The sequence below is a fragment of the Hakea prostrata genome, chromosome 7, assembly GCF_041222555.1.
Source record: "Hakea prostrata isolate BN-2017 chromosome 7, UWA_Hpros_2, whole genome shotgun sequence".
Classification (NCBI taxonomy): Eukaryota; Viridiplantae; Streptophyta; class Magnoliopsida; order Proteales; family Proteaceae; genus Hakea; species Hakea prostrata.
This window is the reverse complement of record NC_142606.1, coordinates 56,129,676-56,201,764: the sequence shown is the minus strand read 5'-3', so window position 1 is coordinate 56,201,764 and position 72,089 is coordinate 56,129,676. Positions and strand designations below refer to the sequence as shown.

The following is a 72,089-nucleotide window of genomic DNA, read 5'->3' as shown; positions in this document are numbered from 1 at the left end:
TGCTGTTGTAATTACTAACCAATAAATGAAAGTTCGTTCATCTCGCCTGGTTCGCTGCTCGTCGGCGATATTTCGCCCCCCGTTTTGGGGGTATTTTTGGTCAAAATGAGCTGAAATTTGGTGTCTACCCTAATTTGATGCCAATAAACATAGTGGAATGGCTGGATTTACCTAAAAACTCACCCAAATTGGTGTTCTTGATCAGCATATACTCGATTGTATACCGGTAAAACTATAATTCTACAACATTATTTTAAACAATGAAACTAATATAAATATGCACAATGATAATAGAGTGATAAACATCATTAAAAAAAAAAACTATTATACTAGTAACAAATACAAGTATAAAACTACGTACCAGTCAACACTCAATACCAAGTAATATGCATCGGTGGATCCACGTCCCCCAGCTCTGTGTCCGTTGATAGTTGGGTACAAGGCCCAAAGGCTACAACGTTAAGTTTACGCTCCATTATTTTCTTAAAGTCACTCCAAGACATGTCATGCTGATGGTTGTTGACATACAAAGAAACCAGGCCTCTGTAATTTTCATCATCCATGATTGTAAAACTATACCCCTCAGGGGGTAACGTGAATGGAGCTATTCAAATTGACATCATATGATTGAAGGATACGTATGATACCCCCAACATAGCAGTTCTCTGTGAGCCAAATGGAGGCATAAGCGAGACACCCTGATGTTGATAACCCCAACCACCATACATGCTGCCTTCCTGCGAACCCAAGCTCATGGAAGATCCATCATTATATCCATAGTAGTGCGAACTCCTAGAAGACAAGTGTGTATCATCGTGTCCATAAGCAAGTGTGGAGCCTACAGACTCCTCCAAGGTCATGGACCCCATCACTCCGGACAACTTGTCCATCGGATCAAAATGGCCGTATGAGCAATACGATTGAGTATCGTCACTATAACCAAAGCCATACGACCCATACCCATGCATGTGCTGCTGCTTCCCCCCATGAGCCTCCCCCCTCCCTGGCCGATTGTAGCTCGTAGGATGACCACGATAAAGCTCACCACCATGATTGTCATCCTGGGTGGCATACATGTACTGAGTCTCTCCAGTGTATCTCTGGGGGGGATGTTGTGCCTCTGATAATGGAACATGATATCGCTTTTGTACTCCTCCTCCACCACCACCACCACCAAGACCGTCGTCACCACCGTCATCGTCATCATCATCCCTCCGAGTATGATTGGGACTAGGAGCAAGGGTGTCATCTAGATCATCCTCCTGCGTGCTAGGCTGCACCATCCAATCCTCATCCGGCGTGGCAGCAGCCGCCTAATGTACATGCCTAATGTACATGCCCCTCTCGAGATGCCATGTACTCATCTACATCAACTCCCGCAGCTTGAGCAATTACTGGGTTTGGCCTACCTCCAGGCTGGTCTAACACTAGCTCACCCCTATCCAACAACCAATCAGTGAGTGGATGTTGGTCATCTGCAATGAGCTCGAAGATATCATCGAGCTAGATGTCCTTGTCTATCTCAGTGTTAGTGTTTAAACGGGCATTCTCTAACTTCAGCCTCATGTTGTAGTGACAATACACAAGGTCATTCAGGCGTTGACTTCCCAACCTATTCCTCCTCTGGGAGTGAATCATCCCAAATGTACTCCAATTCCTCTCACACCCAGAGGCGAGCAAGTCTGGGAGAGGATCCTCATTGCCACTTTCCGGAGGTTCTCTGCATCGCCCCCATACAGAACCCACCACTCAGTTGCATTATCACAAATAAATTAAGTTAATACTTTAATGCTTAACAAAAATCCTACTTATATAATTATATACTTATATGTAAAATGTAACCATGCATCTAACGTGGATCATAATTTTGTAGGTTTTGTGCAGCAGCAACTAAACCAAAGGTCCCCAATGCATCCCTAAAGTATTTTATCTGCAATAATTTGTATTGATGGTTAGCTAAATTCTTTCACAAATAAAAAGCAAGTACTAAGTTCTAAGTTTCTAGGTTCTAACTTCCATATGGCAATTTGATTGGACCATTGAGTTTGGCTCTAACTTCGCGATAACCTCCATAACGGCACCGAACAAGTATGACCACAACCCCAAATTTTCAGTGTCTACGATATTTTGGATTGAGATAATAGGCTGCACAATTCACAAACTCACAGTCAAAGAATTAATATTTACTACAAGTTACAAATTAATAATAATAAGTAGTAACCCACACTAATTACTTACCCGCCCTATGCATCGGATGCATTAGATGAGCGGTCCATCTAGCATCAACAATGTTCAAGTACACAACGCAACCTTTGGGGTTAGCTCTTTGGATTGCTACTTTCATTCGCTCCAGGGCTGCATATATGTGCGGCATAGTGGGCCCCCGAGGGAGGAATCAACCATACGTAAGACCTTTATTATGGGATCTAAGGTCTCCAGCACAATTGTCACATTCCTCCAAAACTCATCAGACGAGATTGTCATTCTGTGCGGTGCGCCCACTACTAGTACTGAATTATCACAAACACATTAAGTTAGTAATAAATACTACATACTAAATATTCATTGTATAAATGTATAAGAAGTTAACAACTTGTTAAATCAAATAGTAGAGACTAGAGAGAAAAAAAATACTTACTTTGATCCAACCCATGAGAACCACTCCTCTGATGAAAACATGGATCTCAAGCCCGCCTTCCGTTCCTGAATACTGCTGAGGGTGACGAAATTTGTGGTGAATCTCGTAGGACCGGGTCGCACTAGCCCACCACCGCTCGCCTCATCATATGCAGAGCAACAGTATGATTGTAGATGAAATTTGTTACCTGCCTGGCCCTCTCCACTGTGCTCTGGATAATATTGATCTTGCCGATGTCCTTTAACATGAGGTCGATACAATGAGCTATGCGGGGTGTCCAATATAGGTTATATCCAGTTGTATTCATTAGTACCTCACCGGCTTTCTTGAAGTTGGCGCCATTGTCGGTGACAATCTACACCACATTCTCCTTCCCAACTTCATCAATCACATCCTGCAAAAGTCCAATAGTATACATGTGGTCTTTTGTATGCCCAATAGCATCCACATATTTTAGAAACACAGTCTTCCGATCACAATACACCATAAAGTTGATGATAGACTTTCTTGTCGTACCGGTCCATCCATCACACATAATGGTGCATCCATATGTCTCCCAAAATATTCTCAAACTACTGATGTACTGCTACAGCTCCTCCTTCTCCTCAGTCAGGAAGGTGGTCATCACCTCATTAGGGGTAGGACCACGATATCCAGGACCTGCCTTTGCAATAGTGTCAACCATATTACTGTAATAAGGACCCTGTGCCATATGTTCTGGAACCAAACTGTAGTACATCCACTTCGACACTACCTTCTTCACTTTCTTCGCCATCCCTTTCCATGCACTTGTGATCTTGGGCTGCTTCGCCCCCTTATTTATGAAAATATCAGGATCCTACTCTAGGATAGGATCCGACCTCTATGGATGGTCACGTGGACGTGGTCCCCGTACATCAGCCGTAGAAGTGACCCTCTGACTTTATGATCGGCCGAACAAACCACGTATACCACCCCTGTCCCTAGATCCAGATGCTCCAACCCCTAATCCAAATGCTCCAGCCCCTATAGGCCTAGAGGTACAAACTCCTATAAATCTAGCTCTAGCCCTCTCCTCCTCCTGGTACTGCATCGCCCTACTCTCAGTCATTGCCCATCTAACGTCCCTCTCCTCCTAGCTATCTGAAATCAACGGGATCAACCTCCTAATCAGAATCTGAATCAACTCTGTAAGATGATGGTGCCTGCACCGCCTCATCCAATGCATCATTTACCCTTCTCCTCACCTATTTCTTCTTCCCCTTGTCTTTCTCCATCTCTCTAACTGCCTTCACAATATCCATATTCGCCTCAGTGTAGGTGGCCACATCCTTTGAACTACCAGTGATGTGAGCCTTAAACCTACTTATGCCACCTGAGTTCCACTCCTTACCACAGAAGTTGCATTTTGTTTTACTTTTCCATCAATTGCAACACAATACTGCCATGCAGGATCAGCCCTCCCCCTCCCTGCAGCCTTGCCCTGCTCCCTGTGTCTATCCCTGTGGCCCTGTGAACCTGCTCCTCTTCCACTGTTAGACATGATAACTGTTGCAACAAAAATGATTTCATAAACAATTAAACAATACCAATATAATATTTTAAACAATATTTAAATTTTTTTTGACAAAAGAAAAGGCTACCATATCAAAATCGAAAATGAAACCATACGAGAAGCACTTGAAAATAATTATATAGGTATTCCATAATTTTCTCTAATTTTCAAAATCATTTCCCTTATTTATTCCTAATTTTTTTTCTTCTTTTTTCATAATTATTTATATTTTATATTCATATATTAAGAAATTTCAAAAAATCAAATAATTATTTATTAGGTCGAAAAATATTCCGACTCCATGAGTATGTAGATCGACCCATGGAGATCCACATATATTTTTTCAATCACAATACAACACATATATCATGCAAAAAGTGAGCATTTAAAATGTAGAAAAATACAATTTTTGATGCCCGAAAATAAATAAATAAATTACTTAGCCAAAAAAAATCCGACTTCGTGAGTTTGTAGATCGGCCTACTACATTTAACATATATTAATTTCATACCCATCCAACAACATTATGGCATGCATTTTCAAAAAAAAAATGTTTATAGAAGAACAGTTTACCTCTCAGATGAAGAACACCCAAATCTGCATGAAATCTCACTTGCTTGTCGCGAATAATGCTATACCCGTCAAGAATGAAGTGAGAACTACAGTTTTATGTCGAAGATCAGACGAAAATATGGCCAAAACACCTAGAACTAGGAGAGAGAAGCTCTGGATGGTTTGGGTGAGGAGAAAGAAAGAAAGATAAAATCAAATGATAATTCATTAAAAAAATCCAACGAACCCCCCCCCTTTTATCGCTGAAATTCTCGCAAATTTCTACGATTTTTTGGTAATTATCACTGAACTGGCGATATCGCCAGTTCCGCGAGAAATCGGCAATATCCAGCCGATATCGTTTCGCCCCCTAGTTTCGGTTCGCCAGTGGGCGAAATCACAGAATTTCGGCGATATTTCGCCGAATTAAGTTCCATGACTATAACTACAGTAGGACTTAATCATATGATTCACTTGTTATTTTGATTATGAATGATTGGTTATTTCCCTATGTGAATAATTCATCAGTTGTGGTTATGAATGACTATTTTGAAATGTGTTTGCCTAAGTGTAATTGGGAATGGGGAATGTCCTTTTGACATTTCTATCTTTGGACATCAATGGAGGTGGTATGGGATGCTTTCCTATGGTGGGGCCTTGACTCTTTCCTTGATTACTAGTTAACATATTAGGGTTTGTCCAGCAGTGTTTAGCTAGGATTACCCCTGTTATATCGACCCGATTCAAAAGGGAATTGAGACCGAGTGATCCATGGCAACAATGGGGATTCATGAGCGCTCAAGACCAGTAACCAACCCATGAGAGGACATGAGAGCTTCCCGTTTACTATTTGTGGATAACCAATAGGGTTAATGAGTCCGTAGTCCGGTTGGTTGTAGCCATAGGTTACGATGACTCTAGCGGGAAGGATACCAGAAAGGATCGCGAGAGGCGAGGAATGGAAGTATCTCACCCTAACTTCGTATAACTAAGTAGGTGACTTGCATTGGGCTACGATTAACCTTGACATGTGCCAATACTCAGACCAATGGTGATGTGAGAGAGTGGTGACCTAAACCCTAGCCATGGAATGTCCGAGAGGGATGCAGGACCCAAGTACCACCGGAGAACCCAAGATACCAAGCTGGTTAAGGGAGAGTGATTTGAGACCTACCCCAAGGAGTATGGTGCTATGACTTAAAGCATGTCTACCACTAGAGACCAGCATACATAGAGTTAGAAGCATACTTGCATGACTGTCTCATATCATATTGCATCTTGTATGTTTTGCTATCATGTTATATGTGTTATTGTAGAATAAACTACCTTGCTGAGTTCTTTTGCACTCATCCTTTTTGGAACAATGTTGTTAGATATTTCAACAAGTACTGATGACTATGAGGGCCAATACTACGAAGCCCAAGCGGATGACTCATACTGTACCCAAGGTGCTAGCTGTTATGACTACGACTGTGAAGACAAGCTGAAGCTTATCAAGATTAGTCCGACTCTAGTACTGGTGTGTCGGTGATGGGACATTGAAGCTTTTACTTTTAAACATACTATTTTAGATTCGAAGAGACATTAGTTTAGACTTAGTTTATTTCTTTTCCTTACATTTTGGGAATCGGTTGTGATTTCTTTTTAAGTTTAAGCTACTTTTCCGCTACTATTGTAGAGTGATTTTCTGCTACACTCTACATTTGATTTATTCTTTTGGTATCATTTTCTGCATTTTGATTGAATTGTAATCTATCTTGAGTCTTTACTAGATTATTCATTTATAATACTTAAACATTGACTTAGTCCTGTTCTTGATTATATTATTGTAAATGTGGGATGTTGATTTCCTCAAACTGATCTTTGGGGTTGTGGATCACATACTCAGGTATGCCAGATAGGGTACTAGCAGCCATGGTGTCAACCAAGCATATAAAGATCAAGTTCCCGACCAAAAATGGTGTTGGAGAGGTAACTTCTGATCAAAAAAATCTTTAGACAATGTTATATTTCCTATTTGAAAGATAAAGTTGGACCGAGAAAGGCTATATGTAGCCTTGCCAATCGAGGTTCGTGATGTTCGAGATGAGGAGATCATGCAAAGACCCGACCCTGTTGAAAAGCTGGAGAGAATCCAATTGGATCCTTCCAAGGAGGAGAAAATAACCTTCATTGGGTCAGAGCAATCTATAGACTTCAAGGAAGAATTGAAAAAATTCCTTTGGGAAAATAGAGATGTATTTGCATGGTCAGACTTAAAACAAAGCATGCTCGAAGGATTGCTATCCCTTTCCCTGAATTGACCTCCTTATTGATGCAACGGCTAGTTATGAAACCCTGAGTTTCATAGATGCATACTCAAGGCACAATCAAATTCTGATGAACAAGGAAGATGAGAAATTAAATGCATTTATGACCGACCAAGAAAGCTTCTACTACAAGTTCATGTCTTTCGGGTTAAAGAATGCTGGAGCAACATACTAGAGGGCCATAAATAAAATTTTCAAAGACTTGATCGGGAGAAATATGGAGGCCTACATGGGCAATATGCTTGTGAAAAGCCTTCAACGTTCAAGTCATGTCTCAGACTTAGCAGAGGTTTTCAATGTACTTAGGAAATATAAAATGAAACTTAACCCACAGAAATGTGCCTTCGGAGTATCCTTTGGAAACTTCTTTGGAATTATGGTTTTCCAAAGAGTAATTGAGGCAAACTTGGTTAAAATTCAAGCGTCGATAGATATGGAGCCTCCAAAGACCGTTCGAGATGTGCAATGCGTAACGGGACGAGTGACGAGTGACAGCTCTGAACAGATTTATCACACAATCGGAAGAATGATGCTTACCATTCTTCAAGGCTTCGAAGGATCTGAAGGGCAACAAAGAAACAGGATGGACAGAGGAATGATAAAAGGCGTTCAAGAGTCTAAAAGAAATGTTGGGAAAACCACCATTGTTATTACGACCAGAGAAAGGCGAAACATTACAAATGTATTTGGCATCTTCGGCTTCGGAAATAAGTGCAATCCTTGTTTGGGAAAAAACCAAAAAATAGTGGTCAATCTACTATATCAGTCACGTACTTCTTGATGTGGAGACCAGGTATACAGAAATCGAGAAACAAGCTTTGGCCCTAATGATGGCAACGAGAAAGTTGAGGCCATACTTCCAGGCCCACCCGATCGAGGTATTAACTACTTTCCCTCTAAAGAAAGTACTTCATAAGCCAGACCTATCAGGGAGAATGGTAGCATGGTCGTTAGAGTTTGGCGAATACCAAGTAGATTTTAAGCCCCGAACAGCCATAAAGGCGCCTTAGCAAATTTTGCGGTAAAAATCACAGCTCCAGTAGAAGAAAGAATGGAACAAATTACCTCAATAATGTGGGACATCTATGTGGATGGTTTGAGTAACAAGCAAGGTGTAGGAGCTGGAGTTCTACTAAAGAGCCTAGGAGGATTCATCATTTGGTATGCATTGAAATTCGGGTTCAAAGCAAGCAACAATGAGGCCAAGTATAAAACCTTATTGGCAGGCCTTTGGTTGGCAAAGGCACTCGCCATTCTAGAGATAATTGTTTATAGTGATTCTCAACTTATAGTTAATCGAGTACAAGGAGAGTTTAGGATTAAGGAGCCTCAATTACAGAAGTATCAGGAAATTATACAAGCACTAAAGAGGATATTTAAAGAGGTACAGGTTTTCCAAATCCTGAGGAAGGAGAATGAAATGGAAGATGAGTTGTCAAGATTGGCGAATGCGAAGGTAAAGACCCTCGAACCTTTAGTCTACATCGAAGAACTAGACTTCCCTAGTACAAGGGGCAAAGAGGTGACATATGTGGAAGACGAACGGTGCTAGCTGGACCTAATCGCGGAGTACCTTTGAGATGATCAGCTGCATGAAGATCCAAAAGAAGAAAGACTCACCAGAATCCGAGCTGCAAGGTTCACCATCCAAAACGAGAGATTGTACCGAAGATCTTATATTGGACCTTTGCTCAAGCATTTGGGGCCGAAGGATCAAAGAGTGCATTAGTAGAAGTGCACGAGGGTTTTTGTGGAGCTCATATGGGTGGATGAGCACTGGTGCACAAGATACTTAGGCTCAGGATATATTGGCTAAAGATACAAGAAGATGCCTTAGAATACGTGCGTCATTGCAAGAATTATCAAATACATTCAACAGTATCAAAAAGGCCAACAACACCCTTGACGTCTATCCTAGACCCTATCCCGTTCACCATGTGGGGGATTGACATCATGGGAAAGTTCACTAAGGCTTCGGGTGGTCGGGAGCACTTGATCATGGCAATTGATTACTTCACCAAGTGGGTTGAAGCAATCACCGAGAAGAGGGTTGAGAAGTTTGTGCTAGAGTTCATAATATACCGATTTGGCATTCCGAAGGTGCTGTTTACCAATCACGGAATACAGTTTGATAACCCACAATTCACCCAGTTCTGTGGTACTTACATGCTCGTGCACTAAATGTCTTCTATAGCATACCCCCAAAGAAATGGTCAAGTAGAGGTAACCAACCGAACCCTCCTGGATGGAATCAAGAAGAGGTTGGAATCGAATAAATCTTTGTGGGTTGAATAACTCTCAAACGTACTTTGGGCAAATAGAACAACGATTTGAACGCCAACAAGAGAAACACCATTCAAATTGGCCTATGGATCAAAGGCTTTAGCTCCAATAGAAATAATGGTTGGGACTCTCAAAGAAAGAGAATTTGAAGAAAAAGCAAATGAGCAAGGTCTGCTTGATAATTTAGAATTCTTGGATGAAGTCCGAATGAAAGCTATAGCCCGAATTCAGCATTATCACAGAAGTATTTTTCATCATATCATAACCCCTGAGTAAGGCACCGTTAGTACCATTCAGGGGATCTTGTTCTAAGGAATACAGTTGCTTCAAACTCTTGGCACCAAAAGAAGTTGAATCCTTCCTGGGAAGGACCATACATGATCGTGAAGCAAGTAGGATCGATCACTTATAGATTAAAGAATCTAATGAATGATCAAGAGTTGGACCTATCATGGAATGCAAGACATTTGAAAAAGTTTTATCCTTAGTTATTTTTATGTAGTCACGATCGAGATTTTGCAATATGACTCAAGATTTCAATGAAGTTTAAGTTTCAAAACCAAACCTCTTTTGAATAGGGGCATGTGGATATAGTTGAAATTCAAAAGGCTTTGGTTACCCAACTATGACCTTCTAACACTTAGAAAATTTTCAGAAATTTTATAAGGAAAAGCTTTGGCTACGCAGACTGCTCTATGTAGTCGGATTGAAAAGCACAAACCCTAAGACCTTCTAACACTTAAAAAAAAGTTCAGAAGTTATCTAAGGAAAGGCCTCAGCTACGCCCGACTAAGACCTTCAAACACGTAGAAAACAAATTCAAAAGTTTTCTAAGGAAAGGCTTCAGCAACGCCCGACTAAGACATTCTAACACTTAGAAAAAAATTCAGAAGTTTTCTAAGGAAAGGCCTCAGCTACGCCCGACTAAGACCCTCTAACACTTAGAAAAATTTTCAGAAGTTTTCTAAGGAAAGGCTTGGCTATGCCTGACTAAGACCTGCTAACACTTAGAAAAATTTTCAGAAGTTTTCTAAGGAAAGGCCTCGGCTACGCCCGACTAAGACCTCCTAACACTTAGAAAAAATTTCAGAATTATTTTAAGTATAGCCGACTAAAGTTCTACTGAGTATGTTTGATAGAAGCTTAAATTCAATTTAAGTAAGAGCATCGAGTATGAAAAGAAATGCTTCATATATGAAGTCAAGTTATATTCATAAAGGCTAGAGGGGGCCAACCCTTACAAAGGAAGAACATAAAAGTACAAAGTTAAAAGTACCGAACAAAATCAGTAAAAGTTACAAGAAAAAAAGAGAGGATAATTGTGATCGCAATTGTCATGCCCTAACCGTATGTACCGAATCAAGCAAGAGAATAACACATGAGAGAGAGAGAGAGATTGATGACGGAGTTCAGCATTAGATGCCTACATCTCCGGGATTCAAGTTCGAATCCAATCCACTATATGTCCAAGACATTACAGGTAAGGGAAGAAAGAAAGAAGTTACAGATAACACCTGATACAGGTAGTCAATGAAGCCAATACTTCCACCAAGTGCTCTTATAGCCTCAATGATCAAAAGCCCCAACAGAGAACCATCAAGAACCACCAAGAAGCCATTAACGCATGAGCTTGAAGATGAAGACAGCCATTGCATCTCCAGAGAGAACTCGAATCACGCAAAACATAAACCCCAAAAAATCGATTTGCACATATGACTTAAACCAAGCCATAAGCCCACATATACATAACCCTGAACCAGCTTGAATCAAACGGTTCAATTGAAAACATCACTTAAAATAGGAATGGTCTAGATTACCCTAACAATCTCCTCCTTAATCTGTACATCCAAAATGACTATAGTGAACTAGATTACGACCATCATCATCCAAGTGTACCTGCACACAAAAAACAAAGAGACCACAGTTCAAAGCAAATAACAAATATGCAAAATACCTAGACATGCACTAACTATGCAACACTAAAGGACTCAATGCAGATACACCATGCAACAAACTGCACCAAGTAGAGAAACCCTAATCAATAACTCATGATTCACAACTCACTCATATAACCATGAAGAGTACACATGCACACACCAGGCATATATCTCATAACAGAGACAAACAGAACAAGAGTCATAAAAAATTTGGGCAGCATCTCCCCTAAAACTGCAACATATGTAAACCTGATAAACAATCACAAGACATACCTGGACATCAAGTACGCCATAGATAAATGAAAAACAAAGTATACAATCTCCACCAAAGGTAATAACCCACCAGCTAGACTTACTCATGCCAACCAAAGCATAATAAATATATAATTTAAACAAGTAAGGCTTTAAACAAGAGACTAGTATAAACTTCAAGAAATCCATGGTGATATCAAAACCAACCTAGATTAACAGAACCTCACAAACATCAACAGATGAAAAACATGGATCCTGACATAATTAATAATGCCATAACAGCCCATGAATCTACACAAATGCTTACAATATAAGCCAAGTCAAGTCTAAAACATATCACATGATACATAAGAGAACTTAACAACTAGAGAAGAGAGATTTTAACAATTCAAATATAAAACATGACAAGTAAGCATAAGTCTCTCCCCCTCAACCAGTAGATCCCAAAACTTAGGAAATTCCTAACAGATCCAAATACATCCATTTCAAATTCTGATTTTACAACCTTCCCCAAGGAATACAATCATGCAATCAATATGTAAACCACATAAAGGCAGATATAGGACACAGAAAATGAAATGAGAAACTAGAGGCAACTGTCAACCTAAATGCAAATACAATGCAAAAAACTCAAACATTAAGTCTTATATATCAATGCCAAGGGTATTCAAATGAAATCACAACAGGATTCATTAACAAGTCATATTTTCAAATTCAGTTGTTAAAATGCCTAAAGAAGTTGCAAATCATTCTTTCTTCTACATTAAAGTAAAGAAAGACAACAAGTATACAATTACCCATTAAAATAATGAAAAGAGTAACTCAGGATCGCAAACACTCTTATAGTCTTACATTTAACCAACAAGATAAAAATAATCTAGACAAACCCAATAGGAAATAACACTCCTCAATCCATCACTGGCTTACTACCACTACTCAAACTAGGACCTCTTCACCCACTCACTACACGTAACGGGCACATGTCAACAACTAGACAAATCCAGGTCACCTAGAGTAGAAACCAAACCAGAGATAAAAGAAGTAAACTCAATAAGACTTAACAACTCTGACCTACAAGACCAGACTCAATGAACACATAAAAATCTAACTACAAACAAGACATAACCTAACCAATAAAACTGGTGCAAGTCATCTTACCAGACAACTCCATAAATCTGACAATAACTACTCCCACTCAAAACCATACAAGCTGACAGACCATATCCCCTGAATATCATGTGAACCCCAACAACCTATGAGGACACACCCTCTTGACAACTCCTGTGTTAAGACCAGCACCAATGCTGAACTGGAGAAGCAAACCTCTCCCCCTGGAGACCAAACTCTCAAAACACTTGACAACACTGTGTCAAAACCAGCACTCATGCTGAACATGGAGAATATACCTCTCCAAACACCTAACAACACCATTGCCAAAACCAGCACTAACTAGGCTGAACATGAAGACTATACCTTTCCAAACACCAGGGATACACCTAATGCTATACCAAGTGAAATAGAAATCCTCATGTGTGTAACCAACTGTACTAAACAATCTCAACACCACCTATTACCACTCTAGCATTTCAAACCTCAGTCAGACATGTATACCAGTGCAAATAAAAGCATCCATGAGAGTACAAAACAACAACAAATAATTAACATGCCAACACTATCATAATTGGTCAAGAATTCTCACACAATAAGGCATATCTTAATCAATATTAATAGAAAACTAGGCACAAAACATGTTGTCTCAGATTTATTAAAATAAACAGCTTCCTTACACAAGCATATCACCTTAAAGAATAAATAAACCACCTCCCTTTAACAAATGAACAAAATAGGATAAACCAAAGTATGCATCCAATGGAAACCCAAATAACTAGGTCTTAAAACAAGGTCTATGCTACCACAGAAAGCACCTAGGTCATCAAAGGACCTCAAACATATTTAATTCACCAGAATTAGGCACATTATTGTTAGATGTCTCACCTTGCAGTTTCCTCTTATATGCAAAATAATTTTTCTTAAAGTGTCCCACCTCCTTACAATAAAAGCATCTCTTGGTGCTTGCATCATACTTGTTATTCCCATTATTATTCTTGTTGTTATTTTCATGATTGTCAAACACTTTACCCTTTCCTTTGGACTTCCCATGTTTGTAAGAGCCCTTGCCCTTAACAAACAAATTGTCCCCACTGCCTGAAGTATTTTTAGAAGTCAACAACTCTGACTCCCTATTCCTTAAAGCATCAATCAATTGTTCTAGGGAAATGTTTTGACAAGCATACTTAATTGAATTCTTAACAACAAGATAATCATTATGAAGGGAATTTAACAGGATAATAGACAAATCTTGATCTTCAAATTTGCTCTTTTCCCCTGGCTAAGTCTTGAATCAACTTCTTAAACACATCTAGGTTCTTATCAAGGCTGATTGTAGGGTCCATCTTAAACCCATACAATCTTTCTTTCAGATAAATCTTATTACCTAGATTCTTTTTCTGGTAGATTTGTTCAAGCTTATTCCAAACCTTAATAGGGGTATTGTCTTCATCATCCAGACACCTGATAACCCCATCAGTGATATTCCAGAGCATGCAACCAATTGCATTCTCCATCACTTCAGTCCTCAAGACTGGCTCAATGCTTTCAAAGAAAGAAACTGGGTCATCTATGGATCTTAGGAGTTTCTGTTGAGCCATTAAAGCTCTGACCTTTCTTTTCCAAATCCCAAAGTCCCCTATCCCATGAAACTTCTCTATGTCTACCCTAGAACCCCCCATAGGAGTATCCAAACTTAGGTAACTAGGATTCTCCCCTAGACCTACTGCTCTACTCGAGCCTATGGTAACCACACTGGGAGGAATGCCCTCCCCTGGTAGACAAAATTCCTTGCTTTGCTCCACTTTGAAGCCGGTATCATACACCAATCAGTATATACAAGAATAAAAATTCACAATTCAGAAAAAGAGGATTATTATAATCAAGAATTAAATAATCAGTTATTAATTAATCACAAATTTATAAATTAACTTTATATAATCTCAGCAGCCTTAATTCACAGTTGCTAACACAGCAGACCAATACAGACCAAGTATTGTGTCAAATACTAACAACAGAAAATATGGCAGCAGTGGGTATAATCAAATAGCAAGAAATTAATGTGATTAATCAGTCATTAAACATCTCAAGAATCATTCTACTCATACTAGATTATCATCCATCAATTGAATTCAGATTTATACACAGAGCCAAGAACATATGAGCATATAATCAGGGTTACATCATAGAACCGAAACTTTATTGACATATATTTAGATCATGTTATAATGAGAGAGCATATATGAACATACAATTATCAGACTATGAGAACCGAATCCATATAGACATATATCGAGGCAGCAATGAAAGCATATACAAGAAATTAGAATTTCAAATTGAAAATAATATTTAACCATATGAGTATAACAATCAAATTAGGATGTAAATAATCTACAAAACCTAATTCGAAACATAGAAGCATGAACCACAAGGCTCTGATACCAATCTATGATCGCAATTGTCATGCCCTAATCGTATGTACCGAATCAAGCAAGAGAATAACACATGAGAGAGAGAGATTGATGACGGAGTTCGGCATTAGATGCCTACATCTCCGGGATTCAAGTTCGAATCCAATCCACTATGTCCAAGACATTACAGGTAAGGGAAGAAAGAAAGAAGTTACAGATAACACCTGATACAGGTAGTCAATGAAGCCAATACTTCCACCAAGTGCTCTTCTAGCCTCAATGATCAAAAGCCCCAACAGAGAACCATCAAGAACCACCAAGAAGCCATTACCGCAAGAGCTTGAAGATGAAGACAACCATTGCAGCTCCAGAGAGAACTCGAATCATGCAGAACATAAACCCCAAAAAATCGATTTGCACATATGACTTAAAACAAGCCATAAGCCCACATATACATAACCCTGAACTAGCTTGAACCAAACGGTTCAATTGAAAACATCACTTAAAATAGGAATGGTCTAGATTACCCTAACAATAATGTTTCTTGAACGGGAGTTTCTTGGTCGGCTGTTTTGGGGGCTTGCTCTTGTTCAGGGAGTAGACCTTGCTCAGGTAGTTGTTCTCGGTTGAGGAGATCTGGGGCATGAAGTTCACATATGATCATTCTCTTGTACTACTTTAGGCTCGGGAGAAGCCGGAGGAGAATCATTGAGATACCTTTCAATGTTCGGGTCCAAGGGAGGATGATCAACCTTGTAAAGGACCCATTTGGGAGCTCTCAGGTGCAGATCTTCGAAGACTTCTGCATGGCAAACTTCTTGGTGAGGCTCGGTATTGAAGGAGGGATTGTACCGTAAACCGATTTCCACGACTCATTCTGGCCATCACGGTAAGCCATGGCGTTATAGTGAATCATCAACTCCCCGAAGGGCTTGCTATTTAGATACTTCCAAATGCAAGCCTTTCGAGGATCGACGGATATATGCTTGGGTTTTGAAGAAGCTGCCAGATCCTGAAGGTCATCATTTTCTTTAATAAGGCCCTCTATTCAGAATCTCTTGGAGCCCTCTAAAGCCTCTCAACTTCCCGAGTAAGCTCTCCGACCCTTCCAGTGGCTACTTCCAGGTCTTTGGTAGCTCTCTTTAACTTCGAACTCTCCTCCCAAAGCTAATTGATCTCAACTTCCTTACCCTTGATCTCCCCCTCTTGCCGCTTCGATTGAATGCTTGAGTTCCCAATCCGAAGAACAGCTTCCATCTACCGGTGGAAGTTGTTTGCAAGCACCCTGCAAAAAAGAAAAAGGATTAGCGATCGGGATCAAAAGTCTTTAGACACTTGTAAAGAAAAAAAAGAGAGAAGAGAAAACTTACTTGACCGAGGAGTTTACAAACTCCTCATCAGAGTGGCATTCAAGGCTTTTGCTCTTGGCAGGTAATAATGCAAATGTCCCCCACTCCATAGCTTTGTCAAAATTCCTGGAAACATGGTCGGTGACCTTTAGTTTTTAGGAAGGTATGTGGATCTCCTCCTTCTCAGCCACGGTCTTCCCTTTCTTTGAAGTTGCATCATCGAGCAAGTCGTGCCTCCTCTTCGTCAATATGACACCATCATGAGTAGACTCCGCAACATCGATCGATGCTTTACCTCTCTCAACAGGCTCCTGATGAACTTTCAGCAAACCCTTGGGGGATTGCTGCTGAGCTTTCAGTATAGAACCCCCAGCCTCAGGCTTTTTCCTCTTCAGTCGTGCTACCCTGTCCTTAGCAGCTTCAAAGGCTTTGTTAGCTAGGGCCTTCACTGCTTTGGGGTTATACTTGGGAGGCACTACAATAACAAAATAAACCGAAAGTTGGTACATCAACAAAAAGAAAAAAGGAGAAGAAGAAGATAAAATTTTCAGGGGCTCACTAGGGGCAAGACATCATCATACTCCATGGCATGCCCATGGATCTCCTGACACGTGTGTATGGATGTTATCATTTGAATTGCGCTATCTTCATCAAGAGAAAGAGGAAGAAGACGATTGGCTTAGGTGTAGAAGTTTTGGATCTTCCAAGTAATCGGGAAGGTCAAGTCTTCGAGAGGCGCTCGACAGAATAAGAACCGATGACGCCATCCCTTGTGATTCGAAGGGTAGGTACCATCAGCAATGATGCCTCCCAACCATCCCAACTCACTACGGGACATTTCGAGAAGAAAACCCATTCGGGTGGGTTAGACTTACTTAAGTAATAAAAATGAGAAAAAAGGGGCAAAGAAGGGGAGAGTACTAACTCAAAGCACAAGCCCAAAAAGCCAACGATGTGGCACCAGCTGTTCGGGAGAAGCGTGCCTAGGCATAAATCTCAGTGATTTAGAATAGCAGAGAAGATGGGAGAAAAGAAAGGAAATTTGACGCCACTTTTCAGGGTGTCAGTGTACAAGGAGACTCCTTGGGAGGGTTAATATTAACCCTCTCATCGGAGTTAGGGACTCCCAAAAGATAGGTAAAGGGAATAGAAAAGTAGTTGGCAATGTCGTCAAGTTCGGCATGGCGAACATGGGAGACAAAGAAGCTAGGCCTGTGGGAGGGCCTCTTGAATGGTCGGGAGCTTCCAGCAACATCCTGCTTTAAGTCTTTTTGCTTTCAAGAAGCTAGAGAGAAACAGTTCTTCTACTCGATCTCCATAACATTCCCTGGTTGCTCCCTAGGGACAAAATGAATGGAGGATAACCAGCGGTTGGTAATACTTTGATTCATATCGCCCTACAGTTCAACCGAAACTAAGGGGCTGGCTTGATTAGCAGAGTCTCCATCGATCATACGATGGATGGAGTCATCGTTAGAAGTCCTACTGCTAACCATTGAAGGAGAAAATATTGATTCTAAAGATTTTTTACGAAGATGAAGAAAGGATGGGACCCTAAGCAAGCAATGGTGGAAATCATGAACGCAAACAGAAAAAAAGTGGAGGTATAGAAGAATGAGCAAAAGCAAAGAACTAGGAAACTTACTTGTTTTTTGAGTTGAAGAACGAAGCAGGGAAACTAGAAATCGCAAGCACTTGTTGAAATCTTCAACCACAAACAAATTCGTGAAACGGAGAAGTAAAGGTTGAAGCTAAGAAATGAAAGAGTTTAATAGACTAAAGGCAAAATCATGTCGAACGAGATGCATTCAGATCAACGGTTGACTTCGAACGACGGTTCGAGGCATGATCCAATGAATAAAATTAACCCATTACTAACGATGGGATGAAAAAGACGATTCGAGCATGAGGCCGTCATGATGGCGCTTGTTCCCTAGGGCCACGTGGCTAAAGGAGCATGGGATACGAAAAGCGAGTGTGGCTCAGTGAAACGTACCATTGCGCAGACGAGAGCAATAAATGCGATGTTTGGAAAACAGGAGGATGTTTGGACTTCACCTTACCTTTCTAAGGGTTCGTGATCAAGGAAAGGCAAACCAAGCAATATGTCGCGTCTTACCGATCACTTGGCCTGAGGGGCTCATGATCAGGATAAACTAATAATAAATCGGGTTCACCCACGATCAGGTCAAGGATCCCAATCGAGACTGGTTCAAGGGTCGAACCAATGAGTAGCATAAGAGTGAAGGGACTCGACGATCATGGAAAGATACGTGCTTCTGTTAAATTCAAGATACACGATTGTGCCATATATGGAAACTATCACCAACTCTGAATGAAAGGGAAAAACCCTACGATCGGATGGCCACCAACGAAGATCATAAATGAATCTGATGATCGAGAATAAGAGGTAAACCCTATATAAACTTAAGAGTCGCACAAAGCAGAGGTATCTAAATCATTTCCCTTCATTACCGTTATTCAATTAAGTTCTGCAACTAGCCAGAGCTCTGTGGTAATCCATTATTGACTTAACCTTCCTGACAATGGAGTCGGCCCACTTCTAATCTTCTTTTGCAGGCATGCATTAAGGATTGAACAATTTTTGGACGCATCAACAACTAATCACAAATTCATATAAATAAATAAAAAGAGAAGGAAATTGCTTTAATTGATTAAAGGGGTAAAAATAAAGGGTGATTTTAGGCATTTTAGCATAGCAAAGGGAGAAAGAAGAAATAGGTCATTTTCTTTGGAGAATCAGAAATGAAACTTTTAGAGGAGAATAAGAGTATACAGGGGAGAGAGAGAAAATTTCCCTAGTAAAAATACGTACTTTTTATGAAAACCTACCAATGTTTTCTATTTCATCCTAAAGCATCCCGATCTATTCATAAGTTGCTCGTAACTCCTTTAAAAAATGCAAATGACTGAAACCTTATCTTTACCGCCTTGCATACCTACCAATACTCAATTATACATCTACCAAAATAAATACTCGATTATACAGATACAATAATGTATTCATACCATTCACCATAGCACTTGCATGTTATACCAGAGGTGAAGATCTTATATGATATGGTACCATATTAATATTGGATAGCTGGTGTGTACTGTACTAAACCCATTGCTTTTCAGTATAAGGACGTTTTTCATATATATATATATGGAAAGGGGATATTACATATAACATCAAACATAGTTGAACCCCACAACCTCTTCAATAAGAGGTGTTGGTCATTATGCATACTGAATCCATTTTTGGGGATTACATAATGGGAGAGTGCATTTTGTGCCAAGGGCTGATCCACCAGAGTGATCATCACAAGAAACCTAACAGCAAACAGCAGTGAATCTAGAGAATAGCTAAAAGAGTGTTTTGAGGATATCATGTCCATCGTCTCTCTGTGCTTTCAGTTACTTAGGCTCACAGCACAAAGTTACTGCTTCCAGGCACAGCTCTCAAATAAAAAACCTCTTCAGGAACTCAGACAAATTCTGTAAACAATGTAGCGATAGATAAATGACAAAGCCGGCTGATGCTCTTCTTATACGGTTGACAAGACACAGTTAACAAACCAAATACAACAGCTGTGTATATTAGATAAAATAATATGAAGCATTTCATGAGAATGGCTTAGAAAACTTCCACCAGACAATAAAAGAATAGCAATGATCAAATGCGAGCTCATTTTTTGAAGCTACCAAACTGCGATTGTTGGCTGAGGATCGAAAATATGTCATTTTCACCATTTCCGGGTGAAGGTCTACCAAGACCTGATCCCATGCCCATGGCTCTGCCCATGTAAACTGCAGGTGGTGGAGTCTTTTCCTTCTCTGACAAATCACTTAGGGAGCCAACAACTCCAACTTCTGCTAGAGATATTTTCTTGGCTACATATTGGAATAAGATGCAAAGGCAAAATAGAAAAGTAGAGTTAGAAACAAGATGCAAAGGCAAAATAGAAAAGTAGAGTTAGAAACGATGCGAAGGAAGAACAGAAAGATGAAAATAAAATTGCACAAAGTCGACGTAGTTGCTTTCATAATCAAATTCAAGACTCTTCAGACAACATCCAGGATAACAGTAAAGAATCTTTAACCCTTATTCACTAATTTTAATTTTCAAGACATATTTCATGTGTTATCATTGAATGTTTATTGAACCAAATCAACAGCTAAATGCCTTAATGTTCAAAACAGTGATGACAAATAGTATAAATTGTAAATTTAACAGCAAGCCCTCTTCAAGAATGAATAAACAGGAGTTCAGATGGAAATTAATGGCTCAATATGGAAGTAAAATTGACTACAAGATGAAGCAACTCCCCCCAGACTCAGAAAGTCAATACCTAAGCACCCATAGTTTGAGTTTATTCAAATTCAAGTATAATTGGAAGATAAAGGAGGTAATATTTAGGTGAGGCAAGTTCAACTATAATAGCCAATTGTTGGGGATTTACTCAAATTCAAGTTTAATTGGTAAAACAAAGAAGGTAATACATATGTGAACCAAAGCTTGACTGGCAAATCAGCCCTGTACAATTAGCTCATTAAAACTCAAATCCTAATGCTTGCTTGGACAAGTCCTAGTAACATAGGCAAAATAATCCATTCAGATGTAATTCAGAGTTTCATAAACCTCGTACAATAGGGTTCTCAGTCCAAAAAGTAAGAAAATGTGCCCAAAAACTGCTATTAGGCATTAATAAGTCCTCAGTTCACCCGAATTTGTAACAAAAACTAGCATTTAAAAATGGAATATAAATAAGTTGGCATGGCTTCTTTTGGCCCTACTATGAAAGCCCCCATTCCCATAGCCATGGCTTGGGAACTCGGGTCTGGAAAAAATTTCGTCTAGTTAGGTTAGCAAAGCTACAGAACTAAATCATGAAAATGGAGAAACTGCACATGCACAGGACAAGATTTATGTGGTTCACCAGAAAGCTACATCCACAGCCAAGCTCTGTGATGGTTTCACTATAAAGATGAAAAAGAAACAGGACTACAGCCCTAATACATTTTTCCACCCAATCTGAAAACAAAAGAGACGTATATATAACAAAACAGATGAAAGCCCTAGCCTAAGAAAAAGATCAAAATCCACAGCCCCAGAAACTCCCAAAAAAGGACAAGAAACCTCAAAACAATTTGGGTCCACAGCTGATCATTTCAAAGAGTTCCAAATTTTGTACAAAACCCACTGGCCTACCTGATAGTGGTCCATTTTCAACGGTCCAGGCACATTAGGCCTCAAGACTTCCTAGCAGGAGAAACTTGTCTTCACAAACAAGTTGAGTTTATCATTGGTTGGCCATCTCTTGTGGGCTTTTTACCCAATTTGGGTCTAAAACTTCCTATAACCTATCTTGCGCCTTTTGAATAAATTGGTACCTTTTGAACACCATGGCACTACCAGATTTTGCAAAAACTTACTCCAAATACAACTAACCGAGTTCCGACTTTGGACCATTGTTGTCAATGCTACGACATACTAAAAGTCTACAATATCCTGTTCTACACCTAATTTAGTGATAAAAAGTAATCAAATCATTCAATTTTTTGATATAAACATGTCTAACTCATAAATTGGGCAAGTTATTTTAAGATATATCAAAATCACACCAAACTAACGTTTTCAAACAAACTTTTTTTGAATAAGAAAACAACAGATTTAGGAGAAAATGGTTTACCTTACCTTTGATTTGCTTGAATATATAATTGCAGATGTAGTAAAAATCAAGTAGCAATGCACTTTGGGGGATACTATAGTGAATTTCGGTCCTCAATCAAGCTAAAGTTTCAAAAGTTGCAGCAGTCAAAATCACAGAATAGACCAAGACCAACGAGTTTTGTCAAGATCTTGAGATCTTGAGATCTTGTTTCAAGTTGGATAAATATATAAGGTGGGTTGGACCATAATCTCCAGTCAAGTTGGAGTAATCCTGGTATCATACATAATATGGTCTCAGTATCATGAAAAAACCCGAGATACTAGCGACTAGCGAGATCTAGTTAAGTTCTTGAACTATGTCCATAGGCGGTCCACTATTGTCTGCAGATAAGATCTGCCATAGAACATTGAAGCTGCAAATACATGGCTCCCTAAGTATCATCACACTAATCCCAGGTCTATGCCAGCCAGACCAGTATAAAGAATAAACTAACAAATAGTGCCTCTACTGCATAAATTGTATCAGATAATACAACAAACACAAACAGAACAAGTGACCACAAGCTCGGACTCAGTCTGGCCTGTATGACCTAGGGCAAGATCTATGTAGCCTCCAGCAGTCCTAGACTTTTTTATGGACAACCTTCTTCACTCTTGATCAAGAGGAAAATCAGATTTTATATGAATAAAATTGTACTTACTGACTCTTTGAATAAACAAGCATCCAACATCATTGATAACCAAGTTTAATTGATGCATACTTTTAATTTTGCCAAGGTTATTGCAAGTTTCAGAAATCAGTAATCCAGGTACCACTTGATTTCTAGAGCTGCATTGGATTATGGGCAACAACACTGAGTTTTAAAGCTGTTTGAGACAGATGCCAATAGCTGCAGTTTGAGTTCTTCTCTTGTGCTCTATCTTTACTCCTTTGGTTCCAAGGAGTAAAGAAAGCCTTCTTCGTAGTCAATACAACTAATATTTTTAAAGTAACATTGGAGCACAACTTAGGCTGCATAGACACGGCACCTAACCTCTTAGGGAGGACCTCAAACACCTTGGAGGCTTGGATTGCCTAGCAGTAGCTGTAGGAACTCTCAAGCAAGGTCTCTCTTTTTCTATTGAGCGAGATGAGTTGATGTGCGAGACGAGACAACATGCTTAGCACATAGGTCTCAAATCTCAACTACCGAATGGAACTATGATGATTGGATTATTATTTGACCTTCATAAATTAATCTATGAACATGTGTAATGTATCAATTTGTTTGAAGTTTGAACTTTAAGCATTAATGTCCAAGTATATGACGGTGTACAATAGGCCATTTTAAGGTTTCACTTCAGAGTAGTGACTTCCCACTTGGGATCTGAAGTGGAACTCACATTTACATTATGTTTTTTCATATATCTGAGGTCATTAGTGTATTCATAAGGGCTTAAGTTGGTTAACCGTTGAACAGCAAGATGTAACGCTAAATGAGCCATAATAACCCTTGAGTTGGAGCTGAGTTGGGGAAAAATTCCACCAACTCAACAAGATCTTAAGCCAACTTTCTTTTCTGAGTTGGCAAGATGGACCTCGAGATCAAGATATTGAAACATGTTTGTCGGTTCTAATTGGTTTTATCAACAAAGGATGGAGTTAGGGAAAAAAGCTATAAAGTTTAACTTGTTTTATGCTGATAATCAAGACCCTTGAGTGCTGAACTGACTAGAGAACTGAAGAATTTCATTTTTCTGTTATACAGCAGGCCCAACAAAAAATTGGTCTATTTACCTTTGAAATCAACTTAGGGTTGACAGGTATGGATGTTCGGACTTTGTTCCACAGGTTTATGTGGTCATGGGGTTACTCTATGGCCCATAAGTTTAGTGTCTAGGCCAAGTACAAATATAGGTTTTTATTTTGTTTAAATTAGGCCGGGTCTATCAACAGTATTGTACCTTAACTAAATACACCTTATCAGGCCCTGATACACATGAGAGAAGAGTCCTAATTCGGTAAGTATTAAGAATCTTATTTCCAATTTAGTTTAGATTTTGAGAATAAATAGGAAAGTCAGTACAAGGCTATAAATACAAGGACTGCACATGAAATAGAATTCAGATTTCAGATTGTAAATTAATAAAGTGTTATTGCTGCCTACGGGCATGTGAGAATTAGAGTTGCTCCATCAGTGGTAAGGTACCTCCAGGTGATCGAGCAAGGAAACCTAGGATTCTAGTTGAAGGATCTCCTTTGACGTTGCTTGTATCCTTCCTCCAATTCAGTCCATTATCATCCTAATCCATTACAAGACTTGTGTTACAGGTAAGTAACACGTCAGCAGCTTCCATTCCCCTTCCACTCTTTAGTTTCTGTTTTGAAAACCCTACCGCAGTTGGTCACATCTTCTTTATATACCCTAGAATTTATATATTATAATCACTCCATCAGAACTCAACCCCATTGCAGATCCATTATTCCTCTACCTCCACCATCACTCAATCCCAAGTGCAGCCCTTTTCACCCTTCCAAAACCCCAGTTCCTTGCTGCCCAAAATCCCCAAACCCTAATCTTAAAACCCAAAGCTTAAAACTGTGAAACCCTAAACCCTGGATCCTTGCAACCCTAACTCTAAAACTATAATCCCTAGCCCTAGATTCTCAAAACCCTAATCTTAAATTCCTAATTCAATGTAATTAATGGTACTCTTCCCATCCCAATTCGCAATACATTCCTCCACTTTGATGAAGGGGTAAGTTAACAAATTGGGTTTCTTTACACTTGTAATTCAGTATGCTAATAAAACTTTATGGTTGAACATTTGCCAACAGGTGCATTTGTACATTCAATACCAGAATCTAAATATTACATGATCAACTCACTTATGTCGTCCGTATTTGAATACACAACAACATGTCTATCTGCATGTAGACAAATTGTCATAACTGAATTTGAATGTCATCTGCATGTATTAATAATTCATTTGGGTCATCTATATTTGAATACATGCTAACATGTGCATCTATGTGTGTGTGTGTGTATATATATATATATATATATATATATATATGAACTGAAGAGCCCTGGCTACTTTTTCACTTCCTAAAATATCCTTATTCATAGACAGCTAATAAATTAGCTCTATAAATGAAATACCTTTTTAGTTCCTAATTTACTCTAAATAATTGTTGTAATTTTCCTATTTCCTACCATGATTTTCTTCTTACAAGAAAAACAGAACAGTATAGTACACGTCAAAGCAATTCATTACAGATACATGAACAAAAACACCATAGAACACGGACCAAGTGGTGCATTAACATATTATTAGTAACTTATTTCAGTTATTCATATTTGGATACAAGTTAATATGTGCAATTACACGAGTAGAACATAAATAGAAATAGAAATGGAAAGCCATCAAATAATGAACCACTTGATAAATTACAAACCTGTTTTTTTTTGGTTATACTGAGTTAAATATTTTTTAAGTCAAGCCAACATCTACCTAGTACCATGTTAACCCTATCCTTATGTGCTCATCCTAATATTGAACAAATGCCTGGCATTCAAGTACCAATCTCCTCCAAAGGAGATTGTTGGGCTGCACATCTCACCCAAATGTGTTCTTGAGCATCAAGTCTAAGTGTTCCAAGACTTTTTTTGGTAAGAATAGAGCTTGTTCTTTTTCTTTTTCTTTCAACAAACTGGCAAACCAGTCTAGTTTATCAAGAATAGGTTGAGTTTCAAATAAGAAATGTTGAAATGTGGCATTTATATAACCAACTTTGTGCCATTTTTTTGAAATACAAAATTACGGTCTTATGTCAACTCGTGGAATGTCTGGTCTTGATATGTGGAAATACTAAGATTCTTACCGATAAATCACAAGCCCTCAAACCTAGGATGCCTGTGAGGTCCCCTGAATAAATTCAACTCAATATTGTATATCATGCCATCACATACTGGATCAAATGTTATTGTTGGAAATCTACCTCCTGCAAAAGCATTCTGTTTTGCAGGCGGTAGATTTCCAACAATAACATTTGATCCACGTGTCCATATTTTAAGATCATATCCATGAAAAATATAAAGACACTGCAAAATGCAAATGAGATGAATACAGGTGTCCAACACATGATAATTTCTTTCTTTCTTTCTTTTCCCCTTTCTTTTTTTTTTTTTTTTTTTTTTTGGGGTGGGGGGGGGGGGTTAATTATTTGTTCATATGTTTATAGGTTACAGACAGAAGGACCTGGCTTTGATTGTCCTCCACTCCTCCCACTTTCCCCCAACCTTCTATTCACTTTGTCAAACCCTTTCCAAAGCCCCCACCCCAAAAAGTGCAGATTAAGCTCTGGAAAGGTCAGAGAACACTCGGTATTGCAGGCCCAAATGTAGGACAACCGCCAAATGAAAATTTCTTATCCTCTTAATTTTCAGGGAAAGAGACAAACTGAGAGAAATCCAACCAAACATCAGAGACTCTCGGAGGGAAGCTAAAAGTTTTTAGAGTTGCCACACATAAGGTCCCAATTCAACTATGCAGCCAATAGAAAAAGGTAAAAGTTACCACAGCATTCAATGTCTTGGATGGTGCTAAAATTTCAACACTTCAGTATATTTTCCAACTCCATTTTAGGCATCTCAATCAAATTAAAAAACTCTAGCCGTAAATAAAAACAATTCAGCACAATACACGTTCAAATAAATTATATAAAGGGTGAAAAAGAATTCATCTATAAAACAGAAAATTTATTTCAGAATCCTGGAATGAGAGCTTACGAGCAGAAATATTCAGATCAATCAATCCACGACTCAATGAATCTGCCCAAATTCCAGACTTGACCTGGAATGTATCCTTCTTTGGTGGATGCTTAGAATCTGCTGAAGGTCTTGGATTCAGATCACCAACACTGCCATCGCTGGTAGAGTTTTGTGTGGAATTAGAAGGCCCTTCACCAGCATGAGAAGTGAACGAACCAAAAAGGTCGGATCCATCAAAACTGTTTAGTGGCACTGCAGCAAAGGGATCAATGGTACTTGAGTTCGCTGGCTGACTTGCCTCACCATTTGGATGTTTGCTTTCAGTTTGGAAGACTAGATCAGGAGCAGAAAAAAGGTCCATTGCTGAAGCAGGTGCTGAAGGAATGGCAGGCTGGGAAGCAAATAGATCAATTTTTGCCTATACAAAGGGATCAGGGGAAATTCATAACAGAAATAATCAATAAAGTTTACAGCTTACGAAGAAAATGGAGCTTAAACGAAAATATCAAATTTAAGTAGCTTCAACCTTATAGCCAAGAAATGACCTATTGAATATAATTAAAAGGGATAACAAATAGAAAACTTAAATAAGGAACTAGAGTTCTCTTCTTTTTTTTTTTTTTTTTTTTTTTTTTTTTTGGGGGGGGGGGTATTTTTTAATTCCAGCAACATCCAAATTGCAGATAAAGAGAAGTTCCATACATGTATAGTTATTAATTTCAGTTAAAACTGTAAACTTTGGTTTCAAAGGGAACCAAGATGAAACTTCGAGTTAATACTGACTCGGACCACATTCTGACGAGTTCCAACAGAAAAATACTCAGTTTTGACCAACATAGACCTGGCCACAACATGTCCAGCTTTCCCCCGAAAATACTAGGTTTTGGTCAGAAGTTGGAAAGCTCAGTTTTTAACAGGGTCAAAACCAGCCTCAAACTGATATTTAAAAGCTAGAAAATATGTGGTGCACCTTAAAATTACAAGTAAGTTACTTTGGAAAGAAAAATTGTGAGATCTATAAAGAATTTGCAACAATGGAGAGAAACAACTGATGTGAACAAGATTCAGGGCTGATATAGGGCCTAGGGTAGCTTCCCTCTACCCTAAAGCCCTCTAGTACCAGCAGGGGCCTTTTGGCAATTTTACACTATTTTGGTTGAGTCCACTTAGGGTTCAGTTGGGTCCAGTGTGTTTGTGGACCCTCGATCTACTTTTATTTTTGAGTTTGAGTCTATATTTGTTAACTTATTGAAGAGTCCTTGTTAGGTTAGAATTCCTTTTATTTTTGAGTTTTGAGTCTATATTTGTTAACTTATTGAAGAGTCCTGGTTAGGTTAGAATTCCTTTTATTTTTAAGTTTTGAGTCTATTTGAAGAGTCCTAGTTAGGTTAGGATTCCTAAGTGGTAAGAGAGTCCTCTAGTCTTGTCCTACTTCTTGCAAGGATTCCACATCTACTCTTAGATTTCAATATGGACTCTTCAAGAGTGAGATACAAAAGAATCTTTGTGTAAGTATGAGTCCTTAGTCCAAGTAGGAGTTTTGGTTTGATTTGTTTTTCTAAATTAGAGTCCTAGTGTGAGTTCCTTCTAAAGGCTATAACTGAGCCTCACTATAATGTGATGTTCAAAGTTTATGATCAATGAATATACAGCTGGGAATTGAAGGAGCAAAACCAGGAGTCATTGGTTCCCTTGGAGAGAGCCTGCGGCAGCTTTAGAGAAGGAATTTCTGCTGGGTTTTCAAATTTCCAGCTTCCATCCTTGCATCTCCAAGTAGCGAGCCCCCTCCCCTATTCATCCTTCCACCCGCAGACCACCTCCATCCCCTTCAAATCCTAGTTTCAGCATCACAGCCCCTCCCCTCGTCACGAACCTTTCCCGACCCCTGCACCATCACCCTAGAGCCTCTCCCAGCCCTAAACCTAACCCCTACCTTCCCCAACCCTAGACCACTGATCCCAGCCCACTTCTCTTCCCTTTTCTTCTTCCTCTTCCTCTTTACAGCTTCTGGCACTTCTGGATTCCAGAATTTTAAAATTCAGAAAACCTAACCAAAACCCCTTCCCCTACTCAAGACCTATCCATAACAGGAACTAGAATCCCCTCCCTAACCTTACATTCGATCCTAGGTTCCAGCCCCTGCCTCTCCTCCCCTCCAAAACCTATGAAATCTGAAATTCCATCTGCTTCATTAGAAACCCTAAACCTTAGAATTTCAAATTCATAATTCTCTTCAACCATTCATCCAAACCCTAAGCGCCCCTAGAGTTAACTTCACTCAACCCTAAAAGACACTCAACCCTAATCGTAACCCTAGTTCAAACCCTAGAAACCCTAGATTCTAAAAACCCTAATTCCAAAACCTCAGCCTCTGAATTTTAGTCAGAAAAATAAATAACAGCAAAGAAACAACACTGGGATTCAAAACCACAACCTCTAAAGACCTAGCCGAACTTAACCCTAGCCCTTTCCCAACCCTGGAACCCCATAACAACCTATTTCCTTCAACCGTAGGGTGATCTAAATCCTAATTGACTGTTGATTTTCTTGAAGAGGATCCTGTGGCCTGTGGGTGGACCTAGATCTAGGACTTTCCTCAATCAATGAACCCCTAGATCCTAGTTCACATCAATAACACATTGCATTGATAATATAACAAAGCATGAAGACTGGGTTTTAGAACCTCAGAACAGTACATGAATAATGAAGAAAGAGAATAAAAATCTAACCCAAAAAAAAATCCTTTGGGTTACCAGGCCAGTTGTTCTGCTGATACCCTTGGAATATTCTATGACTTCTACAAGGAAATGCCTCATGAGAAAATTTCTCACAGCCACACAAAGATGCAACCTGATGAGGGGTGGAATGTGAGCGGAAAGGAATGGTGTCCCAATGTGCCATGTCCCCTTCTGCACCATATCAATATCAAGCCCTTGACTTAGCCTTTTACCAAGAAGATGAAAGGGTTTCAAAGAAGAAGAGCTGAGTACATTTAGGAACTTAGAACAGGTGTATCAAATCCTTTGATCTGGATTCAGCATCCAAATCCCCAGTCTAATATTTCCAAGATTTGATAGACGATCAACTAGCCAGAACCTCCAGCAACCAATAAGAACCAAACTCAAATTTGAAAGATTAGGTTGAGATTTTGTTCAATTCGAATATAAGAGCTTCTAGCCTTCTAGGGTTAATAGATTTATAGATGGATCTTAGGATGGGTTGATTTCAAATGGAGCAAAAAGGGTTGTCCTGTCCAAAAAACAGCCAAAATTGACAGATGGAATGTAGGACCTGAAAATAGGGTCTTACTTGGAGAAACTAGTAAGATCCAAATCTGGGTGCCAATGATAGGTTCGATTGTAACTAGTGAAGGGGCTCCTGTGTGGGAAAAAAATCATTCAAATATGGAAAAACTCTGATAGGCGGAAAGGCTGGAATTGAAAGATGAATTCTTAGGGCAAGGTCTTCTCTACGGGTTCACTATAAACTCCATAAAACAATGAGGGAAAAAGGGGGGAAAGAAAAGAAGAAAAAAAGGAGAAGATGAATGGATCTCCTTACCCAGGAACAAACTTCCCAAGGCATCAACTTGTACGGAAGATCGTTGTAGATGACTGATTCCGCATTCAAAGAAGGTACTGGGGTTCCAAACACTTAGCTACCAAGGCCTCCCCCTAGAGTGTGAACCACCAGAGAAACAGCACTTGGACGTTAACCACCATACCAGAATCAGTTAATTGGAATTTAAACACTAGAAGACAATTCCTCACAGAGAAGGAAGGCAGCAGTTAAACACCAGAAGACAATTCCTCACAGAAGAAGGAAGACAGCAGGCCAGCAGCCAAATCTTCTCAATGCAAAAGTTTGATTCTTTGAGTATACTCTATTCCTCCCACAATTAGGTTATTAATAGGGGCTAATCAGCCATACAAACGAAAGTCTTCACACTTGGAGTGGACTAATCCCAAAACTACAAAAAGGATAATAAATCTTAATAGCTAATTAAAATATTTAAAATATATATATAGGGATTTCTTCCAATTCAGAAGAAACACGAATTGTTTGTTCAACGGTCTTAATGGTTTCCCTAAAACCGAAGATCGATTGTTGGTAAATTTCTTTTTTGGGTACTCTGGGCATACTCCATTCTGCCAAGGATTGGTCAAAGTCATTATTCAATTCTTCTTGGTTAAGGATATTGGTAGCCAAATTGGTCTCCTGCTGGCCCACGGTAGATGAAGACATGCTTCGGGAAAACACACTCATAATTCCAAACTCTCTCTTTCCGTCCTAAAAGAAAGGGGTCCACTTAGAGAAGTCTTCACCCGTCACTAAGACCTAGCACAAAAGAGGACTTACACACCTTCTGCCTCACCTCTAGGAATCAAACTATGACGGTCTTTTTTACTTCTCGGATACCCTAGCCAAACTATTAGGAAGAAAATTAAAAGAAAGAAAATAAAAGTATGGATTTCAAAAGCATATAAACAAAACAGTAAGTCAACAGGCGGAAAATCCAGCCATCAATATACCCAAACTAAAAAGAAAGAAACAAGGTATGAACAATATTTTTCAGAAAGGAAAATATGCATAAAGAAAATTTATAGGACAAAAGGTAAAGAATTGAAAGAAGTGATAAAAAGGAAAAGCATAACAGAAAATCTTAGGTGGTATAACCGACCATAAGAAAATAATACAAGAAAAATAAAGAATTTAAAGCATTAAGGAAATTAAATGCATAACAGAAAGAGATTTAGGCGATATTTCGACCATATGCAAATGATGCAAGAAAAATAAAAGAAAGGTCGGCAGAGCCATCCCTTTCATGCATAAATGATAATGAGAATGCATTGATGAAGAAGATAAGGTTACAAGGAGAAGGGTAACCGGAGCATTGGTGAGGGTAACCGGACTTACACGGAGAAAGCTTGGGTTACACCGGAGTTGTTCTAATCATACACCACGCCTTCATGGCTCTGATACCAGGGGTATAGATTTGGTATTAGAGCCTAATCTTGCAAAGAAACCAACCTCCTCTTCAAGGAGTGCTCCTCTAGAAATAGGATTTCTTCCCCCTTCCCCTCTCTGTATCATCTTGTAATGGTTGTACCAATGCTGTAACAATGTCCTTCACCACGAAAGATCCAAATCTATCCCCTGGGTATCGAGCCATGAAGGCGTGGTGTATGATTAGAACAACTCCGGTGTAACCCAAGCTTTCTCCGTGTAAGTCCGGTTACCCTCACCAATGCTCCGGTTACCCTTCTCCTTGTAATCTTATCTCTTCATCAATGCATTCTCATTATCATTTATGCATGAAAGGGATGGCTCTGCCGACCTTTCTTTTATTTTTCTTGCATCATTTGCATATGGTCGAAATATCGCCTAAATCTCTTTCTGTTATGCATTTAATTTCCTTAATGCTTTAAATTCTTTATTTTTCTTGTATTATTTTCTTATGGTCGGTTATACCACCTAAGATTTTCTGTTATGCTTTTCCTTTTTATCACTTCTTTCAATTCTTTACCTTTTGTCCTATAATTTTCTTTATGCATATTTTCCTTTCTGAAAAATATTGTTCATACCTTGTTTCTTTCTTTTTAGTTTGGGTATATTGATGGCTGGATTTTCCGCCTGTTGACTTACTGTTTTGTTTATATGCTTTTGAAATCCATACTTTTATTTTCTTTCTTTTAATTTTCTTCCTAATAGTTTGGCTAGGGTATCCGAGAAGTAAAAAAGACCGTCATAGTTTGATTCCTAGAGGTGAGGCAGAAGGTGTGTAAGTCCTCTTTTGTGCTAGGTCTTAGTGACGGGTGAAGACTTCTCTAAGTGGACCCCTTTCTTTTAGGACGGAAAGAGAGAGTTTGGAATTATGAGTGTGTTTTCCCGAAGCATGTCTTCATCTACCGTGGGCCAGCAGGAGACCAATTTGGCTACCAATATCCTTAACCAAGAAGAATTGAATAATGACTTTGACCAATCCTTGGCAGAATGGAGTATGCCCAGAGTACCCAAAAAAGAAATTTACCAACAATCGATCTTCGGTTTTAGGGAAACCATTAAGACCGTTGAACAAACAATTCGTGTTTCTTCTGAATTGGAAGAAATCCCTCTTCTGCAGAAGCAAACAATTCTCAACCTTAAACAACAGTATAATTACATCCATTTTGGATGTGTCCAAATAGCTATTAAGCCTCTCCACCGTGAATATATATATATATATATATATACCAGGATAGAATAGGATCTTTCGTGGTGAAAGACGTTGTTACAAAGCATCGGAGATGCAAGAAAGCATTATTACAAACATAATACAAGATGATACGAAAAGAGGGGAAGGGATGAAATCACCTAATCCTAGAGGAGCACTCCTCTGGGCTTTCTATTCTTGCAAAGAAAACCAACTCCCTTCCTTTGAGAGCACTCTTCAATTTATAAAGAAGGAGGGTCCTTGTAGAAGGAGGACGTCCGTTGGATTCCAAGAAATCTTGATTGACGGCTATGATTATTTTTTTGAGATTTGCTAGCAATCTTCAAGGATAAGGATAAGATAAGGTTGGTGGGGATAAGATTCCTTTTAACCTTGTCCATCCGATTGGAAGCTTGATTCTTAACCCTTGATGTTGCTTTGATTTGATAAGTTTGCTTTGCACCATTGGATGCAGATATTTATCTTGCACCATTGGATGCATAAATGATAGATGATGAACCATTCCAGGGCATTCCATATGTCACAGACACGTTTTCCCTATTGGTCTGGTTCAAAATGATTAACCCAATTTGGCTGAGCCGGGTTATGGCTGGTTTGTTTTATCCTATTTGACCAAACTAGATATTGGTTGGACCATTCTTAAACCAAAATGATGAACCGGTTGCCCTTTTACTGACAGGACACATCAGACTATTTAGGGCCGGAATAGTAATAGTAACCCATATTTTAGGGTAAAAGGGTGCCGATATTACCGTCACGGCTTACGGGCCATTCTAACTGTGAAGGAAATGGAAAATGGCGAAAATGGCGAAAATGGCGAAAGATGAGCACCCTTTTAGAAGTTAGATGAGCACCTTTTTACAGGCCATACGGGCCTTCACATATGTGGTACATGACGGTAATTTGTGGTACATTCACATATTCCTTCACATATTCTCCATTTTCCTTCACTATGGGTAGTTTTTTCATAGAATTGAGTAGGGACAAGTCCCTCCTTAATGCAGTTAGAAGCTGCACCAGTGTCGACCAAGGCAATGGTGGACAGGGTGAAGGAAAATGGCGAAAGATGAGCACACTTATACAAAGAGCTACAGAAAAAGCAAGCACAGAAGTAGAAGGCTCTGGCCACATTCTGCATGCTCTTAAGACACTTTATGATGACAGCACATGTATTTGTTTTAGGTAAACACATTAAGAAGAACCATTAATTTTTCGGCATGAAGCTTGTTAGGAAAGGGCAATTTGGGAAAGGACAGATCCATCGAGACTTAGTGCCTTGCGCTAACTCTCGATAGGAAAAAGAGGCGGTAATTAAGTGTTTTATACCAATCGAAATTGGTTGATGCTCTCCTATTTTGGTTCTACTTTGTTTCCTATATAGAATGGACTTGTAAATTAGCCTATAAATAGTGAAGTTATTTTGAGGAGTGCTCATGAGTTCTCTCTGAGCCTCCACAACAAAGTCGCCACTTCCATCTTCTCCTCTCTCTCATTATTCACCTTATTCTTTCTCAAAGTAACATGGTATCAGAGCTGTAGGTCCTCTTATTCCTTTTGATTCTAAGAGTTACTAGCACAAACAGTTGATTCTATAGAAAGGAAATAAATTGTACCTGGTGTGAGAGTCGCTTCCAGAAATTAAAGGGGATGCAGCACATTACGCTGCACTTGTTGGTGGTTTTTGTTTGAAGATTGATGCAGCTCCTTATGCTGCAACTATTTTGGTGTCTCTGTTAAAGATCCATGCAGACTGAGCTTTCTTTCAAGTAGAGAGCTGTGCCATGACCTCTTCTCAAGATCATTGCCTCGATTGATGCTAGATTTGTGCCGGAATTTGCCATTCTCAGGTACGATAAATCTCCAATTGATGAAGAGAATTTCTTTTTCTGCGATTTGGGGCTGAGGAAGAGTGACCGTCATCTTCCTCACTCTCGATCTGTTTAGGGCTGAGAGAATCACGTTTTTGGGCATTTTATCAGTTTTGAAACTGGTTTTGAGTTGGTTTGCTGGTTTTGAGTTGGTTCAGTTTGCTCTATTGGTTCAAGTGGTTCAACATCTGGTGGTTCGTTTCTAGAATTAATTCTGATTCTGAGATTATTCTGGAATTAATTTTGATTCTGGGATTAAGCTGATTCTGATTTCTGAAACTAATTTGGATCTGATTTTTGAGATTAATCTGATTTGGTTTTAATTGTGTTTGGATATGGGAGAAATTTCAAGTAAAAATACCATGACTGAAATCATTTCTTCATCCTCTCATCAGTTAACTGAGAAGAAATTGGAGGGTGTATCAAATTTCCACCAGTGGAGGGCTATAGTTAGAATTGTTCTTACTGGACGGAGTGACAGATAGATCATTTGACTAAGACTATACCTAAAGATGATGATACTTGGGCAATTGTTGATGCTCGAATACTTGGGCAGATGTTTAATTCCTTAGCCGATAATATTGTAGATTTGGTTACTCACTTACAAACTATGAAGGAATTATGGGAGTATTTGAATGTATTGTATTCTGGTCAGAATAATCTGGCTAAAATCTACGAATTGTCCCAGAAATTTTATCGAGTAGATAGGAAAGGTAGAGATATTACCCAATATTTTGTAGATTTTAGAAAAATGTATGAAGAACTAAACTCTATTCTACCTATCTCCTCTGATGTCAAAACTATGCTAAATCAAAGAGAGCAATTAGTTGTTATGGGTTTCTTGGGAAGTCTTGGAAAGGAGTTTGAGGCAATTAGATCATAGATTCTTGGTAGTGATCATGTACCCACGTTAGCTGACACATTTTCAAGAGTTCTTCGTGTTACAAGGGAGAGTACCAATAACTTTACAAAAAATTCAGCTTTGGCAACAGTTTCCCGAGGCACTTCTGGAGGACAGGCCTGGTAGACAGAATATAGGACAAACTTGAGGAAATAATATTGGAAAATATTCGGGTTCACACAACTCTACTGACAGTACAGGACAAGTTAAGACTTGTCATCATTGTGGTCGTATAGGACATATTCAAAGATATTGTTTGAAGCTTCATGGGAAGCCCCCCACACATGGCGAATGCAATCATGACCTCTAAATCAACGTCTACAACTACTAAAGTTCATCCTGAGGGTAAGACTATAAAGATGACTAAGGAAGATTATATTCGTTTCACTCAGTTTCAAGCCACTCAACCACAATCTGCCACTGCCACCCTTGTTCAGACAGGTTATGCTACTGCTTGCCTTTCAACCACATCTCGCCCATGGATCATTGATTCAGGAGCTTCTGATCATATGACCAGGGCTACAGGTATATTTTTCTCTTTTGTTCCATCATCCTCTTTGGTTCCACTTGCTAATGGCTCTCATATCAATGTTAAAGGAGTGGGTACAATTCAACTCACTCCATCCATTACCCTACCCTCAGTTCTTTACGTACCTAATTTGCCTTTTAACATATTATCTGTTCATAAATTTACTTCCACTAATAACTGTTTGGTGAAATTCTTTCCTAGATATTGTTATTATTTCAGGATCTTATGACGAAGAAGATGCTTAGTAGAAGCCGTATGTTTGGGGGGTTGTATCTATTCAAGGAGATATCCTCTACTATTTGTTCTAGTATTTCCATCCTCCATCAAATACATTGTCGGTTAGGGCATCCCTCTTAGAAAAACCTAAAACTGGTAGATAAAAGTTTTCATTCTCTTTCTAAGTTGGACTGTGAGTCTTGTCAATTTGGAAAACTTCATCGTATGAGTTTTCCCCCTCATATAAATATCAAATCAGACCACCTTTTCTCTTTACTTCATCCTGATGTGTGGGGACCCTGCCCTGTTACTTCTACTTCAAGTTACAGATGCTTTGTTACATTTTTGGATGACTTTTCAAGTCACTTGGCTTTATTTAATAAAAAATCGTTCAAAATTTTTTGACATATTTTGCAATTTTGTTATTGAAATTCGTACTCAATTTGGTGTTCCATTCGTACTTTTCGTAGTGATAATGCCAAAGAATATTCTCTGATCCCTTTTGTAAATTTATGGCTTCTAATCGGATTCTTCACCAATCCTCCTGTCTCGATACTCCTTAACAAAATGGGGTTGCAAAAAGAAAAAATAGACACTTATTGGAGGTCATCCATTCTCTCTTATTTGAGATGAAGGTTCCTAAATCCTTTTGGGCTGATGCAATTTCAACTGCTTATTATCTTAATTAACAGGATGCCTTCATCTGTTTTAAAAGGTGGCATTCCTCATTCTCTCTTATTTCCTTCATCTCCCTTATTTACTTTGCCTCCCCGCGTATTTGGTTGTGCATGTTAAATTCGTAATCATCGCCCAAGGATCTCTAAACTTAATCCTTGTGCACTTAAGTGTATGTTTGTGAGGTACTCTCACACTCAAAAGGGATATCGTTGTTATTCTTCCGACTTACGAAGATATTTTGTTACTGCAGATGTGTCATTATTTGAGTCCACTCCTTTTTCTACTGAATCTCATAGTTTAACTAACCTAAATGATGATCTATGTATTATTCAAAGTGTGTTTCCACAGGGTACAGTTCCTTCACCTCCACCTTTGCCAGACATCACCAAAGTGTACATACGCCGTCCGAAACCACCAGCTCCCCCCCTCTGCACCTACCATCTCTACTTCTGTGCCAACTTCGTCTGCTGATCCTACGGACGTTCCTGTCAAATCTGACCTTGATATTCCCATTGCTCTTCGGAAGGGTACTCGTCCGTGTGGTCAGTATCCCATCTCTAACTTTATTTCATATTCTGCTTTATCACCTGGGTTCTCTACTGCTCTATCTACTATAGAGACTTATCCTATTCCTAAGAACGTTCTTGAAGCCTTGTCTAATCTTGGGTGGGTCAGTGCAATGAACGAAGAATTACAAGCCTTAGAAGACAATCAGACTTGGGATCTTGTGCTTTTACCCTTAGGAAAGACAGTTATTGGTTGTAGGTGGATATTTACTGTGAAAGTTAATCCTGATGGTTCTATAGTTCGCTTGAAAGCTCGTCTCGTTGCAAAGGGCTATGCTCAAGTCTATGGCGTGGATTATGTTGATACTTTTTCGCCTGTTGCCAAGCTTACTTCCATCCACATTTTAGTCTCTCTTGCCGCTACCTACCAGTGGCCCTTGTTTTAGTTGGATGTGAAGAATGCCTTCCTTCATGGAGATCTACATGAGGAAGTGTATATGGAGCAACCACCTGGGTTTGTTGCTCAAGGGGGAGAAGAATAAGGTTTGTCGCCTCCGCAAATCATTATATGGTCTCAAGCAGTTACCTCGAGCATGGTTTGGATGATTCACTACTGTTGTAATAGAATTTGCGTTGTGAAAGTGATCACTCTGTATTCTTTAAAAACTTTGATGCAGGCAAAATCTTTCTTGTAGTTTATGTTGATGATATTGTCATTACAAGAGATGACACTTCAGGAATTGATAGGTTAAAGACCTATTTACAAGAGAAATTTCAGACCAAAGACTTGGGCAAGTTAAAGTATTTTCTAGGAGTTGAAGTTGCCCAATCAACAAAGGGCATCTTTTATCTCAACGGAAGTATGTACTAGATTTTCTTTCTAAAACAGGAATGTTGGGATCAAAACCCATAGACACTCCCATGGAATGTAACTTAAAGTTAATGCCAGAAGATGGAACCATTCTTGATAATCTAGAGAAGTATAGAAGGCTTGTTGGGAAGCTAAATTATCTGACTGTGACTATACCTGACATTGCCTTTCCTGTCAGTGTTGTGAGTCAATTTTTGTCTGCCCCACGTACATCACACTGGGATGCAGTTATACGAATTCTGAGGTATCTTAAGAAAACACCAGGACGCAGACTTCTTTACACTAATCATGGACATTGAAATGTTAAAGGATTCTCTGATGTTGATTGGGCTGGATCACCTATTGATAGAAGATCAACTACAGGCTACTGCACATTCGTTGGAGGAAATCTTGTATCATGGAAGAGTAAAAAATAAACTGTGGTAGCAGGATCAATCTCAGAATCTGAGTATCGTGCTATGGCATAGACAACATGCGAGATGGTATGGATAAAACAATTACTCCAGGAATTAGGAATTATTGATGACACACCAATGAAGTTATGATGTGATTCATGAACGTACCAAGCATATTGAAGTTTATTGTCACTTTGTTCGTGAGAAGTTACTACAAGGCATAATATCCCCCAAGCATGTGAGGACTGGAGAACAACTCGCAGATTTGTTCACCAAAGCTCTAAGGAGTACAGGGTTACCTATATTGGTAACAAGCTGGGCATGAGTAATATATATGCTCCAGCATGAGGGGGAGTGTTAAGAAAGGGCAATTTGGGAAAGGACAGATCCATCGAGACTTAGTGCAAGGCGCTAACTCTCGATAGGAAAAAGAGGCGGTAATTAAGTGTTTTATACCAATCGAAATTGGTTGATGCTCTCCTATTTTGGTTCTACTTTGTTTCCTATATAGAATAAGCTTGTAAATTAGCCTATAAATAGTGAAGTTATTTTGAGGAGTGCTCATGAGTTCTATCCGAGCCTCCACAACAAAGTCGCCACTTCCATCTTCTCCTCTCTCTCATTATTCACCTTATTCTTTCTCAAAGTAACAAAGCTAAAACTCCTGGTTGAACAATAACGCAACAAGTTGAAAATGTATCATTTTCTAGTCCAATGAGGAATGCAAATGGCATTCCATTACTTCCTTTCTCAAGGCATGACAGGAAGAAAAATCTTACCTGAGACAGAGAACCCACCTTTGTTGATGCATTTGGTGAGGCGGATACAAAAGTTGCATCAGCAAATAGATCAACCTCTTCTGTAGCATTGGTATCCACTGAAGTTGTCTGTGTTGGAACAGATGTCGGTGCATCCATGAGGTCAATAAATAAATCAGGCACACTTCCAGCAGCTGGCCCTATCACATGAAAGGATAACATTTCATGAATTTAAATAATAAATTTGACCTTCATGATATTTTACAAATGCACTTTTGACACTAGTTAAGTTAATAGACAAAAAGTAAATGTAAGCCTCCACATTTTATAGCGTGATACACCTGCAACAAAATGGAGATTGTACATCACAAAAGTCACTTTCAGTTGCAAAACATAGGTGCCCAAGCATCCTATAAAGGGCATACCCAGTGCACCAGGCTACTGCCACTGTAGGGTCAGGGGAGGGTCATAATATATGCAGCCTTAACCCTTCACTAAGAAGAGGTCGTTTCCCAACTTGAACCCGTGATCAGTGATCCTTGTCCCAATGGACCAACCCTACCATCAGTTGACAAAAATTATCAAAAACTTATACTTATCCCTGATTCTCTACTCTGAAAAAGCAGTCAATCTTGTTTCCACTCCAAATTGAAACAAGAATACCAAGCGCAACAAAGAAAAGATTGCAGGATAAATTTACACATACTTTTTTCTGATAAATTTGATGACAACTGACAGTGTCTGCAAATTTTCTGCTAAGCCTTCTAATTCCTCTTTTAACATCTAGCATCCACAGCAATTAAGAGGCAAATAACTACAAAAATAAAATAAAAAACAGTTCTGAACCATGTAATACTGTCAAAATGATTGAAGGATCTCTATCTGCTTCATTTCAGTCAAGACATTAGTGACAAATAGATATCTGAAGTTCTGAACATGCATCCTGACTGAAGCATCATTACTTTCTTGGACGTTGAGATCCATGTGACTATGTTGTTGACACCTAGCTATTAGCCTTTTACTGTTTTACCTGTGTTAGCTTTTAGCCCTTAGATGGTTGTAATCTTATCATAAACAAAGAAGACCTCTTTCATTAATGACAAGTCTAATCATTCCCTAAAAACATACACCCATGGTTAGTTTGGTTGAAAAACAACCCATAATGATCCTATTGGTTCCCACTCTTGCTTGCTTGTATGCAGTCGAATCTGAATCATTATTACATATTGTCAAGATTCCTAACAATTAAGTACATAATTTTCTACATCATTACACTATATTCTCCTAAAGTCTTAATACAATTGTTTAGTATTTCATGAAAGATTGATGGAACTAACATGCATCATTCTTTGACTACCTACCTTAGGATATAGATCACCAAATTGCAAAGAAACACCTTGATCCATTGTGATAACTCATATGATGCCAAAGATAGTATGTATCACTGGTGGCTTGGGTATCAGAAGGTGTTGTCCACAAAATCCACTCAGTACACACTTTAAGTGCGAGTGGCACTTAATTTTCAAAAATTCTCAAAATTTAAATTTTATTTCTGCATTTTGAGATTTTGGACAAAAAAATTGAATTTTTCGGATATTTCACTCGAGTTTTGGTCCATTTTCATTTTGACCCACTATCTCATTTCATTAGATCGAAGTTACTAGAGTATGCCAAAACTTTCGTGAGATTTCACAAGATTTAATACCACAGACAAAATGCTAAGGGAGGTGTCCCTCACTGCATATTATTCAGCCTTGACTACTCTGTGAGAGCAACTGGATTTCTATCAACCAGTTCCCATGATACATCGGGATGAAGCTAGTAAACTTCAAGAAAGAGAAGTAGATATGGTGTGTATAATTTTCTGACTGGTTAAACCCTGAGTATGTTTAAGTTTGGGTTCACTTATTAGGGCATGACACATTCCCTACTCTCTTGCCAGCATAAAATATGGTTCATGTAAGAGGAATACTGTAGGACTATTATGATGACATCGTCTATCCTTGTGATATCTGCTCTACTCCTTACACTGCCTACACCACCGGTTGCAGACTGTTCTAAGGTTCACAGGAATCTGTTAAGTGAGATTACCTTGGTCGCCCTTGGATACACGAGAGATTCGTTGGAAACTCAATGGAAGTCCCAGAAGAAGCCATAATATCAAATGGGGTAACACTCATTCCCATGCTCATCTCTCTGAAATTTCTAATAATACCCCTTCTCCTACAACAACATTTTCTCTTCAGGATCAATTGGCAGCTATCCAACGTTGGTGACACAAACACATACTGGTTATTCTTCTTCCCCTGCCTCCAACCTTGCTCAGTCATGTAATTTCCATGTGTCAACCACTACACACCATCTGACTAGGAACTTTCATGTTTCCCACATTCAGTTTTCTTGTTGTGCCGGGATAGGTCTGCAGTTGTTGACAAGTCTATATCCTCTATATAGGGTTAAGATTCAACTTTTGTTCTGCAATAATCTCTGTTTTTCTGTTTTAAATGTCCCTAAACTAATGTGCCAATTTTTTGTCCAAAGAATTATGTACCAATTTGTTGTCCATTTATCACTTGACAACTGACTTAAACTTTTATTCATTTTATCTCTACTCATTGCTTGAGCAGCAAAATTAGTTATGGCAAGGTCCATATGATTTCTCCTTCCCCTACTCCAACTCAAACCTTTTGTTCTGATAGCACTTTGGGAAAACTCCATCACTCGCACCATTATCTGGGATATCCATCTTTTCATATTATCTTTCTGCATTTCCTTTTTTAGTTAAAATTTGCACTTTAAACCAACTTCATCGTGATGTGTCTGAATTTCTTAAAACACACTAGAAACTCTTACCATTAGTGAAAGTATTTTACCTTTCTGAATGTTCACTATGATATATGGATCCGTCTAGGACTATTGATTGCAATGGTTTTTGTTGGTTCATGACATTTATTGATAACTGCACATATCTCACACAGGTTGAGCTTCACCATAATGAATCTAATGTTTTCATTAGTTTTGAATCCCTCCAAACCACACTTCTGAACTCAATTTAATGCCAGTATTCAGCTCTTTCAAAAAGATAATGGTCAGACTACATTGATGGAAACTTTCAGCAGTACCTTGTGTAGTCCTAGAGGGAAGGGAAACATTCCATAGTTAATCCACCTCTATCAAGAAGTTCTTGTAGGAATTTGGGTATATGAATAGTTCTCTCTTCACCACCAAAAGCTCTCCACCCCCATCTTACCCAATTTACTCCTGCTGTAAATGGAGTTGCCTGACCCTTTTCATCTAAGGGTGCTTGTGAGGGCATTGACAATATCCAGATCTCCACTGACAGAAAGAACCTTACTCTCTTGGTAAGACCTCAGAAAACTTGAGAATCCCAACTTGGTCAAGAAGATTTCTCTTGCAATACCTCAACTCTACATGTTTTTGGTAAAGTTGACTGAAATTTTGTCAAAAGCTCAAAAATCTTGGTTATCTCAATCTGCTCAGAAGAAACTACCCTTGGCTATTCTCGAACAGTATGATGTCACACTCATATGTCATGCAGACAGAAGACAATGCATGCCAGTTCCATTGGAACATGGGCGCACTTGATCTAACACACCAGGGTTTATATCAATAGACAGTCATCAGCTAAATTATTGTATTGTTTGGACATGAAAGACTATGTTATTAAATGTTAATATGTAATGATGCCTGTACTTGGGTGCCTATGTGTTCACCATACTATGTAGTCAGCTTTTCCCATCCAATGGCACAGAGAAATAGATAGGAGTTGGTCCAGGATTCAACAATACCAACAGAAACTTGCTTCTTACTGGCAGTGATAGAGGCATTAATAGGAGTTGGTCCAGGATTCGACAATACCAACAGAAACTTGCTTCTCACTGGAAGTGATAGAGGCATTAATAGGAGTTGGTCCAGGATTCAACAACACCAACAGAAACTTGCTTCTTACTGGCAGTGATCGAGGCATTAATAGGAGTTGTCCAGGATTCGACAATACCAGCAGAAACTTGCTTCTCACTGGCAGTGGTAGAGGAATTCAAAAAGTAGGGAATCAATATGAGTTTGATTTAATTCATTGGTTGCACCTCCCCACCCTGGATTACTGGATTTGTTCCAGCTAGAAAGGCCCACTTTGAAGTCCTTAACTATTTTTTAAACAACTATTCAATATTATTTGACCTTCATCCACTATTGTATAACCTGTTTTATTTGCCCATTATGTCTAATAGCACCCTATATAGGCAAAATTGCATGTAGCCTCAACATTTACTACCAACCAAACCAAATCCAAAGCACAAAGTCATGTGCTTTTTTATTTAACAATTTTCTGAGATTTAAGTATGTTTACTAAAACTAAACAAACTTCTCTTAATACTTGGAGCCAACAATGAGCATTTGCCCACATATCAAATTGAAACCACTAAACAAACGTGCTGTCTCAGTGGGATCTCAAGAGGAGATTTTGAACCATGGTACCTTGATTCACATGGTATAGTTTCCTAAACCCCTTTATTACGACAGCAGAAAAAAGGGGAATTCGTGAATGGGAAAAGCTTCATCTTCTTGACGCCACGACATTCACAACAACACCACGACAATAATAATGAGCCGTATCCCAACTAAATTGGGTGTACCCAGTGTTCAAATTTCAACCAAACTTTCAGTTTTTTTCCAAACCAAGGCGAGCCTATAGCGAAATTTTATGCTCTGGTTTCAGTCCATCTCAGTTAAAATTCAAACCCCAACTGGCCTCAAAATCAAAATTTTGAACCTTGGGTGTACCTAAAACCTATTAGGGAAATGTTACCATTGGTCCACTACTAGTGCCCCTAAAACCTATTAGATATTTTTCTTGCTGTTGCATACCTTATCAATGGGATTGTCCTCTAGTGCACTAAATTTTAAGATACCTCTTTCTTTTCTCCCAACCCTTACACTGTTTTCTCCCTTCCTCTTCAAATATTTGGGCAGATCTGCTTTGCCCATAATTCTTCTCATTCCCAGTCTAAAACTGCTCCTCATGCTATTCGGTGCATTTTCCTACGTCACTTGGCCTCTCAAAAGGGTAACAAGTGCTATCACCCTCCTTGCCGACTCTCTGTCAACATGGATGCTGCCTTCCACAAGTCTAAAACATATTTCACATTATCTATTCAGGATAAATTGAGGAAGACCAGCCATTAGCTCTGTAAGTTATTGACACTGTCCAAATTCCAGCACAGAATACAATTGACAACGGTGGGGAGAGATATTGGTTCAGCTTGTTCAGGATGTGATACTCTAATAACTCTACACACGAAATAGATCCAAGAAGGAGGATACAAGGGATGACTAGCCATATTCCACCGTGGTGCCCCCAACACACATGCCCTCAAAATTAGTTAACCTCTTGCACATCTGATAGTGCCTGGTTTTGCTAACCTTGTGCATGATGACTGGCCCCATTGCCATTAGAAAAGGAGTTCACTCATGTACAGAACATCTCATTTCAATTTCTGTCTCTTAAGAATCTTTATCACCCTCTATTAGAACTTTGTTTCCTTCTTGTCCTCTATGTCTGTTCTACAGGATTACGAAGAAGCAATCAAAGAGCCAAAATCGAAAGCTGCCATGATAGAAGAAATGCAGAAACTTGTCCCTTGCCCTGAAGGGAAGAAGTTAGTTGGAACTTGGAAGCAAATGAACGTTTACCATCAAGCAAAGGGCCTATGACACTGTTAAGATATATGAGGCACAATTGGTTGCAAAGGGCTTCACAGAGATCTAGGGGGTCAGCCATTAAAAGACCTTTGCACCTGTAGCAACAACAAACTTTGCTAGTGCTCTAAACAACAAACTTTGCTAGCGCTCTGTGCTCATGAGGTGCAAATCTTGGGGAACCATCAACAATTGAATGTAGAGAAGACATTTTTAAAAGGAGATCTCAAGAAGAAGTCTACATAGACAATTTGAATTGGTTTTTCATTCTCATCTACTACTGCCTGTGCTTGCAAGCTACAGAAGTCTTTGTACAATCTCAAACAATCTCCCAGTGCATGGTTTAGTCACTTCCTGAAAGATATGCAGAATTTTGGGTATTGACATACTCAAGCTAATTACACCTTGGTCATGGAAAGGAGAGGTAATCGAATACAACCCTCATCGTGCATGTAGATGATATAGTAAATACTATGAACAGTGATGATAAGATCTCCAGTTCGAAATAACTATTAAGAAAGGAGCTTGAAACAAAAGATATAAATCCCCTCTGGTATTTACTTGGGACCAAAGTCACAAGTGAACAAGGGTAATTCTATTTATGGAGTATGTCTTGGATCTTCTCAAGTAACCAAACATGCTTGGATGTAATCTTAGACATTCTCTGATGTTAAATTAGGGGTATTTTGGTCAATTCCCTAGCCTTGGGGTTTGTCCAGGAAGTTCAAACGAAAAAGGGGAGGGTGTTATTCTAAGGGTGTTTAAAGCCTGCTGGAACTTAACTTCAGATCTGAATCTTTTATACTCTGAATTTCAGAATTGAAATTTGGATCTCAAAGGCGAACTAGCGTTTCAGTTAGGGTTGGGGAAGGGGGAAGTGTTTGCTGTCCTGCAGTTCAGACTTAAGGATGCTATCGTTCTGTAAGTCAGAAACTGTTTGAGTGAATGAGGGATTGAGGATGTTAAAGACTTAGGGTTTTCTGAAATTTTCAAAATTCTGCAGAACCTCTTGAAAAAGATGAAGTGCAGGATTTTTCAAAATCAAGGAAGAAGGGCTGAACTGAAGAAACTAACAGTAGGGAAGGTATCCAGAGGTTTGTGCAATCCTAATGGAGGGTAGAAGGGATTTGAACAGGGCTGGGAATACGGTTTCCTAGTAGGAGGGGGATATGGCCACCGTGAGGAAGAGAGGGGAAGTGGGAGGGTCACGGTAGCTAGGGGAGGGGCTAGGGCTTGAAGGGAACTAAAGGGGAAGGGGCAGGGGTTAATTGCAATGGGAAGGGAGGTTTTTCTAGGCTCAAACAAGAGGAGAGAGGGCTGGAGAGGCCACAGTGGTGGTGGGACTCAAGGTTGGATCTTCTACTTGGGGAATGATGAGATAGGCTGGAATGTTGAAGGAACTTGCTGGATTTGCTGAATTGATCTTCTGAACTTGATTATTGACTGCTAGAAACAACTTGAAAGCTCTCAATAGACAACCGCAGGCTCTCCCTCAAAGGAACCCTGCCACCAACTCAGGCAATTATCGATCAAATTCCTTATTCATCAAATTTGAAAAATAACACTGCATAAGAAGCTATTTATAGCTTAAAAGAAGACTCTGACTCAACTTTGGAAATCCTTATCAGATAAGGATCTCTCTTGGACTAGACTCTTAATGAGGAAATAAGTCGTGATGGAAACTCAACTACTACTTGGGACTCCTTCAAAAACAACTTCAACTCAAATAAAATAGTCCAAACAAATCCAAACAGACCCAACAAAATTCTGAAAATTCCTAAATTAATTTCAGAGGTAAATTAAGGGTTAAAATGCCCAAAATACCCCTCCACAGGGGTTTGGCCAGCTTTATGGTGGCTTCTTGGATCCATCTTGAGGGCCCCACTTAGTGTTTCAGCTAGGGGGTTTTGTGTTCATATAATTCTCCCATTAAGATTAAGCATCAGCGGTGTAATGCCGTGGATGATTCTATCAATACGGAAGACTGGACCTGATCATTTGGATCTCTGCGTCACAGCAGACCTGATATTGCCTGTTTTGTGTCCATTGTTAGTTCCTCCATGATCCAAGGACATCCTATGTTGAAGCCTTGCACCAGCTATTGAAATGTTTAAAGGCCGCCATTGGGAAAGGTATTCTTTTCTCTACAATTGGATTTTAAGACCTGAAGCATACAACAGTACCACCTGAGTTGGGTCTATCCATAATTGGACATCTGCTTCTGGTCATTGTTCCTTCCTAGGGTAACCTAGTCACATGGTGAAGTTAAAAAAAATTGTTGTATCATGTTCCAGTGCAGAAGCTGAATATTGTGCCATCGCATGGCATAAGAAATTATTGGATAATCTGGGAGTTCCTTCAGAGGACCTTATGAGCCTCTACCATGATAAGAAAGTGGTCATGACTATTAGTATTACTCATGCCAGCAGGAACCAACAAAAAATATTGAAATCAACAAACACTTCATTGTACAGAAGCTTGAACAAGGGATAATTCGTATTCCTTTTGTTAGTTATGTCAATCAGCAAGCTGATGTGTCTAACAAAAGTTGAAATTGTAACATGTTTCATCCTTTGGCTTCCAAGTTGGGTGTGTACAATATATTTGCACCAATTGGAGGGGAAGTGTTGAGATTGATGTGGCTATATTATCAACATCTGATTTTAGGGTTTTGTTTGTTTTACTTGGTTTACCTTTTTGTCCTTTTAGGGATGTAATAAATAGAGAGGACCTCTGTCATTAGTGACAAGTCCAATCATCCATAAACCTCCAATTCTCAACTTAAGAGAGGCCCCTTAAAAGTGTTCATGACAAAGCTGATACCAAACATGCTGATGGGAACACAAAAGATACCAAATAATGACAGAAGGTGCACGTTAAACATACCATTTCCACAGGTTCAAGACAAGTACAATTATTACACATAACTTCCAAATGCTTACCAGAGTTGGTCTGGGTGGAAGTTCCTCGAGGATCAAAATCATCACCAAAATCATCATCATCAAGATCATTAGCAGCACTGTATCTATCATCAGAATGATTTAACTTTGATGATGCACTAGAAATACTGGAAGATGCAGCATCTCGATTCCTGCAGCAAATCAACAGGTCTGGGATTAGCCATCAGCAGTTGTGGGTCTAATCACAGAGTCAGGGATCATAGAGGCAGAGAATTGGATTTGAGCAATCTTATAAGTGCCGGAAACCCATTTTCCAGAGCTATGCATGGGAGTGAGATAAACATTCAGTAACTTAATTATTAATAGCAATTTCTTTGATAAACAAACCAGTTATTTACCCTGCATAAGAGGAAGAGAATTGTGTCTGTTATGTGAGGTGTATAAGGTGTCATGTGCAGCAGGCCTTAACATACAACAACAACAAGCCTTGTCCCAACTAAATGGAATTGCTACACAGATCCCTGCTTCCCTGCTGCCTTGTAGGAAAACCTGGTTCTGCCAGAGTTGGCCAGAACACCTACTAGACTTCATCAACAACATTCTTGTAACATTTATGGCAAAGATTGAAGAGGTTTTCAACCAAAACCTCAAGAAGGGTGAGACTTCATCCCAAATTTATTTTTTTCCAAAATCTATGTTCTACCCTAGTATTTTCACTTTTGTACTCTTATGGTGTACCTTATTACTAAGCTGATCTACTAACTTAACACTGATGTTGAAGATGAACATCGGTGATGTACGATATATCATTGTTTGAGTTGCACCTTGATATATTAAGTAAATCATGTATACTTTATGTTTTATAAGTATATGTCTTCACTTCTTCAGCACAGCAGTTTCAAACTTCGGATCAAAATGAAACTTACATTTGTATTTTCAATTTTTCATCAATCTGAGACCACCAACGTGTTTAGAAGGCCTAAAATAGGGGTGAAAACCATTTCACCCCCTAAAGACCCTTAAAACTCACCGAGATGGGCCACTGGGGATCTGAGATCGAACTTTTGAACCATGCCTAAATACCCCAATATTTAATCTTCTGTCTCCAATTTTTATTGAATTATTTAATTTTTACTCATCTTTTGCAGTACTTAAAACCTCTTCCTCCTCCTTTCTACTCAAAAGGTTGCACCATCACTAGCCACTGCAACCCAGCAACTCCTCCCTCACCTAAAACCTCTCGCTTAAGTCTCACCTACAACCCCACCATGCTCTCATCTTCTGTCTCCATTCTTAAAAACACATTCTGTAGTCAGAATTCACTGGAATTCAGACTTGGGTTTTGAGCCAGACACACAACTTGGTAGTTGAACATCACAAGGTGATGGATTCTACTAGCAATTCTGGAACTTCTTGGTTCCTGGAGTTGATTCGCTAGGGTGATTAGCAAATCACAGAATTTATGGTTTTGTGCAGATTCTCAGAGATAAAGAGAAATGCATTCTATGATCTCTTTGGAATTCCAGAATCCATCCAAACATGATAACATCAATTCAAATTTAAATGATTGAAATCGCAAACATCTGCATATTTCTAGACAAAGTGTGGAATTTGATTTGAGATTACCAAAATTTCATCCTAACATGAGAGCATAGTGGGGCAGGTTTGCAAGAGAGGTGAGAGGGTGGGGGTGTAGCATGTAGGGATGGAGTTGTGGAGCTGGAGTGGATGGACAGTGCGGTCTTCTGAGGAAGGAAGAGGAAGGTGGTGAGGAAATGGTGGTGAGGATCCCACAAAATGTTATTAAAAACGAAAGGATGGAATAAAAATATATTAAAAATAATGCAATAATGTGATGTATCCTTAGATTGAAAGGTCTCAACTAGATCTAGTTAACCAAGATCTCTACAGAACCAGCAAATTTCATGTAGAGGAAAACTGAGTGTGAGGCCCACTTGAGGGTTAAAGTTAGGGTTAATGGCAGTGTTATGACAACTTGATATGAAGAAGAATATGCTGAAAGTTATAAATAAATCAGGTGGTTAAATTTGGACTAACAGAGAATTCCTAGTAATAATAGGACTCAAAAGGTAAAAAGGGTAATTTCAGGAAATCGGCTGTTCAGATGACAACCAGATTAGAATGGTTCTTTTAGGAGGGTATGGGAATGATATGGTCCAACAGGATGAAGATCTAATAGTTGGATTGGGATGAGCAGAATCTTCTCAAGAAAACAGTTGCTTCTGTTCTTCTAGAAGATTTGGAGAGAATGTATAAATTTCAAATTTAATTAACTATATTTGCAGTCCTTTAATGGATGCAGATTCAAATGGGCCAAAAGTTGAACTAGAATCTTGTTGGGGAAAATGTCTCTCCAAACACAGGCTGAATCTACAGCCAAAACAGGAGCTCAAGCAAAGAATCAGCAGCAACTAGGACTCGCAACACCAAAGAGCTAATACTTGGGCTTTAGACACAAAGGAATCAGTACTTGGACTTTAAACACCAAGCACAAACAGCAAAGTGGACTTGAAAAATCGAAGAACTAACCAGTCTAGTTTTTAATCACTAGGCAAAGGTATCATACAAAGAGAAGAAAGGCAGCCGCCATATTTGTGTTCACTAAGGAACCATTTGGTAATGTTTCTGTTCCTTTTTTCTGACATTTTTCTGTGATGGTAGAACCCCCAACAAACAAACAGAATTTTCCCTGTGGGTATGTCGGTCTGTTTTCATGTAGCAATAAAACGAGTGGTTTCTTTTTTGTGCCAGAAACAAGATTGATACACCACAAACCTTGTTTCACCAATTTTCAAAATGTTTTACCTTTTAACTGAAAAAAAAACTGACTCCAAATAAAGCATCTTTTCCTGCAAATTTCTAGCAGGCACTTAAACAGAGAAGAGCAAACACCTGCAACTCTACATTTTCTACCTCTGCCTCTACCTTGGAGAAAAAGTTAACCAAACACTATTTTATCATTCAATAATATTTTTCAGCATGGAAACATAAGAAAATGCTTTACATGAGAAAAAAGTGTTTTAGAACAAAAAAGAGTTACCAAACACACCCTAATAAGCCCCATCGCATTCTCATATAAATGACTCAAAAGCAGACTTCTATTCAAAGAAGTCCTAAACAATCCTCACCCATTAGGTAAATTTTATATGGACTGAGAAATTAAAATAGACTCAAGACAAAGTCCTAATTGCTATACTGATTGGTCATGTGCTAGTCACACAATAACCTAAATTGGAACACATAGAACCAGTTCAATTGATCTAGACCAAAACAACTTGAAATAAACTAAGTAAACTATTTTCGTACTCAACCTAATTACCCATAATTTGGGCCCCTAAGTTGAGCTATTACAGAGCAAACTCATGGTCATGGACTCAAAAGGCCCATTACATATATAACCCAACCCTGGTTTATTTCTAAAGAAGCCAATTTCGCTTATGTATTTGCATCATAATAGAAAGAGGAATATTAAGTATTTGGGCATTTTACAAAGTTTTATTTTTCCTTGGAACCCATAAGTGATAACTAACATCAGTGAAGGGGGGATTAAGTAAATCTTCTCAAAATCAAAACTACTAAATGGGAAGTAAATTTTCAACCTACCTAATTAGTGGATTAAGCAATTATTCCTATTAAAAATTGGGTAGTCCAGCGCAATAAGACATGAAATTATCAAAAATAGAAGAACAAATGAGTAGAGAAATACAGTGAATCAATGGTAAAATCCACCAATTTGACTAAATGAGTAGAAGTACAGGCAAACAAGAGGTTTTGACTGTCAACAATGAACAAGACAGTATCAACCTGCCATAACGTGCAGATCCCTTTTTTACATTGTTCACATGATCCTCACTAGCCACCCCTCTACGAACTTTATCATCGCTATCTTTGTGAAAGTCTTCTTCTTCAACAGGGTCCTCATCTTTGTAACTATCCTTGAACATGTCATTGTCTTTTGTGCCACCTGTACCTCCATATCGATCATTATACTGAATGCTGCTGCTACCAAAGCCACCATATGAGGATGAGCCTGGCTTATATGTTATCCCAGATGATGAAAGTCCAACATACCTGAACAGATACAACAACTTAGTTAATTTATCGAGTTCAATTTTTTTATCAGACAAAAGAGTACAAGGAAGTTACATTAAAAAAATTATAAAATTTGAAATATGAGCTCACTTATCACGATTTGCAGCAGCTTTTTCTCTAACTTCTTGTATTTTAGCCTTGTTATTCAAAAGGGCTAACAGGTTTTCAGTTTTCTTTCTGACATTGATTCCCATATCTTTTCCATTAGGCTCAATATATTCAAAGCCTGAGAGTGACTTTACAAATATGAAACAAATTAGAGAAACAAATTCAAAAGACCTGACCAATGTCATATAATTAATTGGGTACAAAAAGAATTAAACAATAACTTCAGTTGTAGAGAAGATCCATACTGAGATTTGAAAAGTATGTTCTGTTATGTCATCCAATGCTCGATCAGATCCATGTGCCACCAAGTATTCTATAACAGTCAATGACTGAAAAAGGAAGAAGTTTTCATGAACATAAACAATTTAAGAGTAACCAGATCAAGGTAGAGAGAAAAACAGATAGAAATTACTAAAGTGTGTGGAATCTAATCATTGAAGATCAAAAACAAGCAACATAATAGAAAAATGTAGTACTACCTTATACACATGACGCCAATTCCTACCAGTCTCGGTCAATCTTGTCCAGAGTACATTCATAATCATCTGGCATTCAGTGCTGGATGGAGGCACAGCAATCATGCATACAAACAAATCATCAATTCCAGAAAAATACATCAGTAATAAGCATATGAAATAAGCACAGAATGATACTCAAGGAAATGCTCGAGTTAGAGTTACAATTTCTTCGTGGCCTGTGCGATCTCTGCTAAAGTGGTTCCATGGGGACCCCAGGGTTCAGTATCAGTTGCATCCAGAACCTGTGATGTGTAATGGGAAAGGCTGAGTCAACCCACAAAACAAAGGATAAAATAAGGGAAATTTCCTTGATCTACTGATTTCAAAAAAGAGTTACCTGATAAGATGGTTTAAAAATTTTTTTACTCTTAACAGATTTTATTTTTGAAAAAATTACCAGATTCATATTCTAGTGCTATGCATGGTAGGAGCAAGATCTCACTACCATGAAAAAACCGAGATCTCGACTATCTCGGCGAGATCTCGGTTGAGATATGCCATTTTTTTGGCGTCAACTCGGTAGCCCATCTCGGTGGGTTTTAGGGTTCCAATTGGGCTAAAATTTGGTATTTAGCCTATTTAAGGCCTTTTGAACACACTAGTGGCCTTGGATTTGTGAGAAAACAGCCCTAAGTATGATTTCTAAGTCTACCATAGTGTGAAACCGAAATGCTGTAGGATTAGAGAATGCAAGGTTATATAACATGTAATATAAAACCATTAATGCTGTAGGATTAGAGAATGCAAGGTTATATAACATGTAATATAAAACCATTAAGGCATATAAATGAAAATCAAGCATATCAAATACATCAAATAACTTAAATGTCATCAAGATAACATTCATATGAGTATTACAATCTTGACTTTCGAGAATAGAATGATAAAAGTATACAACCGTTAGACTTTCTATATAAGTCATTAACGCATAAGTTCATAAGACAAGTAGAAGATGATTGAGCTTCCTTTGATGTTGTAGATGTGCTAAGAGTAGTTGCAAGTGAAACTTTGGCTGAAATCTGCAAAAAATTGGGCAAAAATTGGGAGTTCCAGCAAGATATGGCGAGATTTAGGGCGAGATATGATGAGAATTAGGCGAGATATGGCCAGATTTATGGCGAGATATAGCGAGATATAACGAGATATGGTGAGATCTCGAGCGAGATATCCTATTTCGCAGATCTCGACATTGATCTCGTCTCGATTTATGAAAAAACCGAGATTTCTCGGCGAGATCTTGCGAGATCTCCCACCATGGTGCTATGTTCCTGCCCAACAAATATTTTAGTCCAAACCATCCAGATTGACCCTCTAATAAGCCATTTTTGCATATATAATTTAGTTATTTTCCACGTTTTTAAAAAACCTTTTTCTAATTTACTAGCTAGAAAGTTAGTTACCAATCCTCAAGTCTCAAAATTAAATCTGAAAAGTTAGCTATTATTTTTTGTGCTTTTTCAAAATTTTTGTTTCTTTAAGTAAATACTAAAAAAATTATTAATTAAGAAAATGTTCTAGAGCTTTTTCAACTAACTTATCATCCAAACAATTACTAAATTCTTTTTTAATAATTTATTCATTTGACCTACCATCGAAGGGTTGCTCAATCAGTAACGACCGGCAACTCTCAGTGAAAAGGTCACGATTCAACTCTCCATGTGGTATATGTAATGTCCCCATCCCTCCAATATAAAGTTACTAATTCCAACCCCCCAAAAAAAGATTTATTCATAAAACCTAGATAGCAAGCCTCAGGGATTTTGAATTTTTTTTATCGTTCACTTATACAATTAAATAACCATTACTTAAGCTATCAAAATTTTTTAGATAATAACTTATCCTTTTAAAGTATCATTTTTTTAAATTCAAATATAAAAATTAGAATGGTCGATTTTATTCGCCATTACTAATGCAACTTCTCCCTACACCAATCCTCAAACATTTTTATCCTACCTCACATAATTGGAACATATATAATCTTAAGGATTGTTAATTATATATTAAAAAGTCCAAAATTTTATAATTAACAAAGTTTTTTTAAGAATAAGACTTAAAAAAAATTAAAAAACATAAGCAATACCAATGAATTTTTCGGAGTGAATTATTAAAAAAGACTTTTAATAGTGAACACTATAACTAACTTTTAGCAGTTACTAAAAGAAAAATTTTATCAATAATTGGTAACTAACTTTTAGGAGTAAATTAAAAAAGTTCTAAAAAACATAAAAATAATAACAAAATTGATGTGATATCAAAGAAGAAATTCTACCAAAGACGAGAGAGAGAAAAGAGAGGACGAAGAAGAGAGAAATCGTGTGTGTTCTCTCCTTCCCCTATAATGTTTTATTTATAATGTAAGTTACAGCCCTATACTATTTAGAAAAGTAAATACTAAAGAGGAATACAACTAAAAATAAATATAACAAACAAATCAATATCTTCACACTTCAGCTTTGACTTGCGCACTAAGTAACTTGATGCCCAAGTTACTTCGACACCCCCCTCAAGTCGGAGTGTATACACTAGTAAGACCAAGTTTAACACATCTAGACTTGAAAGAGGGCCCATAAACAATTTTAGTAAATAGGTCTGCCAATTGATCATGAGATCGAACCACAGCAACAATGGTGCCTTTTAATACCCCATCTCAAACAAAGTGGAGATCCACCTCAATGTGCTTTGTACGCTCCCTAAAGACGGGATTACTTGCTAGTAAGTTGTTACTTGGTTGTCATAGAATAGTTTCATAGGCTTTTCCATTTGAAACCCAAGTTCCTGCATAAGTCCCTTAATCTATAGTAGTTCTGACATTATATGGGCCATTGCTCTATATTCAGCTTCTACACTAGATAAGAGCCACAGTGATTTGTTTCTTGCTCCGCCATGTAATAAGATTTCCCCCAAGGAAAGTACAACAGCCCGTGGTAGATTTTCGATGATCTGCAGAACCTGCCCAGTCAACATCTAAACACACACTGCAACACTAGCATTAGGTTTGTAAATCAACCCTTGTCCTGAGCACCCTTTAAATAACTCAAGATCCTGCATACTGCTACCCAATGCTTCTTCTTAGGTGTTTCCATATACCTGCTCACCACCCCAATTGCATATGAAATGTTTGTTCGTGTGACCATTAAATAAATCAACTTCCCTACAAGTTGTCAATATCTGGGGGGTCTTCATAGTCTTCCTCATTGTCATCATCAAAGCTAAAGTTTCCATCCATTGGGGTTTCAACTGCTTTACATTCAAGTTTGTCTGTTTCAGCCAATAAATCATGGATATATTTCCTTTGGGAGAAGCTTATTCATTTTTGGCTTCTCACCACCTTAATTCCTAGGAAATAGGTTAGGTGGCCCAAATCAGCAATCTAAAATTGCTGTTGTAAATATTTTTTGACTTTATCAATGCCGTCCTCATCATTTTCAGATACAATGAAGTCGTCTACATAGACAACGAAAACCAAATTCTATCACCTTCCTTCTTTACCATCACTAAATAATCTGCTTAGCATGTCCAAAAACCAACTTTTGAAACCACGGAAACAAACTTATAATACCATGGTCTTGGTGACTATTTTAAACCGTAAATGGAGCGATGAAGTTTACATAACTTGGTAGAATTCCCCCAAGCAACATACCCAAGAGGTTGCTCCATGTACACTTCTCCTATAAGATCACCATAGAGGAATGCAGTTTTGACATCTGACTGGTACAAGGGCCAATTTAGATTGGCAACCAGGAAAAGAAGAATCAGTAATGAATTTAATCTGGCCACTGGAGAAAAGGTCTCATAATAATCTAGTCACATGTCTAGGTATATCCTTTGGCCACAAGAAGCACTCTTAAGCGGTCAACTGTCCCATTAGCACAGAATTGAACCATATACACCCATCGACAGCCCACAATTTCTTTTCCAGGAGGTAGTCCACTATTGTCCAAGAGTTACAAGAATGCATAGCATTCATCTAGGTCATAGAAGTAGGTATGGGGTGATCATTGAGAGATTTATCAAGAACTTGATACACTGAAAGTAAATGGGAAGTAATCACAAGGTTGATTAATGGCTAGGCGACATTGGCTGTATTTTTCCGAGTGCAAAATCTTTTAGGTTTCCTAGAGCAATCAGTAGGTCCTCAGAATTTTTAGCAACAAGGATTGCTTTTAGCGTAGAATCATGCAGGAGATCTTCTTGCCTGTGTTCATCCGTTATTTTCTTCCCTCTTAGATAAGTCCGTAGGGGAACCAAAGGTGTTTCTACAGGTGTGTCATCAAGTATAGGTATTAGAAGAAAAGGAGGATCAAATTTTTCAGAATCAGTTTGAAAAGCATAATATGCAGTATTTTCGGGAAAAAATGACATCTGTAGAAACACATTGGCAATAGTTAATGGGATCAAAACATTTATAACCTTTTTTGGGTTTTAGAGTAGCTCAGAAATATACATTTAATGGCTCAAGGACTGAATTTATCAGATGAATGAAAAACATGAGTAAAACAAAATACACCCAAAAATCCTTAGAGATAGATTAAACAAGGGACAATCTAGATAAACAACTTGAAAGGAAATTTTATTTTGAAGAAACGATGAGGGCATGCGATTAATCAAGGTACATGCAGTTAAAGCAGCATCACACCAAAACTTTTTAGGAACGTTCATGTGCAGCAAAAGTGGTCGTGTGACCTCTAGGTGTCTATTTTTTACTTTATGTGACTCCATTTTGTTGTGGAGTATTAGCACAACTTGTTTGATAGACGGTCCCTTTTGAAGCATAGAACACCAAAATCTCATTTTTATATACTCTAAGGCACTGTTTGACCAAAACACTTAAATTGTTTTGCCAAATTGTGTTTGAATTTCAGTAAAAAATTGTTGAAAATTTGTCATAAACTCATATCTGGATTTTAATAAGTACAACCATGTCATTCAAGAATGGTCATCAACAAAAGTCAAAAAATACTCATAATTAAATCGGTTTAAAACCTTACAAGGACTCCATATGTCCAAATACACTAAATCAAAAGTTTTTAGACTAATAAAATCAAGCAAAGGAAAGGATGTTTTATGGCATTTCCCTAACTCACAAGCTTTGCATTCAAGAGATGTAACATTTTTGCAAGAGGGAACCACAATTCCAAGTTTTGAAAAAGAAAGGTGGCCTTAACTCCTATGCCATTGTAATGCACTTGGTTTTATAACAGAATTAACAACAATAGAAGTTCAGGCAAATGATTCCAAGTAATAAAGGCCATCTCATTCATGTCCTGGACCAATTGTTCTCCCAGCCCTGTTGTCCTAAAACTCATAGAAAGCTCGATAAAAAATAACAGTGCAATTGAAATCACGGGAAAGTTTACTAGCAGATAAGAGATTGACAGGAAAATTATGTATATAAAGTATAGATTTTAGGGTAAAATTGGGATAAGGAGATACATATCCACTTCCCATAGCAAGTATAGTAGTTCCATTAGCCAAGATAATGGGTGAAGAAATTTTTCTGAAGTTTGAAAGGAGTGTAGAATTTCCTGTCATATGAGAATATGAGAGGAGGCTTCAGGATCAATTAACCAAGAATTAGGACTAGAAGAAAGAAAAACAAGGTTACATGAATGTGTTAATGTCGCAGTAGAGGTGGGTTAAAGAGAGGTTTCTAGTTGTTGAAGGCACTGAAGGATCTGAGATAACTCATCTTCAGTGGCTGAACTACCCAAATTAGAGTGTAAAGGTACTTCAACAGTGTTTGTAGATTCAGACCGATACTGAATATTGAGATTATCTACCCAATCTAGTCTACCATGCTTTGCCCAACATGTTTCTTCAGTATGAGTTTGTTTACCGCAGTGAGTACATATTCTTGAAGCTTTTTCAGAATAGGCTGAACTTCTTCCTCTACCTCATCCTGAACCAAGGCTCCTCTACCTCGAGATGGAAACCCTCACCTGCAACCAGCCACCATGGCTGAGTTTTCTTTAGGTGGGGCAACAATATTTCGTGCAGGAGTCAACAACAACAATAAGCCTTGTCCCAACTAAATGGGGTCGGCTACATGGATTCTTGCCCTCCAATCAGTTATGTTCAAGGCCATGCTAGATACAAGGCTTAAGCTATACATATCCTTTCACACCACTTCTCCTAAGGTTATCTTAGGTCTACCCCTAGCTCTTCTAGTTCCTTCAATTTGGATTATATTACTTCTCCGTACAGGGGCATTTATATGTCTCCGTTGAACGTGGCTGTGCCACCTCAAACGACTTTCTCGAAGCTTATCACTTATGGGAGCAACTCTCAGACCAACTCTAATATGATCGTTTCTTATCTTATCCATCCTAGTTTTGCCACTCATCCATCTTAGCATCCTCATTTTTGTTACATTGAGTTTATCTATATGATTCTTTTAACAGCCCAACACTCAGCACCGTACATCATAGCTGGTCGAACAACGGTCCTATAAAATTTTCCTTTAAGCTTTAATGGAATACGTCGATCGCATAAGACCCCGGACGCACCTCTCCACTTCATCCACCCTATTTTAATTCTTTGGGAAACTTCATCCTATAAATCACCTCTTTTACTTATGATTGAACCTAGGTACCTAAAACAATCACTCTGACGAATCTCTTTATCATCAAGTATCACCACCTCATCATCTGCCCGATCATGACTAAAGTTACAAACTAGGTATTCTGTCTTCGATCTACTAAGTTTAAAGCCTTTTGATTCCAAAGCTACTCTCCATGATTCTAATTTGGAATTAATCCCCACTTGGGTCTCATCAATCAACACAATATCATCCGCAAAAAGCATACACCAAGGGACCTCATCTTGAATGTGTTTGATTAATTCATCCATTACTAGTGCAAATAGATATGGGCTTAAAATTGACCCTTGATGTAACTCAATTGTTATCGGGAATTCATTACTTTGTCCCCCCACTGTTCTAACACTAGTCACCGAACCATCATACATATCCTTAACTATATCTACATATTTACTTGCAACACTTCTTTTCTCTAGTACTTGCCAAATTAACGCTCTAGGGACTCTATCATATGCTTTTTCTAGGTCAATAAATACCATATGAAGGTCTTTCCTACATTCTCTATACCTTTCCATAAGTCTCCTAATTAGGTAAATAGCATCCGTTGTAGATCTTCCCGGCATAAACCCAAATTGGTTCTCCGTAACTGTAGTTAAGTGTCTCAAACGGGTTTTAATTATTCTCTCCCATAATTTCATCGTATGGCTCATCAGATTAATGCCCCTATAGTTATTACAACTTTGAATATCTCCTTTATTTTGGTAAATTGGAACCACGACGCTTCTCCTCTATTCATCTGGCATTTTCCCCGTGCTCATAATCTTATTAAACAACTTAGTCAACCATACTAGTCCATGGGTTCCTAAGCTCATCCATACTTCAATTGGGATTTCATCAGGACCTTGTGTCTTGCCGAGATTCATTCTCCTTAAAGCTTCTTTTACTTCGGACATACGTGGTAATTGAAAGAAGCTTTCAGATAGAGATGGTGCCTTTTCGTCTGTTAGTATTTGGTAGTGAACAGGCTGATAATTAGAGTTAAGACTAGCTAGAAATTTTGCCAATTGTATTTTGGCCCTTTGTTCTCGTAGTTTTTCAGCATTTGTAGTAAAGGGCTGATAAACAGTCAATTCTTCCAGAATCCCTATGTACGCACTGTAGTAGTCAAGCAGGGATTGATCCCTTAGTGTAATATTAAACCACTTTTCATAGAGATTGTAGATAGAAGAGGTTTTTTTCCTCACCAGAGTAGGTTTCCTTAGATCACCCCAGATAATTTTTGCAGTAGCATGGAACATGATCTTGTTGGCAATCGGTGGCTTGACGCTATTCCAAATCCAGATTTTAATAGTAGAGTCGTCTCTATTCCATGTTTCGAACTTAGCAGCAGATTATCACTTGATGGCTCCAATTTTGAAGGATCCTTTGTCAGATGATTTTCTTTTCCTTTGGCACGTTGAATGCAAGAACTAATTGTGACCATAGTAAGAAATTACCAACACCATTGAGTTTGTTGGTGGTGATTTGAATCTGAAACGATTCAACTTTCACAGCTTCGGCCATAGAGTAGAGAAATAATTAGGGTAAACAATGAAAATTTAATGGTGCAAAAAAAATACCTAACGGTATTTTGGTATCCTTAATAACATCAAGCAAACATGGGAAGAGCAAGCAACATTGTGGTGCTGCAACCTAGAGAACAAGTGTGAATTAGGATTGTTCAAGAGAGAGAGATGGTGAGAATCCCTGGATTGAACTACTGTTTTGATGCCATGATGCGATATCAAAGAAGAAATTCTACCAGAGACGAGACGAGAGAGAGAGAGAGAGTGAGAGAGAAAAGAGAGGTTGAAGAAGAGAGAAATCGTGTGTGTTCTCTCCTTTCCCTATAATGTTTTATTCATAATGTAAGTTACAGCCCTATACTATTTAGGAAAGTAATATTGATGAGGATTACAATAAAAAAATAAACGTAACAAGTAAATCAAGATCTTCAAACTCCAGCTCTGACTTGCGTACTAAGTAACTTGCTACCCAAGTTACTTCAAAAAAAAATCATATAAAAATCTCCATTAAAAGGACAATTTTGGTAATTTATGTCAAATTATTTGTTAAGCAGAAAAATAGGGATTCTGTAATTTTTTCCAAAATTAAATTCTATTAGTGTAAAACCTTTTAAAACATCTTATTAAGCAATTCTTTTATAAAATCAGTAGATGAAAGAGACTCTCCCTAAAAAAGGGGTGAACTTGGTGCCGAGGGCTTCCGCACAAGCAGAGTCCGAAGGGGTAGTTTGCCTACACAACCTACACCAGCAATTTTCGCTGAGAGGCTGTTTCGGGGCCTTGACCTCAGGGAACAGTTGTGGACTATTGACCATTGCACCAGGGCCCACCCCTTAACGCAGAGAACAAAGACAAGTACGGAAAATTACTTGAAGGAAAAAGAATTCCACACTCAAAACGAAGTTGGTTATAGGACTGATAAAACACAACAAAGCATTAGAAAACGAGTCATCCAACCCACAAAAAGCCATCATCAATTCTTACATGCAATATTGTTTTATTATTGACTTATCGTAAGTGTTATTGTGTCCTACGCTACATTCACATGAAATCTACTGCACTCTAGGCTGAAGCAAGGTTTCTCCTCGGTTAGAAACCTTAGGCAATTCAATCTAACTCTCTCCCTCTATTGTAACTCCTTTACAATATTTTTCCTTAGAATTTTTTACATGAGCCCCCTCCATTTCCATTGGAAACTCAGTGCTCCCCCCTCAAATTTGAAACCTTACAAAGACCCCCTCGATATTTGACACTATTAGGTTTTCGTTAGTTTTAACTTTAATTTGACAATTTTACCCTCATTTGAATAAATTTATTTAAAATCCCAAAAAAAAAATTATACGAGCCCCCTCCATTTCAATTGGAAACACTTACCACCTCCCCAAAATCAAAATCTTACAAAGCCCCCCTCCACACTTCACACCGTCTGTTTCCTTTAACCCTGATGTGATTTTACTTTTTCACCCACACTTAATAAATTCATATAAAATCATAAATAACATTTTTTATTTTCATTTTAAATCCTAAACAATATTTTTTATGTCACCATATTACCCCAAATTATATGACTGTAATTTTCCTCAAATTAAAAAAGTCTTGCATGATCATTTTATCACTCTATGGCCAATGTGGTAATATAAAAAAATTAATTTGATTTTAATCAGTTTATTGAATACCTTCACTAATGGTATGAAGTGTGAAGTGCCTCGTAAGGTTTTTATTTTGGAGGGGGTGCACCATGTTTCCAATGGAAATGAAGGGGGCTTATGTAAAAAATTTCTAACAAATATTATTTAGGATTTCAAATAAATTTATAAAGTGAGGGTAAAATTGTAAAAGCAAATTTGAAACAAAAGGAAACTTGACGGTGTTAAATGTGGAGGGGGGCTTTGTGAGATTTCAATTTGAGGGGGGTGCATCGAGTTTTCAATTGAAATGGAGGGGTCCCATGTAAAAACTCTTGTCTTTATCAAAACTGATTTTTTACAAGCAATAGGCTGTGTTTATAGCCTTTATTGAAAGACTCCTAGTAGGACTTGACTTCAAAAGCAACATTGAAAAGAAATTACATTTAAAGATGACTTCACTTCAAATAGGACGTCTAAATAATTGGACCTCCTAATTCTCTCAACATTACTCAACTCAAATTATCAAATAAAAGTAGAATCAGAGTCCTCCTAAAATAGGACTGTCACTAAAAGAAATTCTGTTTTAATAGAAGTCCTAACTAGAGAAGGGCTACTATTTAACTTATCATAGACCTACTCAAATAACAAAACATAAACATGGTTGGTCTTCAAATAAAATTCTTAATTAAACTAGACCTAGCTGGACTCGATTAGAACTGTTTACCAAAATGCCCCTGCTGTCGCACCATGTTGCTATGCGGCAACATGCAATGTCATGTGCTCTTGGGCAGCAACCCTGGTCTGCTGGTGATACATCAGGCATTGAACAAAGGACTCAATCCAGTATGAGAACTGAAGATTGATGTTCAACCTACCATATCAGTCACCAAATAAGTGATGTTGCAGTCTTTCCATGAATCACCAAGCGAACGTTGCTAAATATGCCCTGGAATAACCAAGAGCAAGACTCCTCCCATAAACACAAAAATTTGCCATGAAAGCTCTTCCACACAGAAACCTGACTCTTTGTTGAAAAGGCTGACTTCGAAGATGATACTAAATCATGACATCTTTGGTCCCCCAATCAATATGGAACAATAGATACTGTAACCAACCCAATTAAGAGAAGAATTGGAAAAGGAATAGATAGAGCCCGCATACAAGGTTGTGGGAATCATCATGGACCACTGTCATAAGCTTCTCATGAGCGACGTCCCAATCTAATGATTTGAACCCAAGGGGAAGCCAGAACATTCTATAACTTCCTATCTAACCATGAAAATGATTCTAGTTACATTAATACGGAAAATATCAGGGTGAACAAGAAAAATGCATCAGTTTTAATGTCCATACTAAAAGAGTGACCTATTGCACAAAGTTCCTGCTACTGCAGGTTCTAGGAATGTACAGCCTTAACCTCTACTTCACAAGTGAGATTGGTTCCCAGAATTTGAACCCACAGCCAACAACTCGCAAATAGAGCAACTAAACTGTTGCACCACGGCACACCACTAGTTTTCAAGGTCTGTACTGCCTTCAAAAATATTTTGTCTTCCCCATATTGATAGTTTTCCTACATTCTCACTTTTCGCCTTATTCATAACACAAGTAGTTCCTCCTTACAAGAAAGTTGCTTTGAGATTTAAATCTGTCATGGACATTCAACATTCACTTTACAGCAACAACAATAAACCTTGTCCCAACTAAATGTTGTCGGCTACATGGATTCTTGCCCTCCAATCAGTTCTATTCGAGGCCATGCTAGATACAAAGCCTAAGCTATACATATCCTTTCTCACCACTTCTCCTAAGGTTATCTTAGGTCTATCCCTAGCTCTTTTAGTTCCTTCAATATGGATTATATCACTTCTCCGTACAGGGGCATTTATATGTCTCCGTTGAACGTGGGTGACTTTCTCGAAGCTTATCACTTATGGGAGCAACTCCCAGACCAACTATAATATGATCATTTCTTATCTTATCCATCCTAGTTTTGCCACTCATCCATCTTAGCATCCTCATTTCTACTACACTGAGTTTATCTACATGATTCTTTTTAACAGCCCAACACTCTGCACCCTACATCATAGTTGGTCGAACAACGGTCCTATAACATTTTCCTTTAAGCTTTAATGGAATACACCGATCACATAAGACCCCACACGCACCTCTTCACTTCATCCACCCTATTTTAATTCTTTGGGAAAGTTCATCCTCTAAATCACCTCTTTTACTTATGATTGAACCTAGGTACCTAAAACAATCACTTTGAGGAATCTCTTTATCGTCAAGTATCACCACCTCATCATCTGCCTGATCATGACTAAAGTTACAAACAAGATATTCTGTCTTCGATCTACTAAGTTTAAAGCCTTTTGATTCCAAAGGTACTATCCATGATTCTAATTTGATATTAATCCCCACTTGGGTCTCATCAATCAACACAAAATCATCTGCAAAAGCATACACCAGGGGACCTCACTTTACCATCTAAAATTAAAGACTCAAATGTATCTTTTTAGATTAGTTGACTCATAAACATCTACATCAGCACATTTCTCTTTAATGTTCAGCAACCCCACCTCGCTTTTCTTAGTGCTGCTGTGCAGATGCATATCAGGTCCCTCCAAAATAACAAGTGCAGTACTCAACTATTGAAACTGTTCTACCCTCATGAGGAACAATGTAAATAAAAATTGGTAATGACACTGATGATGGCACGCAGAGAAACTTGGAAACATGGTATTAACACATCTGCAATAAATCGCAATGAAAAACATTATTTATACGATTCCGTTCACCAGATAATAAGCCCAATGACTCCGCATCAGATAGAAGTCTTGTTCAGCTAAGAAGTGTACATATCCAATGAAGGACAAGCCGATCACGCAACAGCTACGCAATGCATCAGTGTCCAGAATATCAAAGTTACCAAAGAAAACAAAGAGAAAGAGGAAGTCCTGTCAACCAAGTTTGGATCCGTAATTAAGGAAAAACCCAGAGGGCAACTTAAACTATCCATAAGACAATTCCGTTGCTACAGCTCAGGATGATTGTCAATATATAATGTCTGAATAAGCAAAAGAGATGCCGAAAACTGTAGAAACATGGAGCAGCTTGTGAGTTTTAGCTCGGCAGCTTACCTTCTGTTCCATCTCAGGAACCTTGAGGACCTTAATATTAACCTCCCTTTTTCTGCAAAAAAGTGGAATCCCCCAACATTTCATGTTATATTCAGAGATGAATAGGTCAAATTCAATAGAACCGCATATTTATATATAAAAGCTCACATTTCTCGGACAGTTTGATCGAAAACCTTCATGAAATCCATCTCTGAATCTGCAAGGTGAGACGATAAAGAAAAGATGCAATTAAACTCAGTCCAGAATAAAGGATCTACTTAGATCTGGTGATTCCAGTATATAATTCCTTCTGGTGGGGAGTTTAAAGGTGGATTCCATGCTGAATTCCATCAATAATTTCGGAAATAAAACATAACCAAGCACACAGGGGAAGAAGAACATTATACTTATGTGTGGATTCGTGAAAAGCAGCAACTTCAGAGTTCAGATCCGAGAACTGCCCAATGCAAACGTAGAAGTGACGGTTTTTCGATCTTGTACAATAGAAGAAATGGTGACTGGATAGTGCTCACGCCAGTTGAGACTAGAGAGAGACAGTCCAACGCCACTCCTCGCAAGCATATTTTATTCCGGCGGTGTATAATTTACCGGAATATTTGTCAATTCGCTTTTACTGCCGCCTGATTTGACCATTAAATATCCTAACCGTTGAAAGAGAATTGGAGGAAACTCCTCCCTCAGTTCTCGGCGCAGGTATTGAGCATGCTCTTTCTGGCTGCTCTAGTGCTAAAAAAAAATTTCGTTTTTATTCTTTCTTTTTTTTTTCTTTTTTTATCATAAGAAGCCCTGCTCATGTCTAATGATGATATGTAGGGGTGGAAAGTGGACCCCGGATTCCTGAAATCCAAAAACATCGGTCACGAATGGTTCCCCTGCAATAGGGTTGCATTTTCTCCCCCCTACCTTAGGGTTTTTCTAGTGCCACTAGATCGGAAAAATCACTCCTCTCGATGTATCGGAGGTCAGCAGTTTTACACAATTGAGTGTTCCTCATTATTTTCCTGTGTAATGGTTTAGCTTTACCAATCATTTCGAGGTATTCCCTCCCGTGAGGGGTTTCTCTCTTCCATCCCCAAATTTCTTTCTCCGTTATACTCTCGCTTGAGAATCGCCTCTGTTTTCTTCTTGTTTTCAACATTTTATTCTATTTCTTCACTAGTAGGAATACCAATTTCATTCTCAAGTAGTTAGTTATTGTAAGCTAACATCTTGCTCTGCCATTACCTCTTCTATTTCTCTGCAAACCCCACCCCAACTTGAATTTCCTTTACTTTTCGAATCACATTCTGTTTTCTTTACTTACAAATCTGCTAATATTATACTGTGGTATGTGGTTTGCTTAACAGGTTCATTTCAAAATGGCTTCTCCATCCACCGTACCAACGGGTGAACCAAACGATCCAAATTCATCGGCATTTCATGAACATCAAAGCTCTCCCGACATCCAACATCTTCATTTTTGAAATTACACCCACTTTTGAACCTAATAATCTACCAAGAGAGATTGATTGGTCCCTAGTACTAATGGGAAGATTTTCACTACAAAGAAATTCACTACTCCGACTGTAGCACATACACTCGCATTAGCATGGATCTGCACAGAGAACTTGAGGTATATCAAATTGAGAATTAATTATTTATGATTCAGATGTTGTCTCTCAATGAAATTCTAAGTGCTCTAAAATTTGGTCCATGGCTTATCAAAAATTATTTGATGGCTATGAGGGTATGGGATTTGGATGTGCCTGTGGATCAAGTTGAATTCAAGGATTTTGATAACTAGGTACAAACAACCGGCATACCAACCTCCATACTAACTCTAGAAACGGCTACTCTCATAGGCAACAAACTGGGTACATTCAAGGAAGCCAAAGTGCCAATGCAACTCTAAGATATGGGCAAACCAGGCAATTATCAAAAAATTTATTCACTCCTTTCAAGCTTGGTCTACGCTTGCATTGTCCTGGTACAGGAACACTTTGGATTGATCTATCATATATCAAGTTGATGACAATATGTTTCTTTTGTAGAATACTTGGGCATGACACCAGCAATATCAGGGGTCTCATGGATCGTAATGGCCAACCCAGATACAAAGATGTTGGACACAATGTAGTTGATGCTATTTGTGATGCAAGTTTTGGGGATTGGCTTTGCACAGAAACAGGATACCAACGCCCACCTCTCTCAATTCTACAAATTCTGTTAGCAAAATGCATGCTCATTGAGAATAATTTACTAATTCCTTTGGTGCCAACAGAAGCTCCTAGGGTCCTACCTCCCACTCTATTCACCATTATTATGGAACTTGTTTTGTCAAAAGATCCGATGTTGCTGGTCACCTCTCCTCCGATCAGCATAGTTGCGGCAGCTACATGCAACCTAACATTGGAATGTAGCCCTAATTCTGACATGGCAGCTATACACATGTCATGCCACATCTCCTAGCATCATGTCTGAATTTATCTCCAACTGGACAAGGATCATCCGTGGGTACACCAGGTATGTCAATTACCCCCTCTTTCCCATGCCACACACCCCAGTGATGGGCCTAGGGAGGAGCCCAGCCAACATATCTGCTCTCAAGCAAACCACACAACACCCTCTTTGGGCTCGTCCATAAACCCATCCTAGATTGAGGACCCAACACCACAAATTCTGGATCATGTAAACTTGAATTTAAATGGGCATCAAGTGACCTCGGGTTATGGTGTTAATCACACCAATATCTCTAACTCACACACTGGGACTCATGAGAATTCATTCTCTGTCTCCACCACATCTGTTTTTGCTGCCAGTGTAGTTGTTGCCACATCACACACGAGTTCTTTTACTCAGGATATCCCAACTAAGGAACATTTCACTCCTGTCCCCGAGTCACAAGCACTATATAGAACAACTCCCATTATCATTACTACAGTGGATCCATTTGTCACCTCTCCTAATGTCTCTTTTGTGATCATTGAGGAAATACTTGCTATGGAGACCCCCCCCTCTCACATACTATATCAGCTTATAAGAGAAAACCTTCATCTCCTTATCAAATAACTATGAACCTGAAGAAAAAAAAAAAAGAAACTGGATGATGAAAATTCAGATAATGACCAACCCTCTGCTCATAGCCGAATTATGGGACAGCGCATTAATGCTCTTGTCAAAAAAATTGGTGCATTCTCACATAAAAGGTTCAAATCAGTCATAAGAGCTAGAGGTATTGCCCAGAGGTATGGTTCTTTCTTCAACTAAAAGGGTGAGGCAAGCTGCCCTGATTCAGCCCCCACAAGAGCCATGAACATTTTATGTTGGAATTGCCAAGGGTGTGGCCAACCCTTGACAAAATCTTTTCTACAAAAATTATGTAGAAAAATAGGTCCAATCATGGTACTATTATTGGAAAATAAATAAGTAGAAGCTTAAATAAGTTCTCTTGCAAGATATTTAGGTTTTATGGATTACTTTTGTCTTGATGTTGTTGCCAGATCTGGAGGTACAACAATCTTTTGGAATGATGGTAATGTAACAATCTCTTTTCCTTTTGCAGCTCCACATTTTATTGATATGTATATACATGTAAATACTTATGTGATTGCTTTTAGAATGATTTTGTTTTATGGCCACCCCCAAGCTGAATGTAGGCCTCTAGTTTGAAATGAATTTTCTCAATTAGGCTCCAATAACAATACACCATGGATTGTCTTAGGAGATTTTAATAAAATTCTCAGCAATAATGAAAAATTAGGTGGTAGACCCAAAAACCCCAAGCCCAAATGGATATATTTAGAGAAGCCCTAAACAACTACCATTTGCATGAGGTAAAATGTACAAGAAATAAATTTTTTCTAGTCAAACAAAAGGCAAGGAGCTTATCTAATACAGGAATGCCTTGACCGAATCTTCATCAACATGGAGTTCTTACAACTTTTTGGCAATATTCATGTAACAACCCCCGTATTGCTAACCCGGAATCCGTATTGCAGGTCCGATGACCCGAAGGTCAAGTCGGATTAAGTTGTGGAGTACCCGGATAGAAGTCCATGATCCATACCCTAAACCCATGGATCTGGATTCTCTTGATGAAGAACCTACCTTGCTGGGAAGTTGGATCCCAAGTAGGAGTCAAGAGATGTTTGAAGATGTCTAGATTGAAAGTAAGACCTTCCCCATGTGTTGTTTAAGGTTAGGTTGAGATTGGGAGTCAACCCCTTGAGCAAAGCACCCATTTTTTTTTTGGTCAACTGCAAAGCACCCATGTACTGCAAAGTACTAAGGGGAGGTTGCTTAAGGCGGTTGATTGGGCCAATCGACCACCCCAAGTGACCACCATGGTCTGCTTGCGGGATTTTACCTTAATTTGCCCCTATCCTCTATGAATAGCAAATCTCGTGTTTTTAACTCATTATTATGTTCGGGATTGCTACTGTGGATGGTTAGGAGGCAGAAGACACATGTTGGAAGGTGAGGAAAGCGTGGATTGAGATCTAGATTTGTTTCCCTCGTCTGTTTGCAAATCTAGTTGAGGTAAGTGAATCCCCTTCACTCCATTCTCTTCTTTCAACTTTAGAGTGGTGTAGATCCATCTCCTTTATGTTGGGGTAACCTAGTTGTGATTAGTTCTATTCCCTAATCAATGTGTTTGAGAAGATCCTATCCGAAAACAAATCCCTACATTCTAATAAAGGATGGATCTAATCAAGGGAGGTGATTGGATGATAGATCTCTGTCAATTTTAGATTACTGATTTGCACATTTGTTCTAGACTTGTTAATATTGAAATTCGGATTAAGATCATCCCAAAATCGAATTGAAATTAGATGATCAAAAGTTTGAATTTCTGAATTGGAAGACTGTTTGTAACAGGGGCGATTGCTTGAGGCGGTCGCTTGGCCCAAGCGACTGGCTGGGTCACAGTGGTTGTGTGTGATTGTGGTTGCTTTGATTTAACTCATGACTCTTGTGTATTCTTGTAACCCTATGTTTAGGTGTCCTCTAAGTCTACTGAAGGTCTTGTAATTGTGGTTTGGTTGCATTCTATTGAGCTTTTACTTAGTTATAGGTAAGGACACACTATCTTGTTTATATGCAATGAGATGCTATATCATGAATCAATTATTCTATCATTATGTATTGATCATGTACCTTGTTGTAGTTATATAATTCATTATAATACTATTGTATACCTACTGTTTGTGATGTTTTGATATACTTTATCACTTTATGATATTGAACAATTGATTATGGTATGATGGTGAATAATGTGGTGTAGTTGTGATGGAAAGGGTATCCAATTGGGTATCTTTGCTTGAAATATCAGAGGGTTGTGGTATGGGACACATGCTCATTGATGCCTCCAGCACTATCATGACTGCTGGATGACATACCTAGGGAGTCTAGAATTGCATGGCTAGGTACCCTACATACTATTACCCTTTCGGTAGGGGAATTGAAGCCGAATGACCTGTGATAATGGTGACGTGACTCTGTTTCATCCTATAGCGGTAACCAGTTCGTGCGGAGACTCAGTGGTCCACTGTTGTTCATGCAATGGTAGGGTTGCATATGTTAGGGTTGAGTTCATGGAACGTCCAAGGAGCGGTTTGGGTGTCGTGAGGAGTCATGAGAGCATTCCACCTCAATAATATGTGGATGACCATAGGGTTAGGGAGTGGAGTCCAACAGCAGTAGCCAATCCGTAAGGGTTCTCATTCCTAGGTTGCGAAGGATACGGAATCGAGTTGGTTGGTGCCATAGGGGAAGTATTTGGACTTCATATAGTGTGTTACCAGTATGACCTTGCATTGGATTAGAAACCCCGATATGCGCCAGTACTCATGCCGATGGTCGTGGTAAGTATTGACTTAAACCCCAACCATGGATGCCTGATGAGGACTTGACCCCTTTACCCAGAATCCCAATAGAGGTAACCAATCCATGAGGGATCAAAGTGACTAGACCTACCCAGAGGAGGGCTGGTATTATATCTTAAAGCATGTCAACTATTTAGAGACTTGCATAGTTAGATCTTAGCAGCATTCATATTATTGCATATCATTCATTTCATATATGCATGGCTGATTGTGTTGACATATGTACAAGAAATGTGTTAACTTTATTGAGTTCAT

The 72,089-nt window shown here is 38.6% G+C and overlaps 2 protein-coding genes across 5 annotated transcripts; one reads left to right on the top strand and one right to left on the bottom strand.

The window, feature by feature from the left end:
- The first annotated feature begins 7,250 nt into the window (after positions 1 to 7,250).
- LOC149011438 (uncharacterized) lies at positions 7,251 to 8,585 on the top strand. The gene is made up of 3 exons (XM_089162658.1): positions 7,251 to 7,715; positions 7,827 to 7,911; positions 8,068 to 8,585. The coding sequence occupies exons 1-3, from the start codon at positions 7,251 to 7,253 to the stop codon at positions 8,583 to 8,585; spliced, it is 1,068 nt and encodes a 355-aa protein (XP_089018784.1).
- Positions 8,586 to 19,501: 10,916 nt separating this feature from the next.
- On the bottom strand, positions 19,502 to 66,632 carry LOC149011437 (clathrin interactor EPSIN 1-like). Of its 4 annotated transcripts, none has more exons than XM_089160650.1 (12): positions 66,357 to 66,632; positions 66,118 to 66,166; positions 65,971 to 66,022; positions 53,259 to 53,338; positions 53,058 to 53,136; positions 52,824 to 52,907; positions 52,561 to 52,706; positions 52,183 to 52,449; positions 48,400 to 48,548; positions 39,761 to 39,939; positions 26,822 to 27,194; positions 19,502 to 20,269 (listed from the first exon to the last, which is right to left on the bottom strand). In XM_089160650.1, exons 2-12 carry the CDS (start codon positions 66,156 to 66,158, stop codon positions 20,064 to 20,066), a joined length of 1,656 nt encoding a protein of 551 aa, XP_089016776.1. In that variant the 5' UTR covers positions 66,159 to 66,166; positions 66,357 to 66,632; the 3' UTR covers positions 19,502 to 20,063. The 4 variants fall into 4 exon arrangements, with proteins under 4 accessions (XP_089016776.1, XP_089016777.1, XP_089016775.1 ...); XM_089160651.1 differs by having other exon boundaries at positions 39,779 to 39,939; XM_089160649.1 differs by having other exon boundaries at positions 19,503 to 20,269; positions 26,822 to 27,221; positions 39,779 to 39,939; positions 66,357 to 66,630.
- Positions 66,633 to 72,089: the final 5,457 nt, after the last annotated feature.

What these genes read in the sequence shown, in the direction of transcription:
- LOC149011438 (XM_089162658.1), top strand. Translation starts at nt 7,251, where the DNA reads ATGGAGGCCTACATGGGCAATATGCTTGTGAAAAGCCTTCAACGTTCA. An exon ending in AAAGGCGAAACATTACAAAT is followed by an intron (nt 7,716 to 7,826) that starts GTATTTGGCATC and finishes TGTGGAGACCAG; the next exon opens with GTATACAGAAATCGAGAAAC. An exon ending in TCCAGGCCCACCCGATCGAG is followed by an intron (nt 7,912 to 8,067) that starts GTATTAACTACT and finishes TAAAAATCACAG; the next exon opens with CTCCAGTAGAAGAAAGAATG.
- LOC149011437 (XM_089160648.1), bottom strand. Translation starts at nt 66,158, where the DNA reads ATGGATTTCATGAAGGTTTTCGATCAAACTGTCCGAGAAAT. An exon ending in AACATACTTTTCAAATCTCA is followed by an intron (nt 52,707 to 52,823) that starts GTATGGATCTTC and finishes ATATTTGTAAAG; the next exon opens with TCACTCTCAGGCTTTGAATA. An exon ending in GCTGCTGCAAATCGTGATAA is followed by an intron (nt 52,450 to 52,560) that starts GTGAGCTCATAT and finishes GTATCTGTTCAG; the next exon opens with GTATGTTGGACTTTCATCAT.